The sequence below is a fragment of the Solea solea genome, chromosome 9 (genome assembly GCF_958295425.1).
Source record: "Solea solea chromosome 9, fSolSol10.1, whole genome shotgun sequence".
NCBI classification, from domain to species: domain Eukaryota; kingdom Metazoa; phylum Chordata; class Actinopteri; order Pleuronectiformes; family Soleidae; genus Solea; species Solea solea.
Window position 1 is genome coordinate 20,457,439 of NC_081142.1, and position 72,089 is coordinate 20,529,527.

Here is a 72,089-nt window from a genome sequence, read left to right on the forward strand (position 1 = left end):
TGTGTTAATTAGCACCACACTGAGGTCTGCTGTGCCTGCTGTACATCTCAGAGGCATGACTGCTGATTAATTTCAGCATTACAGCATTCAGCATTTATATATTCACTTAATTGATTAATTTTCCTCGAGAAAAAAAAAGAAACACGCCAAATTATCAATCAAGTACAGTATATTGTGCACTCAGACTAAAGTGTTTTGTTCAAACCAACTATTTAGGCATCATGGGGTTTACAAACCAGAAGAGTTTTCACATAAGTGATGGATTTAGATTATATATAAAATGGAATCCATGACAAAGGGCCCCTATCTCTCCCTTTCTGCTTCTCAGTATATTAATTATTCCTGCAGAGAACTAAGAGCCAATAAAAGACAAGAAGTGAACATGTCTCCGCGACCGTTCAAATCCTTACACGCTCTTTGGCGCGCGGGCTCTGTGATCAGCGCATAATCTGAAATGAAATCAGGTGCGCTGCCCGTGAGTGTGTGTGTGCGCGCGCGAGTCGCAGCGTTTTTGCTGCGCCGCTGATCCCTGATGCTTTAATGTGTGCTGTCACAGTCATTATGAAAATGCCAGCATCCATTCATTGCATGTGGTCTCCCCGCCGCTGCGTGGTGGGGATTCTGAGGAGAGCTGCAGTTTCCAGTGCCACATAATGACTCTTAATGCATGCGTAGACACACGCTCCATCGGACCAAACCAAAGACGATCAAGGCATGGGCCAACTGTAATGTGACGCCATACACTGATAAGGACTTCAAATGTCCACGTCCTCTCATGGGACACTTTTAAGTCCAGCAGCACAGCAATTATTGGGGGGGTTAATTCATTCCACTGACCCTACCTTTGCTATGTGAAAATAACTTTATATGAGAGTATAAAGTTAACGGCATAAGATTGTCAGTCCTCATTTAAAGTGTGAAGGAGAGAGCGACGAAAACGCTTATGATTCTCCCCACGTCGTCCACCAGAGTCTTTGGCAGCGATTACAGAGGGCTACTTGTGTCTTAAACATGTGATTAAGCGAGAGAGGGACGCACACAGAGGGGGAGCTGAGGCGCCTGCTGCCGGACCAACAGCTTCTGTCCACAGACTCTGGCTGCTGCGCTCCTCCACACAGCGATGCGGTGTAGGCGGGTCGAGTGTAGGGAGGAAAAACACGACTCCGGGCTGGAATTCATGACGGGATATTTGGCCATCGTCGCGGGGTGTGCGTCCACGTCCCCGGTAGCCGCATTCCGACGCGGGTCCCCGCCGCTCTCTGGCTAAAAACAAATGCGCAAACGCGTCTTTTTAATCGTCTAATCGACAGCCCCTTTGCGCTCCTTGAGCCTCTCCTCCTCCTCCTCCTCCTCCTCTTCTCGTCCCTCTCCCACTCTTCTCTCCTCCTTTCCCGCTGGATGATTTCATTTCGTAAAGTCATTATCTGCAGAAAGGTCAAAGCTGATTGTAGGATCGCTGAATTCACTGGGATAACTGGGATTTTATCCCCCAGCGCGCCCCGACTGCGTCTCTCAAAGTTTTTTTTTTCCCCACTGGTGTAGAACCGTGCGACGGATTTGTCCGGAGCGTCGTCACTTCCCCCTCTCCTCGGATCCCTCGGTGTTTTTTTTGTTTTTTTTTCTCGGAGTGTTGTTCTTTCTATGTTTTCCCTCCGCGGAGTTACTGTCGACAGCCTCACTAACTGTGACATGAGTTTCTCCGCATTGTCGGCACTTGAGAGGCACAGTCATCAAGAGAATGGGATATACTGAGTTAAACTTTAACTGCAATTCCAAAACGCGGTGAGTTCTTGCAAACATGTTCATTCTGTTTGTTTGTTTGTTTTTCTCTCCCTCACCCCAGTATGAATCAGATTTTGTCAACATAAACAACCTACCTGTGGATGCTTTGGTCATGTGTTAAGGACACATCAGCTTTACTAGCACTGTGGAAACAAACACTGTGCTCAGACATGTTGTGAAAGATTTGCTGTGGCTTCATAATTCAAGCACACACACACACACACAGTATTGGGTGCTTGTCAGAAAATGCATGAGCACTATCGGACTCATCCCTTGCCTGCCTGCTTGCCTGCCTCCTCCGCATTCCACACTGTCACCCTGCATCCGCTTTTCCTACAGACACCTAGAATCTATATTGCTGAGGGTGTATAGGAATTCTCGCATGGAGAGGATCGATTGTGTAGCACTGACGTGTGTGTGTGTGTGTGTGTGTGTGTGCACGGTCCATCCATGCACCAGCAAGGCAGAAAACCGCTCCAGCTCTCTTCTCAGCCTGGGAAAAAAGTAACCCAAAAAAAAAAAATGGAAAAGAGCCCCTCTGATTTCATAATGAGACATTTCGCCCTCAAGCATCACTCTCAAAGAAGGCACATAAGTCACGGGCAGTGTACTGGGATTGTCAGTGGAGGCTCTGATAATGAGCCAAATGCCCTCGAAGAAAACAAATACCATTTAAAATGCAATCACACCGGTCCAAGAGCAGTCTGGCGTGGGTGCTGTTTGCAGTACTTTAGATATGACTTCCGTATTGAAATAATGTTTTAGAGTTGATTACAAAACAGTCAGTGACAGCGAGGCAGTTTCGCAGTGAGGCTTTATGGCAGAGAACACAGTGAATCACTGCTGTAATTCTCTTTGCCACTTGCCAGTGTTAGGCAGAAGTGCCAAAGCCTCAGACTGTTTATAGGGCCACAACAGGGCCACTGTTCAGCAGTGTCCTCATCCATCCTGGGAGACTGGTGAACCCAACCGTGTCCAGGCCTGAAAGGCACACTGTCTCCTCCCATGAAAAGAGAGATTTCTCTCCCTGTATCGGTCACCTGCCTCACAGAAACATTGTAGTTAGCTGGTCATTTCGTTTCCAGGCTCCATTTGTGCACTGTTGGAATATCTGGCCAGGCTGGGTATTTATACATGTCCCAAACGTTGGTATCTCAGACAGTGTGCCTGTTGGTCAGGGTGTGAAGAACAAGACAAGGCTTGGACACAGTTGATTTTTTTTTTTTTCTTTACATAATGGTTGAGACTGAGCAGGGAGCCATCTATTGGCTCCTAGACTAACAACAACAGCAGGGATCGCATGACAAGTTCTTGTTCCCGCAGTTTAATGTCGGGCTGCGGAGCCAACTGGATGAGACATTGTCTGTAGGTGTGAAGGCTCAAAAAAACTGGAATGGGGAGAGGAAGAAGAAGGAAACCAAAGGATCACAGCAGCCCTCCTCCCACAGACACTATAAATATGCCACAAGGGATTGAAAAGGCTGTGAAGTAAATACAGTTCCAATGCAAGACGGTTCTTCCTCACATAGTTCTGGGATCATGGGGGGAGGGGGTGGAGGCTCGCAAGTATAACTTAATGTGTGATTGAAGAAAAAGAAAGAAAGGAAGACGAGGCTCTCACTACTCACGGCCCATTATTTTATGATAATGAGCAAACTGGCTGGAGTTTGTCTTCAGTCTGCAATGATAGGCTGCAGGGAGAGCAGAGTGGAGATGAGAAGATGAGAATAAAAAATTAACAGGGAAGCAAACTGTGCAAAGGGGAAGACAAAAGTCTTTTGTGGCCGACTATGGTGAAGAAAAAAAAAAAAAAAAAACCCTCTCAGATGAAGACCAACTGAAGCATTCAGCTGAAATCTCTCTGAGGCGGCTGGTAATTGAATGTAGAATGTGAACACATTCTGTAGAATCACACACAATAACAAGCAGACACCAGACCTGCTCTTACTGTTCATCTTGCAGTCATTCACAAGAAGAAGAAGTCGCCATCTCCTAATATTCACATTATTTGCAGACTTCCCACCGACACAGGCAGGCGTCAGACACTGGCCACACTGACTAACCATGCGACGCTAATGGAAACGACCAATCTGTAACAATAATGAAACTATTTATATTGCAAATTATACTAAAAGTCGCCTTCAGAGGGATTTACGAGGTTGTATCACTGATAGTGGGGGAACTTGTGGAGTTCTCATCATAAAGTTTACTACATTTAAAGGTGCAGTGTGCACAATTTGGTGATTTTTGTTGTCTCTATGTTATTATGCTGCCGCTGTTGTCTAGGCCGCATCCACCATTATGACAATGGGCTCTGTCAAGCACTACAATCGGACCTGAGGGAGGGAGCGTTTGTGTGTATACAGCAGCAGCGCAGTGGTGGGTGGGGACAGAACTTCAGACAGGCTTAATCAGTATTGTGTGAAATAATCTTTGCTGCAACAGACGTTTGTTTGGATTTAAAAGTGATGCACTACACTTTTAGAGATGGGAGGGTATATGGAAATAAATGACTAAAAATATCCTTGGTGTCCCAGAGAAGTGGTACATGTTATATAAATGCATGTTCACAATATGTCACTTAAAGGCATCATAAGTTCTAGACCAGCAAATCTTGTACGTATTCCTTTTTCTTTGGTTTGAATTGTAAAGCAACTTTGAGAGCTTTAAAAGCGCTGTGTAGATAAAATGTATTATTATTACACTAGATCCCTGTGTTGCCACATAGCATTAGGTATACATTAGGATAATGTGAACACACTACTTCCCCTATGGCCTTCCACATATGTAGTTAAATAAAAAAAGAGATGACAAGAAATAAGTGCTGCTTCCAAAAAGATAACAATTCATATGAAGTCACAAGACTCAGATTGAAGCCATTTTTCAGTTTCCAGTAGTATGTTACAGAATATACAGTAATAATAATAATATACTACCACATTGTATTTATTTGCACTTTTCAAAACACCCACGGTCACCTTTAAAGTCAGATTTAAACAACAACTTTGTAATGTACAGTGCAATAAAGCAGGAAAACGGGTAATCAAGAATAAACTATGCAACAGAGGATTCAAATGAATACAAGTTTACATTAAAACGTAAAAAATGGCTGTTTCCATTTCTTCAATTTCCAGTCTATCAATAGATAACTGGAGCTAGCGTTAGCGTTAGCTCGGAGGGTAATATGGCTGGTTCACTGTCAAGTGCAATGCCCCATTGAAAAACTCATTCAAAGATCCGGCAGTGCAGTAAATCATTGTTTACTTGATACTGGACATAGATCAAGTGAAGTAGCAGTGAATGAGTGAAGCAGCTGGAAACAACAGATAGAGGAAGCGGAAACACAGAGAGGGAGAGTAGTCCCTTATAATTTAAGAGCAACCTCTGTCCCTGTTTGTACAAGGCCATCAGCAGAGCAGGTATCTCTGTGTTTCACCGTGATTTATAACCACTTCACTCTCTGCATGTTCTTGGTCACGGGGTGATATGCAGCCATATAAAAAAATAAATAAACGGTGGGAAGTTTACAATCGAGGAAGCAATCATTAAAAGGACTTTTCCCCCCCTGTTCGCTTTCAATTTTGGGATTTTATGCAGCTTAAAATTGATGAAAATGAAAAGAAATGGTCGTATTTGGCTCGAGTGTAAACACACACACACACACACACACGTATACAGACAGTGACAGAAAACACAGAATAACTCATTGAACCAAGCTGAATATTTCATGTTCTTTTACAGTCACAGGCACACACACACTCACTCTACAGAGACTTTATGTTAAATTAAAATGATTATATTAGCAGCCAGCTCACATAAATTAATGTGCTGTGTACACATGAATCAAAGCAATATCTTTGGAGGATTTTGTTCTCCCATGTATCTTGTGATTTTATTTTATTTTGGCTTTGTCTAAGGTGACGGGGGCTTATTGAAATCCATCTTCCATAATGAAATGTCACCGTAATAAAAGAGGCCTGTTTGCCGTGTTTGTTATCAGTTTATTGCTTCTGTCAGCCAAATTTCCATCTTGCTTTTGTGAGACGGAGGATTTGTTGGCCTGATCCGTTTCCACGCTCACACCGAAGATGTCCGCGGCCAGAATCGACACGTGCAGTGTTATTTTTGTAACAGGAGTTGAAAGATTAAACTGGACTTAAGAGGCAAACACTGACTCTGAGGTGACGCGGTGGTCCTGCTGCTTGACTAGAACAACATTGTAAACTCTCACTATTCATTTGTGGCTGTAACAAATGCTAATTAGTTCAATATGACACACGACCCATACGTAACTATGTCTTATGCAAGAATTACACATTATTTTAAAACTGGTGTATCTGGTTTTATGCCTTTGCCTGTAACTTTCTGCCTAGCCTTGTCTTTTTTACTTAACTTCTAGTTAGTGCTTACTTATTATTCATGAAGCCAATGAAGTACATGAAACGTTGCTTTAAAAAATTAGGATACAACAATATTGATTATCTACGTACAATAATACCGCGGTAATAGTTATGACAATATTGAGACGGCAGCTCGTGAAACGCACCGTGAGGCTCTGTGTAACTTTTTGTGTCTTTGTAGAGAGCTGGTAATTGTGATTGACTAAACTATGTGTGTGCTGGGATTTTATACTTTAGCTCCAGCGTGTTTACTAACCCTCTGAATCTTTCATTGTCTCCAGAAAATGGCTTTAAGACTCTGGCTATATATTTACCAATACGTCTTGTGAGCTCTTGAACTTCTCACAGTTATAGGGAAGTGGGGTTGTAAATACTGCCTTTTTGAGTCGTTTGGCCACGCTGGATCTGTTTTCTCTCCTCTCATCTTCTGAAATCTGTTTTTCAGTGTGAGGATTTGCCAAGTGGCTTCTTATATTACTGGTATTCCTTGACCTGTGGGTCGCTTCATTCTGGCAGTGTTTTTTTTTTTTTTTTTCCTCCAAGTCACCTTTTCTTACCTTTTCTCATTTCTTGAAATGGATGTGAAAGCAGCTGGAGCTTTCACAGTTTCATAGTCTTTGTCTGTCTTTCTGTGGTGCCTGCCATTTTTGCCAATGGAGGCAGTGAGTGGAGTGCAAAGGATGATGGGTTACACACTGTGGCAAGTGTCAACTCTTCACTGCTGCTAGAAACTACGGCATTTGCCCATTTGGTACAGTCACCTGTCCACAATGGTCTCAAGAGTTCTGTTAAATGACGATTAAAAGATGATTTCTTTTGCATTTCCATTAGGAATAGTACCAAAATAACCGTCCCCGACCCTTCCATTTTTTGGTACCCTTCCCTTGGAGTACCCAAAAATAATGGTATGGTATAGTACGGATGAAGTTAGACCCACAACAGTCAGATGATTGGGCGACAGAAGAGAATAATTCCCCTGCGACCGGTGTTTCTTCTATTCTCATACAATATTTGACGTCTTCTGGACACAAACAGCCACAAAGCAGGAGAAAACCAAGCTGCTGCGTTGTTATCTATTGCGTTGTTGTGTTTTGGCCATCGGGGCAACAGGGCACACCCGGCCTAACAAGAAAAAAAGCAATGTTCTCAGTCGAAAAGTGAGCCTGACTGAGCCAAAAAGCCAAAAAAGGAAACAAACTAAACCAAAAAAAAAAATAAGGTGGGGGGGGGGGGGAGTCGTTATATTGCAATACAGTCATTTGCACAACTGTAGAAGCAGCAGCTCATGTAAATAACAAACGCAAATAACATTGTATTGTTGTGTGACTCTTCACCAAAGCTAATTTACATACAAAGAGGACAATGAGAGATTAAGAATACTGCCGTTGGAAGGCGAAGTGTGTCGAGGTACACTGATTAAAAAAAAGCATTATTTTACATAAAAATACAGTTAATATGCATGACATTATGGGCCTTTTATGTCCAGTCCCTTAATCTGAATGTGGACGTCTTGTATTTTGAGGAACGTTTTGAATCCCCAACACGACATTTACACAATAGCTTGACTTTTCCACTCAGTAAACTTGTGTTGCCTTATGTCTTTTTTTTTTATTTATTACACGATAAGTTTGGTGGATTCAGCATGCAAACTGGCTCGTCGTGATTTTTGTGTGGAAGCGCTTACTCTGTGACTCTTTTTTTGGCTTTGATGTCTTTCTCACCATGGGAGCTCATCCTTTGTATTTGTTTGTACGACAGCCGGATGAGTGCAACTGGCAGCCATATTATAATTTCACAAAGGCTGTTTTTTTTTGTTTTTTTCTTACCTCTGGCACTGTTATGAGAGGTATTGTTGACAGTTGTAGGAGGGAAGATAACTGGGTTAATTAGGGCCAAAAACCTCATTAGTCAGCACAGAGGGGGAATATGTAGACTTTATCGGTTCCTGTTTTTCCCTACTTTGAGGATGGTTTTGGGGTTGGCTTGCAGACAAGTTACAAAGTGGATCCTGTGGAAAAAAAAAACTCATGGAATGTTTTAGTCAAATCGACGCCTACAAAGCTTAGACCTCCCTCCGTCTCTCTCTCTTTTGTTTTTTTTATTCCTGCCATCATTTTCCTTCAGATGTGCTCCGTGTCAGATATCACAAAACAGGACACATTCCAATTTGCATACAAGCGGCGCCAACAAAGAGGATCTGAGTGTTTCAGTCACAGATATGGCCCGCATGGCAAACGACTCGCAAAACAAACCTCTACAGTACGACGACACACGCGCACACAAAGCTCGAGAAAGTGACCGCTTTGGTGTTCTATCGCGAGAGAACAGATGTTGATGAGCTGAATGCTCTGTTTTGTCCTTGTCTCCTGCTGAAATTCAGGAGAAAGACGAGGAGCCCGGGAGTTCCCACATCTCATCAAACTCACTGTACCCTCTCACAGACTTCTGAATGAAATGTAATTTAGGCTGTTACACAAACTTACATTAAGTGCTGCAGTGAATTTGCAGTGAGTTTTGACAATGTTAAAAAAAAAAAAAGGGTCTGTATAAAACAAATGTAGCAAACCGGTAGGAAAGGCGAACCAATGAGGCCGTGTCCGACTTTGTGATATGAATTTAATGTGGCAACGCTGCCAATGCAGTTAATTTCAGCTCAAGAACAATGTGAATCAATCACATCATTTCAAAACAAGTGCAGAATAATGTCTGGAATTTACGTAATCATAGCCTCTGGGGATACGGACTCAATAAATTATCTAAAGTGGTGCGGAGAGCAGAATTGTTAGGACAAATACCACATGGGCGCTGTTGACCTCATCAGGCTGCTCCTCAGTTTTACTCCCAGCCAGCCCGATGGTTTACTGCAGGGTCACTGACATAGTGACATTCTCCAATTTGAATGCTCCCTTCTTGAGCCTTTAGAGAAGAAGTGTGAAAGCTAAGAGAGCTGTCATTCCACGGAGCGGCTCCACATACAGAGGGTGAGCCAGACTCACACTGTGCATGTCATACCTTAATGTAACTACCAGTAGAGCTTGTAATGAAAAGTGCCTTTGACTCACTGTCTCATCACTTCATTGACGTTTCTAACACAATGGCTCGGGGGCAGAACAGTTTGAGCTTTGAGTAAGTTATGAGCGTGTTTTCCTCTTTGCCGTGAAGTGAAAGTCCTTCAACGTGGATCGTGTCTTTTTGTTCCCGTCCCACTGGAAGATACACTTTAATCCCTCCCCCCCCCCCCCATTGTGGGTTGTACCATGTGTCAAACTCCTCTTGTTCCAAAATGAGATGACGTGATTAAGGGCTGTCAATTTTAGATAAAATGTCGCCAAGAAATCAGAGGTCTCAAAATTCTTCTCAGAAAATACTAAAAACGTATTAAGCAGAGAAACATTTCACACGTCAGGGGCGAAGGTATGGCAATTATGTTTAGTGACTCAAATTGCTGTTATTGAATTACTGCCCAGTCCTAGTCATTCAAATGCTCAACCGTGTCAAATATTTGAATATTATAAGCGATGGCATCTGTAAATTGTTGCTGAAACACTCTCAAGATTTCAAGAGTGAGTTGTATGGGAAAAAGAAAAAGGGAACATCCATTGTCTGTATAGCCCTAAGAGTACTGTAATCAACATAACCGGCAATTTCACTGAGATCACACAGAACGATTGGCTGTTTGTCACCCACCAGCTCGCACACGTCTATGCCACTCTCTCGCAATATGCAAGATGGAGAGTGACGCACCGCTATAGTAGAAACGGGAAATTTAATTTTAATGACAGGACGAATGTATTAACAGAATTTTCTCAAAAATCTAGCCTGCTGTTGGTAGGTTTTTAAGAGACTTAGAGACCATATGCTTTGAATATTGGTCAAATCAAGTCAAGACATTGTTTCCAACAAAGCAGAAATTGGTGGAATATATTTTAGAATTTAAAACACAGTTTCCTTGTTCCACGTTAGAAAAATCAAAATGTTCTCATTTTAGCAATATTTAAGATCATTCATTGGTAGATCTGAGGCCGTTTAGTGGAATATTTAGGGACCTCAAAACTCTAAAAGTTTGTGAAGCTCTAGACACGAACCCACTAAATAATTGATCGCTTCTCTAAGACGTCGTGTCAGCGCAGTTTGATTGTAAAAGCAGGAAGTAGCGAGAAGCCCTTAATGTAAGGTGCATTAAGGGCTACTACTCGCTAATGTGGCCGAGTAGAGAGTAAGGATGTGAAGTCTGTGGTGGTCGGACGGGTGTGTATCAATCTGCCTTATCTGATGAGAATACCTAAGTAGTGTGATAGCAGAGGCTGGGATGCAAAACAAACCCAGCTGTCTTACCCAAACTGATAATTACACAGAATATGAAGTTAATGATCAACAACAAAACACAGCCTCCCACGCTCGTCTTGTTTACCCGGTTCTAACTGTGTCGACTTTCGCTCAAAGTTTCTCTCCGGTTGAAAAAATGCATCGGAAGAACCTCATTTCATTTGGTAAATGAAAAATAAAACTGCTGTAAACGAAAGTGAAGCGCATGATGAAGAACAGCGGGTGCACACGGTGCACTCTTTGCTCCGCCATCTGCTGCATTTTGGTCAAGCGATGATAAGATATTAGTATTAAACTGCATACGGTGGGAGTCATCACAGGCGACTTGTTAAGTATTTGCTGCAGCCTGGATTATTTGATATGGACCGGTGCTTGCTGAATGTTGCTCGTCAGTGGGACGGGCAGTGGGAGGAGAAGGAAAACGATGTTGATTTCCATAAACTGTTGGCTGTGTGCTTTAACCATTTTTAACACCCACCGCCACAACTCAAAGAAAAAACAAACAACTCTTCCAAACTGACATTTCCTCTGTGTGGAAACAAGCAAGACATTATCGTAGGTGTGAATTAAAAAAGAAATCCAATATATGTGATTTCTCTCTCCTTCAGCACAACTGTTTTCTTAAGGCATGGAAGGAAAAGTGACTGTGCATGCTGACTTTTCAATTCCACCACAGAGGGTTTTCTGAAGGGGGGGACGTATGGATACCATTTTTAATTTCACTTGAAATTATGATTACCTGGGTGGTTTGGAGGAGAATATGCCGAGCAATACTTTCAGAATCTGCAATGAGTTTCCACCGTCACTTGATAGCTAAATTCAACACAAGTAATTGGTGAAAAGGGCTGCGGTGGCTCAACGATGCCACAACTCTACTTAAGCCTGATATTATTCTCGGCATTTGCCTATTCAGGGAACGGTTATCTTTATTACATTTGCACTCCTCTCACAATCCCTTTGAGGGAGCCTTGCAGGAACAAACCGAGCTTTCATTTTATACAGAAGTCCCAAACAGCCTCGGGGTCACTGCTGGCCCATGTTGTTCAAAATCATGTTTGAATGGATCCACTGGAGCCCCGGTGTTTGCCGACTGCTCAAATTGAAAAATCCTTCCTGTTGTATCGCACAACACATGATTTGTTCTCGAGATTACGGTGGTGGGGAGTCGGGGTTGGGGTTTGTGCCTTTAGGAGGTGGATTTTTTAAACATTGTTTTATGGAAAAGCAATGTTTGCATAAAGACGGGGATGTAACAGAATGCCCTTGTAAAATGAGAATGACATGTATCTGATAATATCCAGGCGGCTGACAACAAAAGGCTTACGGCGTGGCTTTGTTTGGGGGGGCGATAATGTGATTATAAGGCTGGCGGAGACAGAAAGCAGTGGATGTTTACAGAGAGGACTGTCACAGAAAGTGTGTCAAAAACACACACACACACATACAGAGACAGGCGAGGTATTTGAGTATGCAGAGGAGGAGAGAGAGAGTGGGTTGAGAGACAAAAAGCCAGCAGAGCGTGAGCGGTATAGGGAAGAAAGCAGGTGAGCAACAGGATACAGAGAGAGAGAGAGAGAGAGAGAGAAAGGCAAGTGTTCTTCTGCATCAGCTCTTGGATAGCTGCCTGTTGGATGATAGGATTAAGAAGTCTTTGCATATGACCTCTACGCTGTATTGTGATATTAGCGTGCCTCGCACACCCCTCCGAGCAAGGTCACTGTATAGACAACACGCACGATGTAAAGCAAGGCCAGGTTTCACCTCCAATATTCAGTCCAAGTGTGGGGTTCACTGTCTCTGGATCACTCTGGATTCTAAACGGGCTCTTGGTTCCAGCACAGACACGCTGTCGTTCACAAACTCTCAACGGCGCTATAGGCTTCTGTCATAACTCAAGATTGTGTGAGTCGCACACACACGAGTGGCGCCTGCGTGTGGCCCTTCACGCTGCAGAGGGAAGCGAGAGTGAGGAGGAGGAGAGGTGCGATGTTCAAACTCCAGCTCAAAGAGGGGAGCACGGCAGAAGATAAGAGCAACGCCGGGGAAGACAGAGGTCTCTCCGTCTCAGTGCGAATAAACTATTCAACGCTGCTGCAATGAGAGCAGATATTGCCTCAGGAACCGTTCGCAGTTTAACTGCATCAACAGCAAAAATAAGATTAAGGAGCGCTGACAAGGGGCTGAGTGGTTTGCTTAGTTTCATCGTTGGGTAATTTAATTCCTGTCCCTACATTTACTATCTGTTGCATCGCTGTGTGGGATTGTATCACGGTGGCGCCCGCATCCTGCTTCATACGAAACAATTCATTATTAGATCAGGTTTGAATCTATAATGTGGGACTTTCAAAAACCCTCCGAATCATTGTTGTGATCATTGTTGCTGATTATTGTTTGGGGGGGGTTAAGTCTGATCGAACTGAGTTGCACTGATGTGTCTCACAGTATTTGGAAAAGAAAAGTGTTACTTTGAGAAAACAAAATCAACTAGAGCCAAAATGGCCGTGGTGCTCTGCACATGCTCCACAGTTCCCGGCCTCAGACTTTGACCCAGAAATAACAGAAGAAGCCGGGATACAGAAGACGAAGACACCAGTAAGAGCAATGTGTCAAAAACATAGATTGATGAAGACTAGCTACTATCTCAGCTGGTTCCTGTGATGTAATAAGTTACCACTGCACCACTACTACCGGGACTAGGAGAGAAGTCAAACTAAGTTGAGCTACATCATGGCAATGTACGGACTCTCTGGGTCTGTTGTCTTCTTCTTAAGTCCCCGTTTTGTTTCTTTAAAGATGATTCCATCTGATAATAAAATATGTACTCCAAGCAAGTAAAACGGTGAAGCAATGTGCCGCTGTCAGTGAAACTCGATCACGTTTCATTGCAGAGCAACAGCCCAGCAAAGATCACCTCGTTCTGATAAAGCTCTGTCTCCCAGCTGTCTCTGCAGTCTCCCTGCTTCCCACATTTACCTTAGTTACAATCTCATTAAGCTCAGGCCCTTTTTGTGACTCAGTCTGAACAAAAAAGGAAATAAATTGTGTAGGTTGTCGTGTCCACTGGACACTGCTGACAATATGCCGCTTCTTCTCTGCATATGTGTGTGGAAATATTGTGTTTCTTTTAGGTTTAGACTATAATCCTTAAGGTTTGTTCCCAGTAATTATGATTTGGGAGTTTGTTTCCCCTTGACTGCTCTGAAACGTGACTGGAGACTTAAAAGCATTAAGACAGAGTCATTGGTGAGGCTCAATTAAAAAATGCTTCGTCCATGTGAAAACCTTAAATTGCCTAAAAGAAAAACTGTAGTTGGGAAAGTAAAACTTATGTAATGTGACTTGACCTTCAGATCAAAAAATCTGCTCTGACAAAACAGGACTTGAGAAGAAGAATTGATCCAGACAGACCAATATGACAGCATACCTGCCATATATCTCATTAAAAGTACAACAATGTTTTTTTAATTAATAAAGAATAATTTAAATAACTGAATTAAGTCCACCCACATGCTGAAGTAATCCTTATGTCTGTCCCTTAATGTGGATAAAGGAACAGCAGTCAACGTCAAATTGTGTCTGTTTTACCTCACAAAGAGAACATTGCCATGAGCAGCGTGGGCATGGAGATACATGAATTAAATTTTTTTTTTTTGTTTAAACAGATGTCAAACACAAACCTAGGGAAATGTGTAATGAAAGCATCACTGATCAGTATGGGGATTTGGGACCTCCGTAAACATGGTATTTCCTGGCATGATGTGAGTTTTAATGTGGAGTTATGTTTTTTTATTAATAATTTTTTATTTTTTATTGTTTTTTTTAATCATTTTTATTGATCCATATGAAACCAAAACACTTTTATTTTTAAATAATGTGAAAAACCATCATAAATATAACAATTTCAATGTTTGTTTGGATTTTTTTTCACTTGACCAGGGCCCCTACTGACCAAACTAGACCTTCAGTGTCCCTGAGGTAATTTGAGTTTGAGACCCCTTATGTAGAGAATAATGCAAGACAGCCCTTTAGTTGTAAAAACATAAACATAGCATTCAACATGCTGTACACTCCATCGTTGTTATTTAAAATGGGTTTAAGGGAATACAGTAAATGTTGAAAGTGTGTTGCTGAGGAAGGGAAGTCTAATTTTAAACACATTGCAGATGAATTGAAGCTCTCTGGGAAGGAATAACAAAGCAAGCTATGAAGCTACACTATAGTCATGTAAAGTGGGCGATTTGAATGGTTTCGGCAGAGAAGCATGCAACATTTTAAATTTGTTTTGTTTTTTTCATTATGTACGGCTACAAAACGGGTTATCGTTCAAAAATCGATTGCGTCAAATTCACCAGTTCAGAAAACAAGTGAATCATTGAAACATGCCTGTGGTTCTGTTCATAGTAAAAAAGGTTGTATGTCCTTTTATTCAGTGAGCGCTGAGTCGCACACGCGTCAAACAAGTTTCCATGGTTACCCCCTCCAGTCTGTGAAGGTTCTTAGTCATCCAGGTCATAGTCGTCGTGCGTCTTCAGTTAAGATGAAGAGGTTTCCTTCACCCACCGGCCAAGAGTCTCTTCATTCAGCCGCCAACAGCAAACTGCTGAAGATGACATGGTGACCACTCATCTCAGTCTCTTTCAACAACAAAACAAAAAGAGAGCACACCACCAAACTGGAATGGGAAAAGTTGGCATTTATAGGCTTAAATTGGAAAGGTAGTCATGCTCTTCACTGACCTTGTCACTGAGACTCAATAATCTGCAATAATCTGGTTTTCTGGTGTAACAAAAATAAACAATAAACATCAATAGATTTTAAACAAAGATATAGTATCAAACTGCTTATTTTCAATGTGTAAGAACTTGTCTGAAGAATATACAGGATATAAATGGTATATATAACACATGAGATGTGTTGCTCTCATGTATACACACCCACACATACACACATAGATCCATATGGCTGAGTTAACTTGACAGCTTGTCATTGAGATACTGTAATAGGACTCAAACCTCCTACAACACACACACACACACACATTTCTGTAGTGCATTCTTAGTGAGGGCACTCATAGACATAATGCATTCCCCAGCCCCTTACCTTTACTTCAACCATCACAACTAAAATGTCTTACCCTAACCCTTAAACTAAACTTTAACCTAAACCTTAAAACCTTGTTTCACCTAACCTTCAGAAAATGTCCTTGCTTCCAGGGTTGTAAGGGTTTTTCAGGTCCTCTCTAAGGCTGCAACAATCATTCAATTAATTGATTCTTAATCGATGAGTAAGAATGTGAACATCTTCTAATCTCAGAATGTGAATGTGAATTTATTTGTATCTCGGAATGTGAATATTTTCTAATCCCTAAATGCCAACATTTTCTAATCTCGGAATGTAAACATTTTCTAATCTTGGAATGTGAATATTTTCTAATCTCTGAATGCCAACATTTTCTAATCTCGGTATGTGAATATTTTCTAATCTCTGAATGCCAACATTGTATAATCTCTGAATGTGAATATTTTCTAATCCCTAAATGCCAACATTTTCTAATCTCTGAATGTAAACATTTTCTAATCTCGGAATGTGAATATTTTCTAATCTCTGAATGCCAACATTTTCTAATCTCGGTATGTGAATATATTCTAATCTCTGAATGCCAATATTGTATAATCTCTGAATGTGAATATTTTATAATCCCTAAATGCCAAAATTTTCTAATCTCGGAATGTGAATATTTTCTAATCTCTGAATGCCAACATTTTCTAATCTCGGTATGCGAATATTTTCTAATCTCTGAATGCCAACATTTTCTAATCTCGGTATGTGAATATATTCTAATCTCTGAATGCCAATATTGTATAATCTCTGAATGTGAATATTTTATAATCCCTAAATGCCAAAATTTTCTAATCTCGGAATGTGAATATTTTCTAATCTCTGAATGCCAACATTTTCTAATCTCGGTATGCGAATATTTTCTAATCTCTGAATGCCAACATTTTATAATCTCTGAATGCCAACATTTTTTGGTCTCAGAATGCAAACATTTTCTAATCTCTGAATCCGAACATTTTCTCATGTTGGATTGTGAATATTTTCTAATCTCAGAATGTGAATATTTTCTAATCTCTGAATGTGAATATTTTCTAATCGCTGAATGCCAATGTTTTATAATCTCTGAATGTGATTTCCAGGTGTGGTAAACACCTTTTTCAACATTTTCCTACATTTTATAGACAAAAGAATATTCGATTAATCAAGAAAATACTCGACAGATTACTCGTTTCTAAAAATAATGGTTAGTTGCAGCCCTAGTCCTCACAAAATTGTATGTTCAAGAACACACACACTTGGCAGACTGTGGTGAAGATGACTGACAGGGTTATGAAGACAAACCCGGACAACAGTGTGAACAGCAGGTACTCTGATAACGCACAGGAGCAAGGACGGTTTATATTATCAACAAAAGAGTCTCAGTATTTTTTATTTATTTTTGTACATGTCCTTGATTTGTGTGCGAATACAAAACGCAATAGATCTGCTGCAGTCGCATCGCATCATAGTTGAACTATGATACGAGTACAAATCTGAAAGCGGCAGCTGAGCCAATTATTCACCGAGTTAAAGGGATGAATATACAATTGGAATCGTAACTTGCACCAGTTTGAGAAGCACTTGTCCTGTGTGACTTTTATACCAGAGAATCTCTGTAAATCACAAAGTGAGGCTGCAACATTGCCAGCTAAGCCCACAGAGATGAAACTCCTTGGAGGAATATGTAAGAAATAAAAGAGGTGAATTATTTTTTTATTCCCGAGAAAGACATTTTCATGTTGTTGTTTTTTTCCTGATACATGTTTTTGTTGTTGTTCTGGTCTAGTATCTGAAGATATGGAATCATTTGCAATGATGTAAAACAGAAATACAGCAAATCCTCACATCAAAGAAGCTGTTGGTTGTGTTTTTTTTTAGTTTTTTTTTTTTTTTAAATAAATGATCAATTCATTAATATTAACACATTTCACAGCATTTAGAAGCACCAAAATCCCTCCAAATAAGTGAAGGTTCAAGATATGATCCTGCTCTCATTCCCAGGTTTAGTGTGCAACATTTTGGCAGAGATTGAATATAGTACTTACATTAGATTAGATCCCCCCCCACCCCCCAAACAGGACACGCTAAACAATACAAACAATTTAAGCACACAATTAAATAAATGAAATGCAGTAGAAATATGATCTACACAAATAAATCAAAGTAAGAACTAAAAAAAATGTTCATTAATCTGGATGTCCTTCAAAAAGTGAACCAAAGCAGAATGCCATCCTCTCTGGTTTGTGTAGGCCACTGTATTTCCCTGATGCAACTGGGAAAGACAGCGCTGAGTGGAGGAGTCCTCCATTTTGTTACAATCTGCAGTCTCACCATTAGATGTCACTAAACATTACACACTGCTCCTTTAAAGTTTTATTTCTGTTAGTCAGTATTTGTGATTGACTGTATACCGCTGTATCCTTAGCTGTGCTATGTGTTCTTTAGGTGTCCAGGGGGCATTCAGGTGATGCAGGTCCCCTGCTCTTCCCAGTGGAGGAGCCAGCTAATGACGAGTGGCTCCGGCTGCTGAACGTCCCTCAACACCACCACCACCACCACCACCACAACCAGCAGCAGCAGCACCACCACCACCACCACCCGCATCCCCCCCCTCGCTCCCTCCATCTCTGATGGCTCTATGGGGAGTCATCAGCCTCAGCCTCCACTGCTGGGTGTGTTTACAGTCGGTGTTAACAGCAGCAGCAACAGCAGCAACAACAACATCCAGCCTCCCCAATGACAAGCCTGGGGGCCCCCTGGATTGGCTCCTCTCTGATAAGGGGCCCTTCCATCACTCCCAGGAGTACATTGACTTTGTGGACAAGAACCGGCTCGGCTTCTCCACCAGATACAAGATATATAGGTAAGTCATTAGTGCAAGATGAAGTTCCACACAGTTTCCTGCTGTTTTGTGATTGCTTCTATTGACATTTACATTTACATTAATCATTTAGAAGAAGCTTTTATCCAAGAGAGGAATAAGCTACATAGAAGAAGTCTTGGAAAGAATTCCACTTGATAGGAACAGTGGACTGAGTGCCGAGGTGGATGCAAGTGCAGAAGGAGATGGGGAGGGGGTATGGGTAGGGTCAAGTGCTAGGACAGAAGATGCTCTTAGAAGAGCTGGGTTTTCAAGAGCTTCATGAAGATAGACAGGGGCGCCCCTGTTCTGGTAGCGCTTGGTAGGTCATTCCACCAGCGTGAAACGACACATGAAAAGAGTCTGGATTGTCTTGTGCGGGGTGTTGGCACGGCCAGACGACAATCCTTTGATGAACGGAGTACTTGAGGGGTAACATAAGCCTTTAGGAGAGCATTTAAGTAAGTGGGAGCAGAGCCATGAAGGACTTTGTAGGCTAGCATCAGTGATTTGAATTAGATGTGGGGCAGCTAAAGGTAGCCAGTGGAGCTCAATAAACAGAGGGGCAACATGTGCCCTTTTAGGCCGATTGAAGACCAGGCACGGCGTCGCGTTCTGGACCAACTGTAGTGGTTTCACAGCACAGGTCGGGAGGCCTGTTAGCAGGCCGTTGCAGTAGTCAAGGCAGGAGATGAACAGAGCCTGAACTAGGAGCTGGGTAGCCTGTCGAGTGACATGATTGAGAGGGTGCTCCGGGCTACATATACGTCACAAGAATAATTATCCACGATAGATTAGTAAGCATTCATTTCTTTGTGGGATCCATATGCTGCTTTAGAGGTGGCTCATATCAAGCCATTTTAGAGGATGAAGTTGAAGATTAAGCATCACTCCTTAATGAAGGAAGACGGAAAGACTGCATGCTTTCATGAATACTGCATATGCTGAATACATACTGCATATTTTTGCAACGGTAAGTGGGAGAAAAAAAGATATGGCCTCGATTTAAAAAAAAGCCGCCTTCTTGATTAATGCCAACGATGAATTTCAGTAACTCCAAGGCCACACCAAATTTGTACAAATCCTCACCTGACCCTGATTAAAGTGCTCGAGTGAGAATTATATTGCTCGTGATGAAATGTACTGCAGTTAAATCAGGGGGAGTTGAATTAAATGATAGAGATGAGGAAAGAAGGGTGGTGAACTCTACTCTCCCTTGGCTGAATGTACATCTATTGTGATGTGTGTCGGGTTTAACAGGACAAGGTCAATCTGAGGACATCTCCGTCTAATTACATGTGAGGAGGTTACAGTAGTTGTATCAGACTTGGCTGCACTGTTTTTTTTTTATTACCAGTGCATTTGTGTGTTTATTGTAACATCAAAATGATGTAAGGGAGAAAACTCCATATCCGATATTAGTGCACACAGTAGAGAATGTGCTTTATGACAACCATATTCATGCCTGCTTGGTAGGCAGTCTGCGTTTCTCTGTCCTATGTTGTCATGCAGAAAGGCTTCTCACAGTGCTCAGTGCTCACAGCGTGGTCTGGCACACGCCTTAAATGCACACGTGTTGCTGTCCGCTGACCCTGCGACGCATTCGAACGCTCACATGAACAGGTGGACAACAAAAGCATGTCGATTAGGATCGGGAATTAAAATCGATGACTTGTTGTGACAGCGACGCAAGCCTGAGCTATCAGCATACGGCTGAATTAGTGGAGATGGTGTCATGAATCATATCCGTCCTCGTTGAGGAGGATGCTGTCCAGGCGTCTGGAAATAGACGGACAGGGTTCCTGACATCTATGGATCGGTGCGAGGATGCTTTATGGCTTTAGTGATTGGTTGCTGTGTTAGAGGTCTTTAATATTTCCTTCTCTGGCAAAAGGCAGTGGTCCATTGGAGCTGAGCTGCACGAGAGGCAAGATTAATAGTCTTATCATGTGGCCAAGTGATTAGTGAGCTCTTAGTACTTATTACTCTGCATTATCACAGAATCCCCTGAGAGGCTTCTGTCAGCTGCAGGGTTGTGTTTGAGGCCCGCTAGATTACCACAATGCGGCATTGATTAATAGTGATGATATTAAAAGGAAAAACCTAGCCTAAAAAAGTAAATAGCCTGTAAATCTTCCTAAATTGAATTCACTCGGATTCAGTCCCATTTGATTTAAAAAAAGGGAATCTGACAAAGACAAGGGGGATGCAGCTGCAGTGTGGCCTCCTGTTTTTATTTTATTTTGCTCCTGTTTTGGCGAATAATAGCTCTCTGTCACCGCTGACACTGGCAGGGTGAAATGTGGTGATCATTTTTTGGGAACCCACACCTGGAGCTAGCTCATAAAAAATTCAGCGGGGTTGTTTTATTGCAATATTGCAATATTCTCTCCAGGGGACCGAGCATCCTGCTGTGTGTTACACTGTAACAGATGTCCTTGAATTTCCTCATCAAGCCCTAACGCTTGTGCTAACAAGAAAAGGAAATGATGCTGCATGGCAGTAATTCCCATGATTTGTATAAACAAGTGTATTTACTTGCCACCCTTCACCAGTGGTTGACAATACATCGGCGCGGCTCAAACGGAGGCTCGTGTTTGCACAGAACAAAATAGAAACTAGTTCTAGTTCATTCATGAAAGGCTTTTTTGTTTAACAAAAGATTCCACCAAGTTTAATGTTACAATATAATAAACAACTATACAGACAAAATATGGCATTTTCAATGTGCTGGTCCAGTGGTTCTCAAACTTCTTATAACAAGTTCCACCTGAGAAAATAGACCAAGCAAAGTCAGCTGCAGACTTTTCACAGGAGGCAGATGTATTCCCATTAAGATTACTTGCTCTCTCATCATCCTCCCCTTCCTCACATATACTTGACACACTGGTATAGTGAACTTAGATTAAGATGGGGCGGGAGATAAGATGACTCATACAGTAGTATACACCAGAGGAAGCTCACCGTTCCGGATAACGAGACGATTCTAAACGACAGTGAATGGAAGGCAAACTTTGGAAAAGTTGGAAGTAGGGGCTGGACATTATTATGGTTTCAACTCAGTCTCCTGAGGGAAAGTTGGAACCAATCCCGTTACTTGTGATTTGAAACCTACGGACAGACGGACTTTGTAAACATTCCCAGCAAATAATGTATGTGTTGTGTCTACAAGTGCGTTTGCAAACAGAGGCAAAACAACACAAAAGCATTCCGGCAGGAAGTCACACTGTTCAAATCCATGGACATATATAAACTACAGCTATATGCCAGGCAACTCATCTGCCCTGTCCTGAAGACGGTGGATAGCCGTTGTGCCCTGGGATGCCAGAGCATTCGGAGTGAAGCAAACGGGAGAGCATTTTACTGGATCACCAAAGAGTTGCTCAAAGAGAGAAGATGTAGTGATGAGGAACCCAGATGCAACAGATTCCACTTGTGTAATCCATTGCTAATTAACTGAATCTTGTTTATTTCACATGCTGATATTGTGACGTGCAAGCGCAGTTGGATGAGGAAAAGTTTATCAGAGAGGTGATCAAGTCTGGTTACTGAAGGTGTTTCGATAAGGCATTTATTACTTCATCTCTGTGGATTTAAAGTGTCCAGTGAGCAGCCAAATCTTTTCCTGCCACCATGGAGGTGTAAACAAACTTAGTAAATCAATGTCCTTGCGCTCTATAGGCAAAACATTCATTGTGATATATTGTTATTGAATTATTGTTCAGCCCTAGTTCAATGTAAACTAAAATTACTCTCACATAGGTCACTTTTTGAACTCTGAATTGTCATTTTTGAGTCATGGATACATTGAAACTCATAAGGCAACATTCCTGGATAAAAACCACCATATCAACTCTGCTGAAGCTACTGTCAACATGGTGCCTGCTTTATACTTAACATGGATGGCAATCATTTAAAATCCTGCAAAGGGGAGAAAAGAAAAAAGAAAGGTGTTTTGTTTCGAGTGGTGTTAACTACAGTACAGATAATAGAAGTGCGTTGGTAAGCTTCACTGTGCATCAACAAATAGTGAGTTAAAACAATGGGACTCTTAGAATTAACTGCAATTAGATTATTCTATATATTTGAGTCTAACTGGATCAAAAAAAAGCTGCTCGCTGTTTTATCGGAGAGCCTCTTCAAACACAATGAACAACAGCAGATTTTCCAAACCACGGGGGAGACTGCAGGTGCTCTGAAGAGTGTTGAGCTGAGTGTTCATCCCAACATCCCAGTATTAGATTCTCACTGATGTTCTCTGACTTTCTTTACCTCTCCTGAAAGTCACTTCCAAGGTTTCAGCAACTCCATGAGGCCCCTTGTGGCAAATAGGCTGACAAAAGGAAACTATTATTTTTGTTGTTGTTGTTGTTGTTGTTGTTGTTGCAATATTCCTTTTTAAAGAAGTGTTAAAACTAGACACTGTACCTTCAGCCAGCCCCATTAATTGCTAATCTAGTTCTTTAGTTGTCACTCGCATTCAATTTGTTCACACTGCAGGCATCTCTCTCTAGTCGAGCTGCCGCACAAAAGTTTGATTCAATAAAGCTCATAAAAGTGTGAAAAGAGCTGATGAATCCACCGCGGAAAGTCTCATTATTGTTTCCCCGTCCTACGTTTTTAGCCACAGTCAGTAACTCACTCAATGGTGTAGAATCAATTATCCAAACAACTTTTGGACGGATATAGACAAAAAACAATCAAAGATCATTTTTACACACAAATTCATCAGTTGGGGGGTAAAAGTTTGGTTTTATATGCGCTGTAACACCAGTAGGTAGTGCCAAAGCGCCCTAGTGCATCACGCCAGTGTATTTATACTTAAATTAAACTACTCAGCTGGACCAACGATTGCCCGATATTGTGAATGAAAAAGGAGAACTTCCACATTTAAATGACACCTATTAAAAAGTTGAGAAACTGCACTTTGCATTGAATTCCAACGGTTTCTGAAAGCTGAGAAGTTGCAAACATATTGTTTTCATGGTAATTTCACTTGCACTGTTTCAGAAAGCCTTAGTCTTAGTCACCAAGAGAGGAAAGAGCTGGAAAAACATTTCCATTTTTTGGCCAGTTTATTGAATATTGAGACAAATGTTATTTTAAATATGTCTTACGCTGCTCAAATTTCAAATTGAACATGCAGAATGTGGTGTTAAATTCTTCATCTTCATTTTAAATTGTTAAAACAGTATTTTAACCTGCAGTAAATTGTAAATAACAGCCAGATATTGAAAGTTATTCTGGACAAATGGGCAAAAGCACTTAGTTCTGGCCCTTAATATGATTAAAATAAGCAAAAAAAGTCCAGACGGAAATTTTGAGGCTTAGGTGTTAAAGGGTTAAAGACAAACAATGTGACCTCATTTAAAATACAGACCGCAACATGAGCAAATTTGTACATAATATGTAACATTTCAAATTGAAATTTCAACTATTTTTACTGCCACCTTTTGACATTAAGAATGAACATAAATACTCATTTAAAGGATTTGTTACGTTACACATCTTAAGTAAGATGCTGGAAAAAAGTTCAGCAAAGTTATTTGGTGACCCAAATCTTGAGACGCATGTGTGGGTGCTGACCCAGTGTCTGGGTATGACTGATGTATGACAACAGCAATAACTCATGTTTAACAAGCTGGAAACAGCAGATGTTTGATGCACGGCTGGTTAAGCTCTCTTCCTGCAGTGTTCTCCTCTCAAACGGTGCTGTTTTGAGTGACTTTTACTGAATCTTCCTTTCTCTTTCGCTCTTGCCTTTCCCCTCCGTCTCTCTCTCATGCCTCCGTGTCTGACACGACTCCAAACACAAGTCATGTGTGATTTCAACACAAAGCGCTTGTGTTGAAGTGGAGCAAACTCGGCATGTACTTTTATAATGAGGGTCTAGGGATTGCTGGAATGTGGGCAGGGAACGCATCATTTTAAATGTACATTATAATTGCAGATTATATGTTTCACTCACTGACTGGGTCATATTTACCCTACTTATTTATTAATCTTAATCTGAAAGTCTGTGATTATTCTTTTTCATGTAGGGCAGTTGGGGTCAGCACCTATAGTGCCCCCTATTGATGATCTGCCACTAAAATCCATGTTCCCCCTAGAGCAGTGATTCCCAAAGTAAGAGCTGTGTATGTATGTTAAAAATAACATCTCTTGGAAATGATTTGCTTACCAATTCAAAATGATATCAGGTGCAACATTATCCACAAATTTGTTCCCGCTGTCACGACTTGGGTCACAATAGGTTACCATCTTAAAAAAAAAAGGTAAAACATTGGGGAAACATTGCCCTCCAGAGTAAATCTTACTGACGCTGAAAACTCTCGTCTCTGCAGTTTGTCCGTCTGTGCATTTCCGAGATAGTGAGTAGCTCATATCAATAACTCAGTCCGGGGCCGCCGAGCAGATCCAGCAGCTGTAGCGTGGACAAATACATCTTGAGCTTGTGTTTGTTGTAAATGATAATTTTTGACAGTCCACTTTGGGGCTGAGAGCCACATCACTTGTGTGGAACACGGGGGCCAGAGGTGATTGAAAGTGACAATATTATTTTCTGCTCCGGTCCTCCACATGTGCAGTCCAGATCTCAGGCAAAATCCTAATAAATGCCCAATGACAGGAGAAGATGAATGACCAGAATTGCCTCTCTGAGTTACAGCGTTTCAGCCACCTCAGCAATGATGTAGTAATGAATTCACACCACGTTGCCCCTCCACTCAATTTCCTGCCTTTCTTACTGATTGAATTTGAAAGAACTTTTAACAAGTCCTCTGAACAAAATGAAAGAGAAATTGTGTGTGTGTCTGTGTGCGTCTCTCTCTGTGTGTTGGATATGGAGGAGCATAACCATTGCTTCCAATGCAAACCCAATGTGAGCCTTCCGCCTCGGCCACCTGTCTGCTGTGAACGTTGCCAAAGGGAATGCTGCCATCTTCACCAGGGTGAAAGACATGAGTGTTTGCCTTACATTTGGCCGTATTCTCAACATATTGCATTGGATTATTGATTTTTTTTTTTTTTGGAATGTGGAATATCATGATACTGTGGATAATAATGCTCATTAGATATTAAATCGTAATTTCAAAAGACTTCTATTTCGTCATTTTCTCAATCTACATATTTACACACATAGCATCTGCTAAATGGCATCAATGGTTAGTCATTGTCTGCATAGGAGAGGGCTCCTGCAATAAGACTGAGGTTTATTGTTGTATTGCTGTCTGAGGTGGAGCTCGTGTTAAACTGCTGCTACTTTATATTCAGTTATGGTCGAGCGAGTCACAACTTAGGGGTTGGGCGGCCTCCAAAGGATCACAAGACATCCGGAAGAGTTGTGAGATGATTAATGGTGTAGAAATAAAAGACTAAAAATAATTTGGTTACACACACATTTCACATTGTATTTTCTCACCAACCTTTCCTTATTTGTGTGAAAAGCTGGATATTTAATAAGGGGCCTTTAGACATTTACAGTATTCAAATGTTAATATCTCAGAAGGGGGAAATATACTCCTTCTTGACAATTGATCGCAACTATATTCAGTGGAGTTTTTTTTGGGGGAAACACTAGGTCATAAAACCAGATTGTGTTTTGTAAGGTAGAGTAAAAAAAACCCACAGAAGATGCCCACTAATGTGCAGTGAAGTCAAAGTGAAAGGCACTTTCCTCTGCCTTGGTTTAAAATCTGAAAGCGTGTATTTCAGAAAATGGGACCCCTCTCTGACTTCTGAGAAACTCCAGCACTTTGGCGATGATAGCAGCCAAAGATTTAAACTGATGAAAGTGATGTACCTTGGTGAAAAGGTGCTACGATTGATAATAATAATGACATAGCAAGTTGTGGGGAGGATTGCAGCCCCTAAAATCAACTCCGAGGTGAAACCCATTTCATTTCCTTCTCTTCCCTGCAGGATGAACCATTTGGCCTTTTGGGGGTTTAAGATAAGACAGTGCCAGCTTATCACAGTCAACGATAACTGGAGAAACGAATGACAGCGGGGATTTGTGAATAGTTCTTTCTATACCTGTTTTCTGCTCTCTCTCTCTCGCTGTCCCTCCCTCCACCCCTCCCTCCCTCCCTGCCTGCGTGTTCCTCCTTTTCCACAGAATGTGCTGCGGCCTGGAACTAGTGCTTCCATGCTGCAAAGTGGAACTCAAGAGACACGGTGTACCATTTGAAGAGGTCATTTATTTGTATGGCATGAAATGAGGTGAAGATTAATCGCTACACTAGATGTATCTGAGCAAGGGATTAGTCAAAGGCTTTGTCTGAATAGTACAGTGTCAGCAAAAAGGTCAATGGATACCGCGTATCCATTCAACATCATTATGTTTACTTCCTACTCTCCGCCTACAGTTTTTGGGGTAATATGTGCATTAGTGTCTCGTTTGATGATTATATAATCAAAAAAGAAAAACAACAACAACTAACAAAATAACTGATGTGCATTGGAAATCGTTGCGGCCCGAGTGTGTTGACTTCGATGTGCAGCAGTTAGGGTGTACACTTAGCAGCAGTCAAACACCTGGCTGTTGGAGCATTCCTCATTACTCCTGGTTTAATGTGATATATACCCTTTCAAAAGGCCAAACTACCCCCATCTATCATGAGCGGCCAAGGGTGTTCCACGCGTTCTGATTAGCAGTCAAGAGGGCGAAAAGAGCAATATTTGAAAGACTGGACGACGCACTTACTGGGAATTTCGATATCTGATATATCGGTGGTGTTTGGGCCGATAATTGATATTGATACATATATGCATATCAGTCTTTTAAGCCCTTTTTCCACTAGCGCAACACGCCTCACCTCGCCTCGGCACAACATGGTTATTACGCGTTCCCATTAGCGATAGTACCTGGTACCTGGCGATACAATGCGTGACGTCGCCAGACTGCCGTCCACCGATCAGTCAGAGTGCCGTCACAGGAAGAGACGTCGGGCACAAGAATCAAGCCGAACAATGCCGAACTGTAGATCAGTTAGAAAGACTTAACAATACCAAAAAACGTGGGTTCATCTCAAACAATAACCAGGGAAATGTGTAAAATCTCAATATTTGACAGAGGAGTCTGGTGAATTTAGTGACAGCACTGCTGTCTGTGATCCGGTCACAGAGGAAGTACTGAACAAATCTTTTCAATGAACTGATTCTAATGATTGCCCGTTACTAGTCTGTGTGTGTCGCGTGTAAAACGAAGTCACGGCAGTTTCATGCAGCCGTGCAGTGATGACTCCGCCCACCTTTGAGGAGGTAGTATATTGTAATGGGAAACCAACCAAACCGCATAGAGGCGAGGTGAGTCAAGGCAAGCTTAGACCATGTAGTGAAACACGGCATTATTCTGGAATGAAAACTTTATATTTTATGTGGGAGTAAATGCAGATGTATATTTGCTTCACTGCTTCAAAATCAATAAACTTCAAAGGAGTCAAGGAGGTAGGAGCCTATTCATCCTACTGTTTTAGTTATTAATTACATCAGGGGATGTGTGTGTTTGCCGAGTTCACATCTTGATGCCATAATGTTGTGCATATCTCTAACACACATATTCTTTGTTCATATTTGCTGCACTATGAAATCTGGCAAAATGAATACATCCATCAAAACACTTTCAAAATTGTTCCTTTTTGGTTATGATGTTCATATAGGGATTTTTTTTTATTATTATTGCTTTCAAAAATAAAACACATCAAGATACTGCACCTTTCACTGTCTTGCTGTCCATAGAGACTTTGATGAATATTTCTTCCGACCACGTCTTCCTATATCAGCGTAAATATTTGAGTAAATATGAGTAAAATGTCGCTTTTATAAACAAACACTATCGTAATTTTCTAAGTACACATTTAATTAGTTGTAGTTTTTCTCCAGGTGGCTTGTCTTGCATCATCTCCGATTTCCACTGCATCTAATGAGTTTGTATTAAAAACCAGACAACCATGAACAAACGCTTTTTCTTTTCTCTTCTTTTTATCTCACCGTCGCTAGCAAACTAAATAGGTGGTGTCGTTTCACTAACTACATTCGTGATGTGGGAACCCAAACCATCAGTTTGTGGTGAAAAAACAGTGTCACTTCACAGGCAGGTAGACGACATAAAACACATTTGGGGAGTCTAATAAACTGAGAACCTTCCAGCACCTGTGGATTTACTGTACATGTCACCTGTGCCTCCAAATATGACATATAGAGATTTAGATGCTATGTAGGAAAAGTACTACATGCACATGTGACTGATATTTTGCAGTTTCATCGCTTAGAAATACTGCACTCAGCGGCTTTGTGTTTGCTTCTTCAAAGAGAAAGTAAAGACGGATAAAAATTGGGAAAATCTATACTACATGAGGGTAGAATTTAAGGAGGTTTTCGACTGACTGTGTAGCACGTATTACTTTCTCATAGTTGAGCTTGGTTACACATCATAATTAATTACCTTTCAGCCAATATAGTTAAGCAACAGAGCCATATATGATCCATCCATTCATCCATCCATCCATCCATCCATCCAACAAAGCCCTTGCAGATTCCCCTGCTGTTCCTCGGTTCCATTACATGTGAAATCTCTGTGGAATGTCCTGGGTCTTCCCTCGGGTTCCATCTCAGGTGGCACACTGAATGGTCTCAGATGGGTCCTTTAGACACAAAGGTATCGCAGCTCTACTCCGATTTCCCTCCACTCTATCCCACTTCTAAGTCTGAGCCGGGCTACCCAACGGGATAAACTAATTTTGTCCACTTGTGTCTCATTATTTTGTTCGCTACCCCAGAGCTCATGACTACAGGTGAGGGTTGGAATATAAACTAGAGTGGCAAATTGAAAATGTTGCCCTGCAGCTTAGCTCCCTCTTCACTACAATGGGCCGGTGATGCACCCATACTGATGCTGAATCTGCACCGTTCCCTCTGTCCATCTTAGGCTCCACGTCACCCTCCTTTCCCAGACCTCAAAAGGCTTAAAAGACTCACCTGAGGCACAGACTTACACCCAACCACACTGACCACAGTTGTCCTACATCCATTCATTCATTCATTCATTCATCTACCTATCCTCCACATGTGGGTCGTGGTGCTACTGGTGCCAATCCCAGCTGACATAGGGCCAAAGGTGCGGCACACCCTGGACAAGTCACCACTCCAAAGAGATGAACAATCATTCACTCACACACTCGCACCCATGGGCCATTTAGAGGCAGTAACAGTCTTACAATTAAACTGTAAACTGCCCCGATGTCCGTGCCAAAACTAAGAGAACCACATCATCTGCAAAAAAAGCAAAGCAGCAGTTCTAAAGTCCACACAGAGAACACTCTCGTCTTCTATAGACTGTGCCTTGAAATCCTGCTGGAAATCACAAACAACCTTTTGTATCCAAATTTTGTGCGAAAGCAACAAAATAGACAGTTTTTATTTTCATTTTCTTCATAAAAACAAACCAAGCGAACTTTGAACTTTGACGTATTTCCAAATTTCACGAATGTAATCACCAATTTAAAATATTTTTAGTACTCATTGCTCGGGTGTGTTTATGTAGTTGGTGAAAATGGAAGAAAATTTTTTTTTTTTCATCAGATTGCCGATAGGTTGTGCTGAAAAAAGGACACAAGACACTCCATAATGCACATTCTTATAGCCTCTATATATACATTTTGACAGTAATGGAAAAAAGCATCCTGAATGCTCTGTGTTCTCTGGGTTTAAATATGTCGTGCAGAGGAAAAGGGTTGTTGAAAGGCTGATTTATGTATTTATTGAGAGTATATTTGGCACTGGGAGGATATTTAGACTGCGAATAATTTGGAGACGAGGATACTTTTTTCATGTTTATGTCATAGACGAACAATCACAATGGAGTAGAGTAGGAATTGTGTTTCTGTGTTCAAAATAAATCCATTCTTTTATTCATTCTTGTCACTTCGAATCAATTCAGCTGTTGCAATTAGTCTGTCATTATCACTGACAGATTAGGAGTTTCCCTTGAAACGCGAGCAACAATCTAAAAACTAAAAACGTTCTGTTCATCAGTGAAGTAAAAAGTCAAATCCAGAGTGGAAAGCTCAACCGAAACACAGCTACAAAAATCTAACACGTAAAATAACCAACACTCTCTGACACGCAGTGCATCTGTGTGGGATTCCATCACTTTTGAGTCAAAAGCGATTTAGAAAAAAAGACATTTCAGGGCCTTTAAACCCGACGCAGAGGAACCAAATTGAAATTGCTGAATTGTGTGGTCTCTGAGAGCATGGATTTTTTTTTTAAAAGCAGCCAGTTTTGTCCTTGCATATTTTTCTTCCCTTCGCCGCCTCGGTCATTGTTTCTTTTATTGACTCAAAACATGTTCAGAGTAGAGTTTAACTTGTATCAATGCAAGTAGCGAAATGCAGTATATTCAGTGTGTGTGTGTGTTCATAGTTGTTCATTGCTTTTTTCCCCAAAATAAATTTACAATATTTCAAATAAACATGAAATAATTTTGACTTGTATCGCACCATCGTTTCAAAACAGAATAGAAAAAGTGGCGGTTCGCTGCATACACCAACAAACGCAGATAAATCTGTGAAAGGTTCCTTCGGGCTGATTTTTATCAGCCTTCTGATGAATCGCATGCAGGCTCGACTTCACTATTTATTTATGAAATATCTCTTTTAGATATGATGTTAATCGAATTAAATCCACCTGCTATCAGTGTGCATCTCCCGTGCCCACATTTCAGTAGAAATCCAGGTGAAATCAGATTGTTTAGTGCAACACAGACAGACAGAGAGACCGATAGACAGATACTATTTACAAAATGAAGAAAATACTGCTCCCATATTGGATGCGACCAAATGCTGACAAGGACGAGGACTGACCAGCGAGTTTATAGCTGTGAATAAATCCCCGGGGTTGTGGCTGCTACTGGTAATTAAATTTGAGAAATATGAGCACCTTGCTTCTTTCCCATAAAATAAAATGCATTATTTTGTGATTGTCATATTTCAGTTCACCGCCATCTCTTCAAGGACTTGTTTTACTTCGCGGGCAGAGTTAGAGGGAAGGATCTCTCGTGAAAACTCAATATCCAAGTCTAAAATGTCTAATATTTTGCCAACAGTCAGACAAACAAAGAAACAAAAAAACAAACAAGGCTCATTTAAATGCAGAGCAACACTCTCTCTGTTAAGGTGAACAAGTGCACAAAGTTATCTGTAGGATACTTAACATGGAAATATTCCACTTAACAGCTTGACCTTGGTTGAACAACTTCACATACTTTATAAAAAAGCGTTGCCAAATGCAACATCTGCTCAAAGAGATTTGCTTCAGGCAAAGGTTTTTACAAATGTACTGTAATAATGCATGCAGGAACGGCAGCTTGGTCTTTATTGATGCACACGCATGAACATGCATCTCTTTAAGCTCTGCTCCAGCGCCGCTCACCGCACTGCCTATGACTTATCTGTTTGTTCCTTTAACAATGTGCCGCATGTGCTCGATTTTTTATTTTTTTTTTTTTACATGAAAAGAGAAAGAATGAGTAGCTTAGTAGCTGTAAGCGGGAGATATGGAAGAGGAAGAAGAGTCGTATTCTTTTTGACAGCATTGAGTCAAAGTCTTCACTTCATTCCTGCTACCTTCCCGCTGTGCATACAGTATCACCGTTAATCACAAATGGACACGCGTGCCAAACGTATTATAGTCGGACTCATAGGCTGCAGGTATAAGCCTCCCATTGGCCGCGTGATCCTTCTCTGATCCTTCTATAGTTTCTCCCTTTATTAAAGGGACTTATAAAAGCTCAGAGGTGGAATCTACAAGTTGAATATGGCAGGTTCTGATATAGAATCAAATTGTGTGACTTTATCTTTTGCATGTCGTCGTATTGGTTTAAAAAAAATACACAAACGCTCCTTTCCTTCCTCTACAGCAGAATGATAATGGGGGCAAGTAGAACCTTCCGAGGTGCTGACACAGCGCAGTGGAGGTCTGGCTATGTGAGACATTATAATCAATGAAGCACCAGGGATTCATATAAATCCAGCATATAAGCAGCACTCATGGTGGAGGTCAGACACATTAGTTGTCAGAGGTCACCGGAACCGCTTGAAAAGGCAACAAAGGGTGGCAGTCCCTTCTCTTTCATGCTGCTGCTTTCACGGTTTTTGTGACATTCTTCATTGTGCGCTGCCTGGATTCACAGCTTGAGCAATTCTTTGTTTTATTTCTTTTCTTACACCAACCTGTGTTTTATTCATTTTGACACGCGTGTCTGTCGTGATGGGGCTGTTAAGGAAAACATCTCTCAGCTGTGAAGTAGCAGCACCATCCCGGGTGACAATCTTGGTTTCAAATGATTTATTCTTTTTTTTTTTTATTTCTGTCGCCTTTTTGTTTCTCCTCACTCTCATCAGTTCACTTTCACTTCATCGCAGGCTGTGTCAGCATGGTTGAGGGATTCCTTACCGTGCAAAAAAAACAACAAAAAAGAACTTCATCTGCATGCGTGTTTCTCTGTTTCAAACGATGAACAAATACATTGTCACGATATATGAGAATGGATGAATTGAATCGTATCATGACAAAATGTCCGTCAGTTTACTTCAATATTAAGTGTAATAATATGTAAAACTGATTAATGTGGCTCATTGATTCACTAATTGTACATTTTCTTTTTAACCAGTTGAATAATGAATAATGTATTGCCTTTTTTTATAATTGACTTTACTTTGCTTGTGTGTTTTTCGTGTGCAGGGAGTTCGGGAGATGGAAGGTGAATAATCTGGCAGTTGAACGGAGAGATTTCCTGGAGTCTCCATTACCTCTGACATCTGAGTTTATCAGGAACATACGACTCCTGGGCCACAGACCCACCACGCAGATGATCACTGACAACCTGATCAGGAAGTATGGCACACACTTCCTGCTGTCAGCCACCCTGGGAGGTAAACAAGAAAAAGAAAATGGTATTTTATTATTTCAAAGCATAGTACAACGTAGATTATTGTCACAACCATAGCTCATAATGTGTTTTCAATAACAATGTGTATTTTACCAGGTGAAATTATGACTGTTGCTGGCAGATTTAATCACTGGAAGACACACAGATAATTGTGAGCAGTGTGCATCAACAAAAAGGGTTAACTGGCAGAAATTGAATAGATTCCATGGTTCTCAAACTGTGGTATGTGTACCACCAGTGGTACGCAAGCTTCCTCTGGTGGTACTTGGAACAAATAACCACAAAGAACAATAGAGTCACCTTATGTCTCACTCTGTCTTAATCTAATCTCACTAGACCATTGTGTGAAGTATATGTGAGGAAGAGGAGGAGGATGAGAGAGCAAATGATCTTATTAGGAATAAATCTGTCTCCTGTGAAAAGTCCGTAGCTGACTTTGCTCGACCTATTTACACCAATGTGTCGCTGATAATGGTGTTAATTCAAGAGCTCAATATTTTCAAGGGTGGTATAAAATTATGAGAACTACTGGAATAGACTATAGCCCCAAGTACTAGTGCTGTATGAGTGTATGATCAATTTAAAATAAAAATAGCTTTGTTTTTGTGGTAACCTTATAAGCCTTTTATGTGCACTTTAGGCAGGGGCAATGCAGAAATGTACATGGCTTACTACACAAAAGAAAAAAAAAAAAAGGCTCCACCCACATAAACAACATGTATAATCCAGCAAGAAAGAGAAAGAAAATGGCAGAGAGAGTGGGAGAGTCTTTTTTTATTATCTTTTCTGGCACGCAGAGGCCACTGTATAGTTCCCTGAAAAGGAAGAATGAGCGGAGGAGTTTTTTTGGCTTGTTACCATCTGCGGTCTCACCATTAGATGTCACTAATTCCTACACACTGGACCCCTTAACAAAGCAGCGATGAAGCCATAGCGCACTCTTACCAGCTGATGACACATGCCGAGTACAATGAAATTAAGAGGCAGTGTTTCTCCCTTACACGGTACATTAATAGTGTGGGATGAAAGCAAAAGTGTTCTCAGGAGCTGCTTCAGCTCCCGGAGAACATACTGTAGGCTTTACGAGAGTAAACAGTTTGCGTTGATCAAAGCTGCGACACTTTGCTCTCCCATCAGGAGCACAGACGAGCGCGGCACAGTGACTCGGTCAAAGTAAGTAACATGAATTACAAGTCACGGCAGCGTAATGTGCCACCGACTGCACAGATATTGCTCTTCGGAGACGTATGTGTGTGTACAGTGCCACATTTATTTATGTATTTATTTATTTTATTGAGTGCAGTGCAGTGATGAAAGGACAAACATGAACAGAATGAAAATAAAAAAAATATAATACACAGAGCAATACTTGTCGATTACTTTTACACACCGGACTCCCGGGAGAATGAGGGGTTTGCCTTGGACCGTCGCCATATGGGCCTCCATGGCTCTGAATGGATTGCTCCTCCGTGTTCGGAAACACACGTGGACTTAATGAAATGAATAAATAGATTGTGATATTAATAGGGTGGGTCCCCCAGCAGCGGAGAAACAAACGCGGTGGGCAGGAAGAAAATAGCACCCGAAGCATTAACACTGCATTATGAGGAGATAAAATGAGGCGCTCTGTCTGTCTCTGAGATTCGGGGGGCGATGAGACTGTGCCGCACCAAAGCCCTTGGACATATGAAGTGCTGATTGCTATGATCAGTGGCTACTGATGCGGATGATGTGGCTGGTCCTAACCGAGGTCAAAAATCTGCTTCAGAGGTTTTGGTTTTGCTGGGTTATTTCTATCTGGAATTGTTGTGTCCCAAAACAGAGCAGGTGGTTGGGTTGTAAATTATAACAAAGGGCCAAATAATGGATTAAGTGGAAAAAAGGGGTGTAATGAGTAAAGTGAACGCACATATTCAGTCAAAAACGATGTGCCCTTTGCATTACCGTATTACCAAGTGCACTTCACATTACCGTAATTTAAGCCAACAAATCAGTGTCTTTGTCGCCAGAAAGGGAAAAAGGTGGAAAAACGCCTGTGCATAGTTTCCATATTTTTGCCCTGTTTTTGGACATTGAGGCAAAACCGCAAACAGTCTAATTTTAAATATGTTTTATAATGTTCAAATTTCAAATTAAATTGCTAATGCACTATTTTGACATGCAGTAAATTGTAAATAACTGCCAGATATTGAAGGTTATTCTGGAAAAATGGGCAAAAGCACTTTGTCACACAATTACTGCAACTGACAAACCAACCACGACCAACAAAAACAATCTTTTTTTTAAAAATGTTTCTGTGCAGGAGAAGAGGCGTTGACGATATTTGTGGACAAGCGGAAACTGAGTAAGAAAGCAGAGGTGAGCGACTACGCTGGTAACTCGTCCACTGTGACTCTGGAGGCTCTGCACCAGCTGGCTGCCTCCTACTTCATTGACAGAGAGAGTACCCTGCGCAAGCTGCACCACATCCAGATCGCCTCCACTGCCATCAAGGTACAATCTTTTTTTTTGTCTATATACTGTTGAGTTCCCGGGGCACATTCACACACACCGACGCACTAGTTATTACGTCTACTTTGATTTTTTTTTTGGTCACGAGTCATCAATCAAGTCAAACTCATTACATCAGGACAATGAGGTGAAAAATGGGTAAGGCTGGAGGCTGGAGGGTTGGCAGAAGTGTGCGACTGTCTTTTTTTTTTTTTTTCACATCTTACTTTTGCGGTGATGTCACTTTTGTATACAACACAGTGTCTGTATCAAGACAGCACTCTCGCCTTTGCAGCAAGAAGACCCGGATTCAAGATCCGGTTGGAACAAGGGCCTTTCTGCATTGTTTGCATGTGATCCCTGTGTGTGCGTGGGTTTTCTGATTGTTTTTTGGTTCGGTCTTCCTCAGAACAGTCACCTGATGTTAGGTGGCGACATGCCTTATCAAGGCGTGATTAACAAGGTAAAGGAAACCAAAAAAACTAGGTTGAACGAGGTTTTCAGAAATGAATTTCTGCTGCTCAAAATAAACCCAGTCACTCAAAATGCAACTGCAATGTACCTGAATCGGGTCCTTTTGCTGCTTTTCGCTTGCTCCTTCTGACTACCAGTGTCTCTCTGGCTCGTTGTGAAGCCTCATAATTAATGACGGACAGTTTGATATGCCAGTCAAACATTCCATGGAGTCTTTTTTACAGACACTGATTTTCAGAAGGTATTGATAGCGATCAGGACGAGGATTTCAACAAACCTTAAAGGCGACATAGACCGGAAGCTCCAATTAACGCTGCGTTTGTGTGTGTATCTGCGTCATTACCTCGTTTATGAAACCCTAAAGTTTCAGAACAACAGTTCAGCCACTGCTGAGAAAATAGGGTTTTATTGTTTTCCTGGGCTCTGCGAAGCGGATCGGCACTTTCGTAATTTGATGTCGTCATCAGAATCCCTCACCACTCCTCTCACCACAGTAGCGCCTCCTGGTGCGGGCACTAGTCCGTGCACATCTGGTTGCGTACATTCAACCGTAGAAGAAGAAGAACTACTCTCGTTGTATCTGCTGAGATGCAGAGCATCCACCGTGCCAGAGGGGGAGCTGTGTATCTGAGAGCTGGCCTACCAATTACGTCACTTCCAGGTACCTGGCCAATCACAGGACAGTGGGAAAGCTCTCGTTGGCTGGCCAATCACAACACAGTCCACGTTCTGGGGGTGTGGTTTTGGTCTGAAACGAGAGCGTCAGTGAGGAGATATTTTGATCGGCTCGTTTGCAGCGACTAGGAGGTTTTTCACCATGAAAACAAGTTAATATATGTAAGTAGACCTCCATCACTAACATATATGTGCGATACAAGCATTCGATGTCACCTTTAAACAAGCAAAGTTGATAGTTAGAGCTGCTCATGAAGTATCCGTCCACAAACCTCCCTCAGGGACACACTTTTTCATAAAATTTCATAAAAACACAAAGCCATGTGGACCTCTCAGTTTTTGCTTCTGGGGACGTTCACGTGGCACGGCGCCAAGAAGAAAACGAGCTTCTTTAGCCAGAAATAAAAATGACATTAAGTGAATTTATTTCCCCTGTCCTCTCCTCTGTCGTCTATATCATATTTGTAATGACAAAACTTTCAGAGTCTCTCACGGCGCATTGACGTTGATGATGTATGCGCATTCACGACTCACTAGACTGGTATATAAATCCTAACAGTTGCCAAAAGATAAATAAATAAATAAATAAATAAATAAAAAATGAAATCCGGGCCACAAACAAAGGGGAACACAGAGAGAGAGAGAGAGAGAGAGAGAGAGTGTAATAAAGGGAAGGTGAGATAACGAGACACAGGTGAAAACAATTGGGAACGAGTGCTGGTTATCAGACAGGCATGAAATAACACATGATGCACACAGAGGGAAACCACAGAGTGAAACAAAAAGTTTCCTCGACAAAAGACACAAGGAGAGGAACTCAGCGAGACAGACATTATCATAACAACAGAACATATTAATCAGAATTAATTAAATGCCTTTTCAATTTCTCAGATGAAAGTAAAAGGTCCTCCATATCAGATAGGACATACATATCATTAACACACCATAGCAATAGAAATATCATATTTTGTGAGTGTGTTAAAAATACACAAAGGGCTGTCACTTTTTCCCAAACATCAAGTTTGAACAAAAATGACCTGAAATTCTTTTGAAGATATTCTCCACGTCCCATTGACAAATATGATGATGATATTCGTTATTACACTTCACAGCTAAGGTGTTGTGAAAGTAGACTCAGGAGGACATTTTAGTTTCCTCCATTTCAGAACGTTAGGTTAAAAAGTTACCCCCTATAAGAGCTGATAATAAAAACTCATACTGTGGTATTGTGTGTACATGGTATATACATCAAACGGCATGATAGGCTTCTAGGCTGTATATTCTGAACTCAAACTTTTTTTTAAGGCTCAAGATTGAAATTGTACCCCTAAGATCAAACATACATCTGATAAATATTTCAGATAAGAAGTGAAAGCCCTACAAAGACACAGTGACAGCAGTCAGATGGTATAAACACTTATTTCCCCCTACGCTGCTGGTGCATACGCACATAGCATTGCCTGACAGATGAAAGCTGCAGCATACAAATAACATTACATCATTTATGTTCATGAAGACCAAATAGAGGCATAAAACAATAACATAAACGACAAAAAAATCCTCATATGTGGTTTATATTTGCATCTTGGTGTCACTTGCGATGCAGAAAACTGTCTTTGTAAAAAACGCACACGCAGCTTTGGGTGCTATTACATTTTGTTTACAATTTCCTTGTCATAAAACAATGACAACAGCAATGAAAATAAAACGGAAGATTATGCTTCTTCTTTTTTTTCCCTTGTGATGAGATATGATCATCAGCCGCCGTCGTATAAGCACACCGAGTCTGGGGTAAGCGTGTGACGAGCACATATGGCGAGGGGGAAGATAAATGAATCTTGTGAAACACTGCTAATGTCAGGTCTCTGCCTCCGGTTGTCACCTTCAGGTAGCATGGGGTTAATGGGGTGATGGAGAGGAGGATGACTCCCCCCACCCCCCCCCCCACCCCTGCCTTTTTTTCATTCCTGCAAACACAGAGGCTGTCATTGTGTATAGTACAGCTTTCTCCACTGCAATAGGACATCAATCAGAATCAGACTCCCTGTACTAATATCAAAGCTCCGTCCTCAGACTACAGCACATTGTGTTCAGGGAGGGCTTTTCTTTTGCACCTAAGGGAGACATATCTGTAGTGCAGAGGCAGATGCTTTTGTCTGTTTCATTTCTTCAGAATTAGTTTTTTTTTTTTTTTTTTGTAGCTACAGAGAGGCAGTGCTTTCATGCTCCAAAGGCAGTCTTCTGGCGTAACTGCCAGGTGGAGGGAGGAGAGACTCACCTCCATCACTGGGAGGAAGTGAGTCAAAGGAGCGAGAGCGAGAGAGAGAGAGAGCCCCCTACACATGTGCATCATTTCCACCGGGTGCTGACCCACGCGGTAGCAGAACAAATGCATCTAAGCACTCCTCTGCATGAATTTGAAATCAAACAAGTTGAGAGATGAATGGGAGAGGGCTGGCAAGGCAAAGAGCCACAAAAGGGGAAATTGAAGCTCACTTTGCAGAGAGAGAGCCTGTTATAAGTGCTGTGCTGTGCTGTGCTGTGCTGGGGATTGGCTGTGGAAATCTGGGCTCTCTTAAAGAAGTCACGGTGCAGAGGACAGTGTGTGACACAGCCGGCTTGTTTGAACAATGAGTAATGACAGCAGCTGTCGGAAAGCAGCAGGGACCCTTTTTTTCTTTTTTTTTAAGAGAATTTTCTGACCCGAATCAATGACAATATCGCCACATGACTTGAACCGTAATTTCCACTCTGAAAACACTGATGAACAAGGCGGAACGTTTTGAACGAGGCAACAGCAGGATTCTCAGGTCTCATATTTTCTTTTCATTAACAACTTGATTGTGTTCTTTTCTCATTATGGAAGAGACAAATAATTTTTCTTCTTTCTTTTTTTTTTTTGTTCCCACTCTTAATACTTACTAAGGTCACTCGCTATGTTCACGTTTGCAAAATTTCTTCCTTCCGGAAATATTCATTCCGATTGGAATTTACAATTCCATTGTTTATGTGGACACATGACACCAAAGTCAGAAGTCATGATCGGATTGACTCTTTTTATCATCCTTTCTCAAACTGTGGGGCCCCTCAGGGGTGAAAAAAGAACGGGGCCCGTTCTATTTTTAGCAGGTGGAACTCGCAGTAACCCGGACTCATTTTAGTGATGTACCACAACACAATCTACACTGGTGACAAGCCTTGGATAATAGAGAAGTTTCTGACAGGAGCAAAACGATGTGCAATGTTTCACAAGCCAACGTCAGCCGAAGACGAGGAGAAAAAACGACGGCGCATACCTCAGTCTTGGAGTCAGTCTCATTGGGACAGCATGAAACCTAATACATTTAAGAGACACATGGAGACCATTCTTCCTCTAAAGGGGGGCCCAACAGAAAAAAGTTGAAGAACCACTGCTTTATATGAACACCGAACCAAGTGACAATCGGCATATACCAGACCTCTCATTTGAAATTCAATTTGTTTCCGAATGGGCTGTAACGGATCGGACTTTCTGGAGTGGCATGTTTACATGACTTATTTTATTCCTATCAGCCAGCCTTTTTTCTGATTACTTGGAAGGTAGGGACAACCCATAGCTAAGCAGAAAAGGGAACTACGCTTGTGACCGTTTGAGGCCCCATCAGGTCAAGGGCAAGGTTACCCCTGAGCAAGGTACCCAATTCCAATTGGACACTCAAAATTGACTCCAGCCACAGGGGAGGCTCACACCCAGTGTACTCCTTATGCCAGTCCCAAGCCCGGATAAATGGGAGGGTTGCGTCACGAAGGGCATCCAGCGTAAAAAAAATATCAGCCAAATCAAATATCATGAGGTGGAGGGCAAAGGACAATATCTATAAAGAAAATATAAAAAAATCTTAGCTCGAGCTCCAGGCTTTGCCTCATTCTCTCATATAGCCATATGTGCCAACATATAGGTGGCCAATAATGTCCTATTAAGTCTTTCTAATAAAGCAGAATGTATCTACGGTGAGCAGCAGCTGCTACGCAGAGCGGAAATTGAGCGCTCCGTTCATCAGTCAATATTTTTGCCACATCTTATATCATATGGCGTTATCAAATGATTCCTTATGTGGTTTCAGTATTCACAGGGTCTGAAACCCATGGCTGTATCTCATTTCCGCACATTTATAGCGGCATTAAAATCCCTCATGAGTAGACCAAGAGATATATAAAGTGATATAAATAACAATTGCACTCAAATTGTCTTCACTTTCCTTTTCACATGCGTAGAGGATGTGTATGTCTTCCGCTTACAGCAACCGCGTTTCTTCAGGATTGATTAAAGAGGCTTACACTGAGTTAACCTGCAGCACCAGAGTCACGAGTTCCCGAACCCTTCCAGACCTTCTGTGACTGTTACTGATGGACTCACCATCATTGCCCTGCTTCATCCATCTGTCACTTTACACCGACTGTCCCCTGACATGCCTGGACCAGGACAAATCCCTTAACAAAAAAAAATATGGTGTCCTGTGACATCATGAGAATCAGTAGGTTCTCGCTGCCTTGTCACGGCAGGAAAAAAAAGCCAAGCGCTGAAATAAAATCTCCTCTTGCAAATGAAGTGAAAAAGCATGTTTTGCTAGAGCTGCTTTGAGGCAAAGGTCAATATAAATGTCCTCAATCAGTGAGTGACCAAAAAAAAAAAAGAAACAAAGAAAAAAAAGAAACTCTAATGGAAAACCATTAATGTCCCATTCATAATGTAGAAATACAGAATTTAAAGAACAGAGGGAGCCACTTATGTTGCCGTTTGGCTCTGTCCAAAACCAAGAGGAGCCTTGAATCAAGCTTTGGCTTTTGCTTGAAATATATTTCAGTTACAGTAAAGAAACACAAATGTATAAACACACTTCTTTTCCTGATGTCTCCCAGGTGACCGAGACCCGCACAGGTCCGCTCGGATGCAGTAACTATGACAACCTTGACTCTGTAAGCTCCGTGCTGGTTCAGAGCCCTGAAAATAAAGTACAGCTTCAAGGTTTGTTTGATTTTTTTTTGTTGTTGTTTGCAATTGTTTATTGTTAAAGAGGAATTCAGGATTCTGGACGTGGGGTTGTGGCCATGCTTAGTGGGATATAGGCATGTTGACATGATGTTAGTAAGGCATCTAATTATTGTGTAAGTCGGACTTAAACCGTACTTTTAAAATACGTCTAAATATTTTAGTAGACTGAAATTGTACTTAATTTAATTGATCAAAGTCCAGTTGAGAGTCAAATTACTATTGTGTGTGTATACATTCAACTGGACCCAAACTGGCCTTGGCACAGCCTGTTCCACAGGTCCTGCCCTGGGCTTTGACCCAGAAATAATACGCAAAATAAAAAGATAACAACAAGGAAAAAAACATGGACACTCCAGACCAGTGTGTGTTTTCTGGACTGACAAGGAGACTTAATGCATGTTCTGTCAGCTCAAAGAATGAAATACCTTGTATTCGATGGTTGAAAAACACTGAATGGCTTGTGACATATTACAAACTAGCCATCAGCAAAGGTTGTTTTGGTCTGTGATTTTAAAAGGTCAACCGGTGAACGGTCTAATACTAAAAAGCTGATCTCCACCTACAGTGGAGTCAATGAATTCCCCACTAATGCTTGTATATTTGGATATGGACACCGGTCCAAATAAATCATAGTTGAGTTTAACTGTAGCTTGACTTTTAAGCTGATGGATATTTTACTGGTTGAGCTGTTTGTCAAGTGGCTTCTTCCGGAGCTGTATGTAAAACCCTGCCTTTGTATCAGTACTTTGTACAACCCCCACTTCAAAAATCCCGAAACTATTCCTTTACGATATAAGCTCAGCCAGTGCTGTAGTGCCACTGTACGTACACTGTAACTCCCGAGGCTTTCGGTTTGATCATGGCTTTAAACCCCGGCTTTCTTTGACAGGCTTACAAGTGATCCTTCCAGACTACTTGAGAGAAAGTTTTGTGCAGGCTGCTCTCAGCTACATAGCCTGCAATGGCGAAGGCGAATTTGTCTGCAAGGACAATGACTGCTGGTGCAACTGTGACCCCAAGTTCCCAGAATGCAACTGCCCATACATGGACATCCAGGCCATGGAGAAGAGCCTGGAGAGAATCACGGAGACGTGGGGGATTCTCTACAAGGAATTTGAGGAATCAGGTGAGAACACCTTGGGATGTCTTCCTCTCACATGGCATGCAAATGAAAGTTTGAAAATATAAATCATCTATATAATGAGGGCGTGAGGATTAGTTTTATGCCCATTGTGAAATCTGAAGACGGGGAGGGTACTATATGTTTGTGTCTCCCTGTTGACTCATAGGTGAACTATAATAGAGGGTTGTCCAACGTGGCACCCTGTCTGCATATAAAAAAACAGAGCATGTGAGGGAGCACAGTGTCACCTTATCTCTGCAGTTTCATTCATACCATGCGTCTGAATCACGTTTGAGGAAGAGGAGGACGAGGGACCACCTGTGTGACCACGGGGCCAAGTAGAAGAGATAACCGCTCGTATAAAGAATTGGATAATGCAGCATTTTACTGTGTCAGATGTACACCTGCCATGCTCCAATCAAAGACGCAGTGAATAATAGTATCTACGATGACTAAAGGTCGCGCACCGGGTACGAAGGACAGCAACCGGTTGTTTTCTTTTATGGAGAAATCGGTGACTGATTTCATTGGAGTAGGGTAGAACAACCGGAGCGGGGAGCGATAATCAGCGGAGTGGTCTGCAGTGGCTGTGGAATCATGCAGCGGCGCCGTGAGCAATGGGACGCAATTCTCATATGCTCTGCCACGGAAAATTAACAAAACAACAGAACCAGATTAAAAAATGCAACAGCTTTCGGCTCAGGTAGTTTACATTATGTCAGGAGCAGATTTATCAGCTATAAAACCTGTTTATTGGCAGTTCAGCTTTCATATCACCAGGGAAACAGATTTTGAATCGAGGCGCTTAGCATAATGTTTAGTTATTATTGCTGTGCTCAGTCACCCTGCCTTGGTTGTTATTACTCAGGTGAAATCAAAATGGATGTGTTTTTTTTCCACTCCTTAGTTTTGGCTGAAACATCCCGAAGTGCAATTACTTTCAGTGTTTTCATTGCTGTGTGTGTAATGAGGGCAGGAGTGTGCCAAGAATGCAGATATCTGCAGGATTTATTCTCTGTGTCCTTTAGCATGGGACGCCACAATTCTACTTTGCTGCTTTATCAGCAGGAGAAAAGGACAGTGAACAACTGAAAATAAAGAAATAAAGAGCCAAGATTCCTTGAGAGATGAGGCAAAGGTACAGTATATGAAATAATCACAAATGATATTCGTTCACTCACTCATGTATTTCTTTACATAAGTGAAGCTAATGACCTTAACAGTGACGATAAAGCAGAAGAGGCAGAAAAAGTAATAAAAATAGTCAGCAAATAAATACTGTTCACCTCAAAGGAAATAAAATGTTCATTACAGTTGACAGTAATAGATACAGTGGGAGCAGAAGTAACACCGGCTCACTGATGCAATGTGTGGCATTTTAAAACTATCACGACCAATGTTTATCCTACTGTCTAATAGTCCCACAGTTTTGTTTTGTTTTTATTTAGCACATTTGGCTTTGCTCTGTGAGCCAAAAATACATGAAGCTGGTGCCAGGATTCAGTCTGAAAAATGGACACTCGCTGAAAATATAGAAACCAGTGGGGACCCCTGGGAAAAACATAATTAAAAGGCTAACTGAACTCTATACATGCTGTAGTCTGCATTATCTTAAGAATATTGTTCTTCTTTATATAGCGATGAGACGGCATTTTCCAGCAACTAAAGTTTGTAAACATAGTAAACTACTCACTCTTGTGCACATTGCAACGTACTGATGGAGGTAGCTGTGAAGCAACAATTCCTGTGTGCCGTGATATAAAATCTCTGCTTTTTTCTATGGAGCTTGGTGCGGGGAGCGAGCTGGAAACATCTAAGAGAATATGGCAGACATTCTTCAGGTATTATCATATTACAGGCATATATTATTTGAGGTGAACCTTTTGTTCAGTGGCTTAAATGTGTTTTTACATGATAAGCCATGTTTGAGCTGGTCCCTGGCAAAAGTGGCACACAAGGGTCATGCACAGCAAAGTCAGCACTGAGCACACTTTAAAAAAACCTGAACTGTACCTTTGATTGAAATTCCGAACACTTTTGGGTTGTCATTTGGTTTTACTGAATAAGTATACATTTTTTCAATCCACTATCAGCCAAATCCAGGTCATACAGAGTCCATATTTGTACATCAAAATAAAAAAAAAATGCCGTCATTAATTATCTGTTCAATTTCACTGACTCCTTTAAATGAGACGAAGGAACGGGGCCTTCTTTTTGGTGCGGTCACACTATCTGTCCTCCAAATAGTGTGACCGCACCCCCCTGGGTTCTCCAGCACTCACAATCCAATATGAACTTATCAATGGTGTAATGGAGCATTGAAATGATCCGTGTCAAGGTATTAGGTTCCAGGTGGTCATAATTGACTGGGTAATATATCACAAACACTGGACCCACAAAAAAAAAGCCCCTGTAGGATGTAAACATTGGACAGGAAAATCAAAGTTGGGCTACTTGGATGTATACTTGCTTTTAAAGTGGTACATTATTTAGAAACTGTCCATAAAGTGTTTGTGTAAGCTACAATTCAAAAAGTACACTTGGCTGCAATTAAACTCAGTCCCAGTTTCTCAGAAGTGGCCTGATTACAAGTGTGCTTGTTATTGCAAGGGTATTGAAAACAGCATCAGTAAAAGGTATTTGAAGGTCTCATTTTGTATAAAGAGTCATTTACATGTATTTTTGTCTTCATAAATGACGTATTAAAGCCTCACTCAGTGCACAGACTGTATATAGAAACGGTGCCTTAAAGTGTTTTGTCAATATGTGTAGACCAGACAGAAGCAACAGAAAAAACGCGCTAGTAAAGGAAGAGGTCAACTCAGGTGCCAATGAAAAGATTCAGTAGTGAATTCTACTGCTCAAAAAAATTTGGTTGTTGAGAATGAGAATAAAAATTGAATGACTTGAACGCCCCCGGGGACAAATAAAATATTTTGAATTAATTGAAACGCTTTTTGTCCCTGCCCGCCCCCTGTGCACACAAACGCACACAAGAATACCAAAATTCTCTTCTTGAAGACCAAACAGAGGGAGACTAACAACAGAAAAATCACCAAAAGTCACAGACTGTTTGATGGATTTTACTTGATGGATTCGTCTGTAGCTGCTGCCCAGACAGCGCACATGTCCTGCATAATTCCGGCACTGGTATTCCAAACAATGCCAAACAACACTCCACATGGTCCAGCAGCGATGGGAATTCCTTCTTCTTCTTCTTCACCAAATCCTGCTCTTGTTGTCCCAACTGCTCCACCACCCACCTCCCTGATGTCACATGGCATTGTACCATTTTGCCCATGCACTGGCGCTGGTTGCTTCACCCCCGCTCCTAACACCAGCAGATGATCCAGGAGGTTGCACAGGAACCTGGCCAAAGGCTCCAGTCCATTGCTCCTCATCAAATCCAGCTTAAATTGACCATCTGTTTGGCTCATTTCACTGCTGGCCATCGCTTTTTGCATTGAGATTTACAAAGGCTATAACCTATAACCTGTGGTTGGCTTGACTATGAAGACACTCAGAAGACAAATTGAGACATTAACTACATTGAGACAGTGTTTGGACAGTTAAACTTCAGTGTATGGATCTTTAACCCAATACAGCCCATCAGTCTGCCATAAACTACTTCATAAAATACAAAAAAAATAATATACCTCGCCCTCATTCCATCTGTCTTTTGTTTTGACAGATGAATTCAAGGCATTCTATGCAAGGCTGCCCCAGAACTATTTCCTCAACATGTCAGCCATCCAACATCTATGGTCCCTGGATAGTTTGTTCCAGTGGCGATACGAGCAGCTGGAGACCAGCATGAAGGTCCTCTCCAAGCGGGCACAGAGAGTCATCTTTAAGCTCTTCAGCCTCAGCAAAAGATGCCACCGACAGCCCCACGTCCACCTACCCAGAGAACGGTGAGCAATAACTATACGCGTATGCAATATTTATTATTATCCAGCTTTGTCTTTGTCAATATAAACCTCTGTAACTAAAATCAGCCATGACTCTTATGTCAAAACTTAAACAAATGTACCTTCTCTCATTTGTTTCTTCTTTTTATTATTGTTTGCCAAAGTCAAGTGCACTTTGAGTCCCAGCCTGCATTTCCGACTTATTCCAATTCAGACTAATCCAAGATTCTAGGAGGAAGTAAACAAGCTGCCCTTGTTGCTGTGACATTTCTCTTGTGTACCCTTGCTATAACCATTTAGTGTATAGAGAATATGCAGAAGGCTTTCAGTTTTTAATCTCCTTTGTACAGTTTTCGCTAACAAACATGCATCTCCTCCTAAATGCTGGAATACAGTCATCAAAATGCCAGTAAAACAGCCAGACTTCTGTTTTAAGAGACACATTTATTCCCTTGTAGATCACATATTCTGCTCCTACAAGAGTAGCATTTTGATTAAGAATCCACAAGTCTCAGCCACACTAAATCGTTACACTGAAAACTTAATTGCACTTTATTGTACTTCATCTCCATGAGATCCTCTAAAATCAGAAAACTAATTATTGATATTGGTTCGGTGGCCACATGGGAGGGAATTGTCCTTTTTTGTCTCGACTCAGTTTTGTCGAACAATGTATTCAGAAGAAAATGTGTGGCTATGTCACATCATGAAACTAATACTTTAAAGCACATTCACCCCTATAATGTCAAGATTCATCAAAATCCTAAAAGAATACTCTCAGACTATATCAAGGACCAAATAGAAAAATCCTTACATAACCCAAAAATCTGTGGCCACAGTAGGGAAGCTCCAGCTGTTTAAGTTGTTCAGGTTCCTCTGAAAGAAACCAAAGAAAACAGCGGTCACCACCAACCACTGCTCCAATGCTTCCTTAAGAGAGAGGCCAATGGTCATTTGTCAGCAAAAATGTACATACGCTACCTAGATTACGCCTACTTTTAGAAAGGAGCACATTTGTACTACTACGTACTACATATAAGTAGAGCTGCAACTGACGTTTTTTTTTCATAATCGATTAATCTGTCGATTGTTTGGTGCATAAAATGTCATAAAACATTGATCAGTGTTTGTCAAACCTGGAAATGACGACGTTCTCGAATGTCTTGTTCTGTCCACAAACCAAAATGATTCCGTTTCAATGATTTCTTTGTTATATGGAGCAAAGAAATGAAGAAAATATTTCACATTTAAGAAGCTAAAACAATCACAAATGTTGTTTTAATAAGGAAAAAAGCTTCAAACCCATTAATCGGTTGTCAAAATAGTTGACGATTCATTTAGTAATAGATTAATAATCGACGAATTGTTTCAGCTCTACGTATAAGGGAACATATTATCACTTTTACCTTTACCTGCCCTTGACTATGCCAATTGACAGTGAGTCATTTGAACCATGTGTGATGTTTTTGTACAAACCAATGGTTGTGTGAGTACATCTGCCCCCAGGAACCCCCCCAAAATAGAAAAAGAGACTCATGGTTTACCTTCATTTGTCAAAGGCAGCGACTGCTGAAAGTGATGAATCCAACTATCACTGTCAGTCACGCTGCTTTAAGTTTGACGGAGCCACCTCAGTAATGGCGGCGGCGGTGCGGAGCACAACACATAAATCAACTGGCGGATTAATCTATACAGTGAACTTCAATGTTCAATGTCCAGTCTCTCTTTCTGTTCCCTTTTGCTTCTCTTCCCTCTTTCTCTTCTCCGTCGTAAGTCGACCCCCCCTCCTCAAGTGGTCTCATTCTCTATCGACTACAATGCCAAAACACGCATTAATCACTGATCCTCGCCGCTGATATTCACGCCCACATGCATGAAAAAGAGCGAGAGCAACGTAGCGCTCACCCATACAGTGTCTATTTATGTTATTATAGAGCGTTTCATGAAGCTTCTCCCCTTTTTTTGAGAAATCCTCATACTCCATGGAAAATGGCTGAGAATGGGATTTTGTCAGTTTGACAGGGGGAGGTGGGAGAAGTGGAAATTCAAAGAAATACACCCTCTCTTTACCTTTAACATTCCATTTGTGACACTTGAGGTAGATAAGAGATATGCAATTGATTTTGCCAGCTACTTTTCCACTGTGCTGACAATTTATGAGCAAATAAGACAGTCAGGGGAGCAGGCAGCTTGGCTTTTATTAAGCTTGTAATGACACAACTGCACAGTATACTTTGTGCTGGAACTTTTGCCGTTTGGCATAATGATCCACATTGTCATTCAGGAGATGTTCCCAGTATTTCTGCTTTAATCAGCTTTGAAAATGTCTTTCTCTGTTTTTTTATTTTCTTCCACAATAGGTTCCAGGATATTTTTATTTATTTATTTAAAAAAAAAATGTAAATCAATATTTTGAATGACTCACAGAAGGAGAGTAATCTTTTTTTATATGGCCGCTAAGAGACTGCAGTGAGGATTGTACTCTAAAAATAGGTTTTTAATGAATTTGTCAATGTATTCAGATCTATTCAGTCCCCACAGCCTCACACTCGTTCAGTCATATTGTCACCTACTAATGAAAAGATGGCCAGAAGCTCTGCTCATAGCATATCATGATACCGGCTTTTTCTTCCCTCCTGTCTTCCTTCATATTGATTATTGTTACATTCCTCCTTGACCGCTTTGAAAAATGTCTCACAGTAGCATATATGCACAGTACCACTGGACAGAAGATGAATTGTGTAGCCACTGTGTAAAATGAGGGAGCAACAATCGGTGACATTTTTTCAACCTTCTAAGGAGAACCTATTTTGACTTTCATTTATTGTAAAAATGCAGGTGCCCCTCTCCAGAACCTGCATTTGGTTTGTCGTATCTAGGCTACTCGAAACATATGGTGGTGCAAACATGGCTCCGTGGAACACAATGTGTTCTCTTTAAAGGCTCACAAAAGTACAACTATATAACACAAAAACAAAACACATAATTCATAGACTAACTGAGAGTAAAGAGACGGGTACCCTACCAATAATCCTTATTAAATCAAATAGATGCCAAATTCTCTGAGTGAGAGAAATGTTGACATTTTAATCACGATATAACGACATATTGCATGATGATTATTTCATTAATCCGTTAATTTATGCACGCACAAAAATGAAAATGAAGTTGGGGAAGCAGAAAAAAAAGTATAAAAAGAAAAGCAGTCCACTACCTACAAATCTAAGGCGTGCCAAAAAACTATTTAAACACGTCTGATTTACTCCTTTAACATTTGCCTGCTGTCCTAGTAACTGAAGAAATATTATCCTGAACAGACTGCTGATCTCAGTACCATCTTAAAGGTTTGGTATGACTATTAATTGTGATCCACGGCCGATCACCATATGTGTCACTCCTGCAGCTGTGTGGAAGTAAATCCATTCCGCTCTGTTTTAAAAATCATGCAGAAAGCCTGAGAGGAGTGCCGGCTTTTATGACGGCAGATGGATTGAGAATGGTGTGTTTAAAACTGTAGTAACGTCTGAGTCTGGTTCATTACTTTAGTTAAAGCTTTATAAATTAAATCAGACACTGGTCCTGGGTCGGGGGGATTCCACAAATGTTGAGCCGCTGAACGTTTCTGGGTTTTACCAGTATTCACGGCATATTTAATTCACTGTGTCTTGCCCCTTTAACACAGAAGATAGAATGTGCGGTGAGTTACAGCTATGGTTTAGTAGAATACTTGCAGGAGGCTGCACATGATCACACCTGGGAACTAACGGCACGAGTGCAGTCTTGTCTCAGCGACTGCTTTGCTCTGCCAGAGCTGTCGGAGGTGAAACGCTGTACCCACAGGTAGCGAGTGACGGAAAGGAAGAGCCATTTCACTTCATTTCCTATGACTCCTTATTCCCCCATCAGAGGATTTTGATATTCAAATTGTTTGAACTGAGACTCGATTGCCACCACCATGCACACAATAAGTTTGGGATACAGAGGACGGATGCTGCAAATGTAATCCACCAGACATTTTCAGATTAGCATAAAGTTTACCCCAATACATTCTCAAAGTTTACCCCAATACATTCTCATCAAAGAAAAAGCGTTTCCTTTTCTTTTTTTTTTCTAAGAAGGAAAGCCAGTTTGTACTGTGAATGTATTCTTCAGCAAGCAAAGAGGATAAGAGGCATAAAGGGATCACAGTTAAGAAAGTGCTACAGACGGGAATCAAACTCCAGCCGACATGGGGGAATTTTTATACAGTCTGTATGGAGCCAACAGCTGCGGTGCACACTCTCTCTCTCTCTCATGTCTATTGCTCTCTTGTCAAATGTCAATGCTTGTGCCTGTGTCTTTTCATGTATATTCTGCTCTCATCAGATATTTTAAGACAACAAAACCATGAAGTCTCTTCAAGAAGCACTTAATCTCACCACTTTTTCCTCCACATGAGGGTCGCAGGGCCAATGGGTACGACATGGTCGCCAGTCCATCACAGGGCCGCATAGAGACAAACAACCATTCACTCTCACATTCACACCTATGGTCGTGAAGGATTAAATAACCCTTCAGAAAGATGTCCTAATGCATAGTCCTCCAACAACCTCCTTGAGATTATTATTCTGCTGGAAATATTGAACTGTAAATCCAAGATTGCAGAAGGACAATCATTCTGAGAGCGTCACACTTCAATGTCTATCAACAGCAGTTGTACCATAAACATGGTCCCATTTGGTTATTTGTTCCGCAAACATTCAAGACATTATTATAGAGCTTTTGAATAAGCTATGTTCAAATTTGAAAGGTTTTGCATTGACGTGGATCACATCTGTTACCTTCCTATTCTCGTCATTAGTGAATGGAATTTGCCATATAGTTGTCATGGAAATGGTTCCGTTGGTATCATACAGTGGCATATAGTGGGAAGTATTATGAACATCTGTGTTGTGATTATTGTATTGTCTAAAAAGGTCAAACAAGCACTTTCTTCTATGTCCCTGAGATTTTTTAATAATAAATAACTGAAATTAGTCACCACAAAACAAAAATACACTGTACACTGAAGTAAAAAATTTGAAAGATCAGTATGGTAATATACCTGGAATTCTGTTATGTCTTTATATGTTAATGAAATAAAGTCGTCTGCAGAGCCATACAGATACCCCGGACCAAATCAAGAGTCTTCTTAATAAACCAGTTAAACCTAAAAGCTCTGCATGCAATAATGTCTCTCTTTTTCTGCGTGTCCTTCTCTCTCTCCATCTCATATCGGTCGTCTATCCTTGGCCCAGGCCTCAGTCCTACTGGCTGAGTCATTTCCAGTCCCTCCTGTATTGCTCAGAGAACAACCAGCTTGGCGAATTCTCTGAGGAGCTTCATAGCTGCAGTTGCCAGTACGAACACAGCCCCTGTCAGCTGCCGACGCCCTGCACCGTTGGGGAAGGCTCGGCGTGTGTCGCATGTGCACCGGACAACCACACCCGCTGCGGGAGCTGCAACGTGGGCTTTGCCCTGACACAGGGCGGCTGCAGGCCTATGGTGGCGGACTCTACGGAGAACTACCTAGGATTCGAGACGGACCTCCAGGATTTGGAGCTGGGCTACCTCCTGCAGAGAGCTGACCGTAGGCTAGAGGTATTTTTCTTTAGCCTTTGTTTAATCACGTCAGACTGACAGAAAAACTGCATTGTCTTTAACAACAGTAGCCTGGAGAGAAGACATTACTCATGGGAGCCATTTAGCATTACAAAGGCTTGCCCTTCTGGCTACAGAGGAACTTTATAGTTTTTCCATGTTTTTCCTTGTATTTATTATGCCATATTTTAGATTCTCTCTGTCTGAGGTACTTTGATTAGACTACAGAGTGTAACTACAGCGTTGTTTGAGCTGCATTTGGTGTTGAACTTCCCAAAGGCAAACAGACATTGTTTGAAAATAACTGGTTCAGCAGGGTTAAACACAGAAAGACCAGAAATAACATTTTTTAACATAAAAAATAACATATAGTTGGACATAAAATGGAGTGTGCTGCATCAGTCTAATTGGTATGTGTGTGATTTTACTTTCTAAACTGGCCACACAGTGAAAGCAGTACGTCAACACCCAAACCCATTACGCCATAGTACGGTTGTGCACTCAAGACATGTCAACACAGACAATCTATATTTTCATAGGCTTCAATTCATAGTTATGTACTGTTTGTAAAATTTGTGTGAGCTACGGAAATGCAAACATCTATAGAAAGAGTTGGTAAAGATAATAAAATGTAAAAGTTGTCAAGTCTGAATGATCATTGTCGACACTGAAACTGCAGCCTGGCACTCCTTAGTGGAAGTAGTTACTTCCACTACTTATTGGTAGTTGCTCTTACCAGTGCGTGACGTCAGTAAAACAATGATAGGTCAAACCCATAACCAATCTTCATAACCATGGGAATTTACTGCACATACATGTTTGCTATCTCGTTGTGCCGTGCACCCATACTGTCCTCATGTCTGTTTTCTGTTAGGTGCACGCCATCTTCATCAGCAATGACATGAGACTCAACAGCTGGTTTGACCCATCGTGGAGAAAAAGGATGTTGCTGACGCTGAAGAGCAACAAGTACAAGTCCAATATGGTCCACATGCTGCTTGGAATATCCCTTCAGATCTGCCTTACACAGAACAGCACCCTGGAGCCTGCCCTTACTCTCTACATCAACCCCTTTGGAGGGAGTCATTCAGAGAGCTGGTACATCCCTGTCAACGAGAACAGTTTTCCAGACTGGAAGGCCACCAAGCTGGACCTACCTTTCGAGTGCTATAACTGGACTCTAACACTGGGCAACAAATGGAAGACGTTCTTTGAAACTATTCATATTTACCTTCGGAGCAGGATAAAAACTCAAGATGGAGTGAATGACAGTGTTTATTATGAGCCTTTAGAAATGACAGAACCATCCAGGAACCTGGGCTACATGAAGATCAACAGCATCCAGGTCTTTGGCTACAGCATGCACTTTGACCCAGAGGCAATCCGCGACCTGATTCTGCAGCTGGACTACCCATACACCCAAGGTTCCCAGGACACAGCAATGCTTCAGCTCCTAGAGATTCGAGACAGGGTCAACCGGCTGTCACCACCAGGTCAACAGAAGTTGGATTTGTTTGCCTGTCTTCTCCGGCACCGACTCAAACTGACTGCCAGTGACGTGGTTCGCATTCATGCCTCCTTACAGGCTTTCAGCTCACGCCTGCCGAATTCGATTGAGTACGAGACAACCAAGCTGTGCAGTTAACAGCTGGTTGAAGGGACGTATACACTTCAAAAAGCGCAAAGAGGACATAAGAATTTTGTGGCTTAAAGTTGTGCTCTGCCTCACTGGATTACCAAACTGCTTGGTTAATCAGGAGGATACCAGCTGTGGACAGCTGAAGAATGTACTCATCTGGTTGTTTTGGTTTTTGTTTTGTGGCGACTAACAGTCTATATTACCGAAAATGAGGTGGATCAGCTAGAAAATGCACAACTGTTTCTCAAGAACAAACTCACAAAAGAATTCAGCAGTAGAAATTCAGACATCGCTACATAAACTTGAACCATCCTGTTTCAGTATGATTCTGCTCATTTATACTGTCAGTACCAATGCCGATTGGAAATCAATTGACATTTTATGGTAAAAAAAATTGGTCTGTTTGTTTGTAATTTTTATATGTTTCTTTGCTTCAGTGACAGTGCACTTTCCATGAAGACCAGAATACAGTGGTGTCAGTCAAGATTTTGTAGATAAATTGATATTAAAACATCATGTTATCACAGATTCCAGGTGTTGGCATATTTTTCACGACACCACAAGTTTTTATACCTGAAAAATAACGACACCCAAATCATTTTGATTTGTCACTGATGTCGAACTGGACGAATGGTGCCAATTTCACCCCTCATCACCTGGACATCTGCCCTTGCACTATGTAAACTTGGTGAGCAGGTCGTAACACTATGTACCTTTATGACAGCAACTTAAACTGCCGAAATCAAGACCAGCAAATTCAAGAGCAATGCTGTACAGAGGTAAGCTAAAAAAATGAAAAAAAAACATTACCACACAGTATTTGTATATATATATATATGTATATGTATATGTATATATATATATATATATATATACATATATATATACATATACATATGTATATATACATATACATATGTATATATATATATATATATATATATATATACATATGTATATATATATATATATATATATATATATATATATATATATATATATATATATATATATATATATATGCTATTATGCCAGGTACATTCAAGACATGCTTGAGCATTACATACACATGTTGTATGAGTTGCATTGACAGTTCGCTAATATATAAGATGAACTTCCAGTCACATGATTCCAATCCAAATGCCAATGGTGACATAATTTAAAAGACATAAAAACCACAAAGCTGGCGGTATCCTGAGACCTACTGACACTCACTAGGGTTCTTCTGAGAGATGAGACCATGGCATAAAGGAAATTTTCACTTTCCATAAACCTATTTGTTATCCCTATCCTCAAAATTATATGCCTTCCAGCAAGAAGACTGAAACTGAGAATTCTGAATGGTTTAATATTCACAGGTTAAATCACTTACATATTAAGTGAGACAACTCTGGAGTTAATCCCTGCCTAATTTGACTCAGTGACTTGAGTAACCTGATTGCATTATGTTCTCCATAAGGCCAGTACGCTAAGGAATAGTCCATGAACCACATACACCTGGATGCAGTGTTGGTTTGAGACAAATGCCTAAATATAAGGGTCTGGAGATACAAATATTTACATATTTTTAATAAGAGGAATTGTGTTATATAAGTATCATGATTTCAGTCTGTTTTGCAAGGGGCATCATATCTTTTTTTCTCAAGCATCTGCTTGCATTTTGACTATTGCAGCAGGCTACATCACACTAGACACACAGTACATAACTTTGACCATTTGTCAACACTTTCTCTGCTCTTGCTTACACAAACAGATATGGTTGTGTATATGGCACAGAGCTCTTGTATGCACAGCAGTGCTGTGGCTGGACAGATCCAGTGTAGATACTGATAAAAGACAGCAGCAGCTGCTGCTATTGTGGTGCTGACACACTGCGTGGCCAGTTTAGACAAGGCGATGGCACAAATACCAATTAGGCTCAGGAAGTACACCGCACTTTCTGTCTGACTCAAGTGCACAGCACCTCAAACTATTTATTTAACCGTGCTTTCAAGACTGTGTCGGTGTGTGTACATGTGGAGGTAAGATGAAGAAACCCAGAGCTAAACTTTTGACATACTACACTGGCTCTCTGGCTTAAAATGCTATCACATTGTAGTGAAATTAAAGAGAGGTGACCACAAATGACCTGATGTCTGTTAGCTACCTCAGGTAACCTGAGGCTACTCTACTCATGTGACATGCACCACACTCTACAATCTTCAAGGCAACCTCCAAATTCTGCAGCCTTTTTAAACTGCAAAGACTTCTGCAAATGAGTTCCCTTAGATTGTCAGTGCCCCATCTACTGCCATGTGTCTGTGTTGCTGCATCTTGGTTCGGTACTTCTACCACTCCAGCAGCCACAGTTACAATATTGTCACCTTTTAAGCACAATCTGCAGAGTCACAGCCCTCATCATCGTCACAGCTGGCCCAGTTCGCTAATCAAATCAACCAAGAAATATGCTTACCCACGCAAAACCCCTGCTATCATGGGCTCGTTCCTACTTACTCAAAAATAATAACACCAAAGACAAGAGGTTAAGATCTGCTTGATCGCCCTTTTCCCTATTGGTTACATTTGATCATGTAAGGGTGGGTAAACTTACTTAGAGTTGGTCAGAACTCACGCCTTTTCAGGCGCTGTTTGTCAGACATGGGGTGGAAAGGAACAACCATATCCTGCCGAGCGACCATTGGACTGAAGGATGTATATGTGAGTTATCAGAAAGTCAACATCGTGTTGTCACACAGTTGAAGTAGAGCCATGACTCTATTCCCTGACACCATTGCTTTGTTCTCAAGGCACCTGCATCAAGCGTCAAACGGAGACGAAATGTCTGGTTTAAAGAAACTGTGTAGCTATTAAGTTAACAGCAGCAAAAGCAGTCAGCTTACCACCAACTCAGGTGGTCAGGAGGTCAGTCAGAACTGAATAAGCCTCTTGGGTGAGTCCAGTCGCCTACAGCTACCTATGGAAAATGACGATGACCTGGATGACTGAGAACCTTCACAGATATGTAACACTCAATTGTTTCTGCAAAAGTTTACAAGCCTTTTTTCTGCCTCGTTAGCATTGTTACTTGTTGCCCCGGAAGCTTTCAGATTCAACTAAAGCCACTATGGTCCACAGGGGCTGACATGCACCTAAATAATGAGCTTCGGCTTTATAGCACCGTCAATGTACGCATATGGTGTGAGTTGGAATTAAACCCCAAGATTGACATTCTATTCCTGTCAAGAATTCAAATGCCAGTTTTCTGGTTTAACTCAAATTCTGTAAATGCTGTAAACATTTGTGTTTACAAACCATGACAGGTTTTTCCAGGCTCACACACTAGTGTTTGCAGTTGTTTTCAGTCAACAAAAGCACACTGAACAAGCTATGGCCTCAGTAGACTTTGAAGACTAAAAGTAAACAAGTCAAATTTACTTCTTGACCTCCTACTAATTATGTGAACTTTTAAAAAATGGCACAAGTCAGCAATTTTCTTTTTGTTTTTTGTTTTTTGTTAATGATGGTTAGACTGTTTGGAAAATGATGGAAGAACACCATTAACTAAAAAATGCCGGCCTCAGCTGTAATGCTTCTGTTTCAGTCAAAGACTGTTCCTCGAGTCAATTATCGTAGTGTCAGCATCAGTAATGAACACTGGTGTTAAGTGAAAACACAAACATAGTTCAGTGACTGATCAAACATGATCATGTTCCTCTGCTGTAGGTGAAAGATTCTGTCTGCATATTAATGTCAGGTAAAAGACGCCACCTCTAATCTACAAACATATGTACTTCAGTGACACGACGGACCAAAGGGAAGTCAAGCACCTGTGAAGGTTAACATTCACCACCTTCAATTTGTCAGCTCATCCCATCAACTCTAACTCCTGTCAAACGCTACACCGAATGAGTGCTGCGTACGGATGAGTAGTGTTTGATGAGATGAGTGAGTGGTGGAATGTATTACCTAACGTCAGAATGTCTTATTCCTGAATACAGCCCTGTCAATTACATGGCAGGAACGAGTGCTTCACTGCAGCATGAAAACGAGTAGCTCTGGTAGAATGAGAAACTGCACCGCTGGTCCTGTTTGTGAGTTTACAGTGACTTTATTTCAAGGTGGCAGTCATTAAATTAAAAAAAAAAAAAAAAAAAAGGTTCCTCACAGCGAGTTGGCAAACCATTAAACACTAATACATTTTAGTCATCTTCAGGTAAAAAAAATACAGTTTGAGTAGTGAGCGATGTGGACGGCACACACTCCAATTATAATGAATCCTAAGGTACTTTAATTATGATGTTTAAAAGCACCTTGCTCATTAAGTAATTCCCAGACCAATTCTAAAAATCTGTCCTGCAGATGCAGCGAGTCATTATTCATTCCATTTTTTTTTATTATTATTTATTTATTTATTATATTATGACACCAGTAAATGCAGCCTCCCTAAATAGCGGCGGACAAGAGGATGAGCTTTGATCATTGAGGCTTTGATGCTCAATAGACTGTCAGTCAAATCTCAAGAACACCTGATTTACCCAGTTTTACAGGTGGAGATTTATATATAACTTTGGGTCATTATCCTTTGTTAGCCTTTATTAGCACAATGATGCTGTCGATCTTGACATAAAATGAACCACTTCCTATGTGACACAAGAAACTTGGGGTTAGGGTTGACAAAGTGAGGAAAACCCATTTATGAGAAATAAAAACATTGCATTATCAGATTCTCACAATTTATCCTCGGTAAAATATTGAAGACTGAATCCATGTTATGCACTGGGTTTCATTTTTCATATCCACAGAAGGCTAAGGTGACTTTCAAATTGGTATCTGCGGTATAAAACACTGACAAAGCAATATTTGTACTGATTGGAGCACCCCTGACAATTTGACCCACCAGCTTAACTACATCATGATTTCCAATTGTGTCGCTAATCACAAGACTGAGGAAATAATGAGAAGAGAAGTAAACAGAACAAAACGATGGATACAGCAGGATACTGACAGATAGCAGTGAAAAGAATGTAATTCCTGCTCTTTATCTTTTTAGCATGATTGTGTATGCTTCAGATAGATGGATATTGTGATGAATTGTGGAAAAATAGGCAAATAAATAAGGATGGTTGAACTGAAATGATTAATTGTAACTACATGTCCAACCACTGAAACTCTCGGGCTCTAGAACAGCAAAGATATGCTTTTCTAGTTTTAGATTTAGAACTCATTACAGTCTTGTTTTTCTATATGTGTGGGTGCATTGGACACATCAACTGTGGCTGAGTAAAGTTGCTTCTGCTCTCATATCTGTGACTTATTGACCTTTAATTCCGGGATCATATTTACAAAAGTATGGCTTCTCACACTTATTATGACAACTCCAGGAGATCATGAAAAATCAACAAACATATTTGTACACAATGACGAAGCTCAGCGTCCTGACCGATACCAACTCCCCCAACAAAAAAAAAAAAGGACTTGTCCTAATCGATACCTCTTGCATTGTGTTTTTCACCAGGAGCCTAAATCTCAGTGTCAGTATGGATGTGCATTGCATTGTTGTTGCAAATGTACAAGCTTCAGCTTTCATACAGAGAAACCTTTTCCTCCCCAGGGGAGCCGACAGTGAAACGAAACAGAACAGAACAAGAGGAGGAGGCAAAAGGTAACTGTCGCTCGCCAATAAATCAATATGCTGCTTTATTACTTCAGAGAACAAAAGGCTTTGCAGCAAGATCGATTGCACCACTGAGAACTCGTTGATAGAAATACACATATACACACACGTATAGATATATGTGTGTATATATATATATTTATATATATATATATACACATATACATACAAGTAAATCAAATTCTCTTGGCATTTGGCTGCTTCGTCCCTGCTACCAGATCAGCATCAATTTATTAGCAATGTGATGGCTTTTGCCTGATTTTTTTGGACAAGCACAAATCAATCCCATATGTTAGTTAATTAGCTACCGCGATGCATTATAAAATGGCATTATTTAGTGTGCCAGGTGAATCAGATTCATTTTGGTAGTAACATGGTTGTACAAAGATTAAAGATGATGGAGGACCTTGGCTTGTGACCAATGGGGTGACCACTTTGAGTCCCCTGTCAGGTCAAGGACTGGGGCAACTGTGAGCAAGGTACCCAATCCCCTCCCCATTGCTCATTGTTAACACTTTAAATTGGACACATCCAGTGTTCTCCTTTTGCCGGTTCCAAGCCCAGATAAATAGAAGGAAGGATATTTGGTGTAAAAATCACTGCCAAATCAAATATGTGGATCATTACGAGTATAAGGGCCAAAATAGTACATTGTTCGAGAATAAATTCATAATATTATAAGAATAAAGTAATATTAAAAAGAAGTCATAATATTGTAAGAAAAAGTTATAATTTTACGAGAATAAAATCATAACTTTGCAAGAATAAAGTTGTAATATTACGAGATTGTTATCATTATCTAATGTATTATTATTAATATTATTATTATTATTGTTGTTGTTCTTGTTATTAAATAGCAAAAGAACCAGCGATCGCCTGCAGTCGACCACTATCAGCCATTTCCTCCTCCACAAAAGAGATGATTTCCTCCTTATCTGTGGGATTCTTTCTTCCAAACAGACTCAGTTTCTTGCAAAGTCCTGATGCTAAAGATTATTATTATAATGTGGTGCTGATGTGACAAAAATAATAATAGAGTTTTTTCTTTATTTATGAAGCCCTAATCAAAATGTAAATTCACCAAATGATCCACGTTCCTCATTTTACTGAGTTATTAAATTTATTCTCATGATATTACGACTTTATTCTGGAAAGATTCCGACTTCATTCCCATAATATTACGACTTCATTCTCTTAATATTATGACAGGGAATGACATTTTGGAGGGATAAAGTTTTGCTTTGTTTTCCCAAGACAGACAGACTTTTTTTTTATCATATTCAATTTCACGTGCTTGTCATTATATATTTGAGTTATCACACAACTTTATGAAATACACCTAATTTGCACACTTCAATATGCGATGGACATGGTTATTGTACGACACTGAAAGTTGGATTTTTTTTCCCCCCAAGTTTCTCTGTTTTGTTTCTAAAGTAAGATGTGTCACGGAAAAGGGCAGAGTGAGGTGTCCTTCTAAATCAAGCCTCATAGATTGGAGGAAACAGCATGAAATCATTAGCACGGAGGATGAGACACCGACTTGGACACTCCTTCTACTTTCATTATGTAAATAGTGTTTCAAATGTCACACCAGACAAAGTCATGGCGGCTACTGCTCAGGAGCCTTGACAGCCGCAATGCACCGCCGCACGTTAGTGGCAGTGATGCTCAGCCGTCAACACAAGTACACTGCAAGTTTGTTTCAGAGCATGATTATTTTAATTGTCCAATTACTCAAGAGCCACTGGGTTAATGCTGCATGGATACCTAACACAATGCTCTATTTATAGTGTATAATGTTTTGGGTTTTTTTGCGACGTGAAATGCAAGGCGAGCCGGGAAAACACCTCAAACCTGATGAAGCACATGGTCAAACGCTGGATCTATTTAGAAGCTGAATAATGTACTAAAAAATGAGTTCGTTACGTGTATACATTATAAATGAGTTGATAACTTAGTATAATAATTTGTTCTAAATGAAATTAAATAAAACAGTCTTAACTCAATAATACATGGATTTTGAACAGATATTTCTGCCTTAACATAACATAGACGTGTGCTAAGTTAGTACAACTTAAAAACAATCTGTGTTGTCTGTTAAAAGCTGAGTACAAGGCTTTGAAAGACAGGACTGGGGAGAGCACAGTTGGAATAACGCGGTTCACCAACTTTACGGCTTGGTGAGTACAATTTGGACTCATTTTATTCACGACAGCTAATAACTGAGAGTAGCCTACAATAAATCATTTTACACAACACTAGATGCTTTTCCAGTGGTAATGTGTAAGCTAGCGGTAATGGTGTAGTAATTCAGTTAAACATTAGTATTTGTTAAGTTTCATTTTACTGGCGGTAGTTTAACTTTCAAATGTATTTCAAATTTGTGTTGAAGGTTTGAGCAGCAATAGCTTCATAGCTAGGCTGTACATTACATTGGTCTGCTAAGTGAATTGTAGAATTGTAGAACTCTAATTCATACAAGGGAATATAATGTCAGATAATTGTTCATGGCTTAGTCGACGAAAACATAAAAAAAAATATAAATGAATATAAATTAAAACTAAATTACAGGTGAGATTATATAGATATTATTTATCATTTAGATTATATATAGATAGATATACATTAGGCCTCATAAAGCTCACCATTCTGTCTTTTGTATGTAATTACCAAACATTACATTATTTTTCTTATTCACAGGACAATTCTGTTGGGGCAAGGAGGGAGGTTGCCATCCGTGGCCTAATGGTGTAAATGGGAAAAGGAGGAGTTGCTATTTAAAGAGGTAAACCAGACACCACTTTACTTTGAGTTCACAGAGACATACATAAAGTAAATGTCATGTTTTGTTTTTAGTAGATAACTGTGATGCTATGTCTCTGTAATGTGTTCTACAATTGAACAACAATGTTGCTTACAAATAAACTGCAAAAAAAATGTGACATTTAAGCTATCCTCAAATTAGAGAGGAAATGTCACACTGTTATTTGCAATGTGTTGTTTACATACTCAGTCTTTTTGAGACAGTTAAACAAGACTATTTAACGTTGTAAGTTTCTTTATTTATTTTACGAAGGTTACATTTTTTTCAATATACACTCAGTCCTGTTACTGTAAGTGGGATGCTGACTGGTGTTTGAATGAACCATTTCATCACAAAACTGGAATTTCAATGTGTGATTTATTCTGACTTGGATAAATAAGTTCTTGAACTTTAAAACATTGATGTAACAATTTGCATGGACATTTCTGAGTAGAACAAAAAGGAAAATAAATAAGTTAGAACAACTAAAATTAGTCATTTTAACACATTATGACTTATGAATTAAAATGCAAAATGTTACATCAATTTTTTAAGTTGAGCCAAGACATCATTTGTTAGAGCGTAGTGCCATGCAGTACATTTTAATTATTTGAGAAAGTATACAAGGAAGATAGACATACAGGATTGTCAGGATACTAGAATTCGAGGCACAATACTGAAACCCAGGCAAAAATACCACAGTTAAATATTATTTTTTAAGAAACTGACAATTATGTTTTTGACTTGGCACCATATTTTTGCTGCTGATCAAATAAGGCTGTAAGATATATATATTACATGAAGTCATAAAATGGACACATGGTATGACATTAGAGATGAAGGAAACATGTTAACTTAAATAACTGGCTTCACTGATTACAGACATTTTCATTTTGGGTCTGTTATGTCGTTTGTTGTGTTATGTTTTGCCACCTACCCACTAACGCAGCTTGGAGCACTTCAACAGCCAGGTTGCCGGGAAGCCGTAGTTATGCATCAAGAATGCAGAATATTCGCAACCTATAAAGCCTCATTACCCCTCTCAAAAATGTTTCAGCCAGAGCATAAGAACAACGAAGGTCAGCAGATAAATTATAGATGACTGAATGCTTGGAGTAAAGTTGAAGACAGATGCCAGTGTGGATGTAGACGGAGACAGAAACAGAAAGCTTCAACCAAGGTTAGTTAATTCCCTCTCCTCTCGCTGTTTGTTTCTCATCTTGACATGTCATGTTTTCACATCATATGAGTTTTCTCTGCAGCTGTGACTCTGCTGCTGCTTCAAAACAGAGACACTTTGACTGATACCAGCTCTGCCTGTGTTTCCGTATTCCGGAAACTTCCCGTGGTTTGCAGCCCACACTCTCCGACGTTTTAAATTGGAAAACATTCCAGTCAGCCATTTAAATACTGTTGTGTTGTTGTGTATACTTTGCATATACCTTTAAATAACACTTTTAACATTACCGAAAATGGCACTGTTCGTGTCAATATGATTACAAATTAGTATCTTTTTTAGTATCTGTTTAGTATGCTTTTTTTTGACAACGGGGGTTATTTTTTTAAATTGTGGACCACATTCAATACTCTGGAACAAACTTCAGATGTCGTGTGTCTGTGTTTGTTTCCACGGTTGCTCGACCGTGCAAGTGATGTGCCAGTGATCAAGATTTAATATTAATGTGCTCTCCCTTCTGGTCAGCAAACACGCCTTTAGACATGAGATGAGAAGTGAGACGCGCAGCGGGACACACAAGAATGGGATCTGCTTTAATGGGATAATTGGATGTGATGCGAGTCCACCTGCTGTGTGACTGTTTGTGAGAGCCGAGTGGCTAGACGGTTACAAAAAACCCCAACCTAATCAGCCTGGCCCACTGAGAGCCATTTTATGTTGCAACATCAATTACAAAAGAATTGCTTCAGGGATTCTCTGGCCAGGCTTCCCGGTGCATTACTTATTAGACAATCCTTTGCTGTGACATGTACTCATCAGAGGACCGAGGCACCGCTGCTAGACAAGGTCATTTATGAATTATTTCGATTTATGTCACAATTTCACAAATACACCGCTCCGCGCTCAGCGTCTGAGTCTGTGTCTGTGTGTTAGGGGACCAGAGTGTGAAATCGGTGTAATTTCTTTTCTAGTTAACTGAGGCCCCGCAGTGATGCTATGCTTCAATAAACCCTAAATGTTCATCAAACATCACACTAACGCGTAGATATTGGTAATTATGCAATAATATGGCGCTATGAACGTATTTCATGAGATACGTATAAGTGCATATGAATACTGTGAGGGAAGTCAATCTTTGGAAATCAGAAAATGTTTGTAATTTCACAGTGGTTACTCTGCGATGGTGGTCATTTTCCATGGTAGTTTTGGGAAAAGTGTTCACACGCTTTACTTGAGCAAAATTAGAAATATCAAAGGCCAGATTAAACAACTAATGGGCCCGAGGCAAAAAAATTAGCTGTGGGCCCATATTCAAGCATCATCTAATCTAAGTAGTTTAGTTAGACAGTGTAAAAGAAGATTCTTGGTATTAAAGAAAAAACCCATCAAAAGTTAAAGTACTAGGCCATTTGAGTCCTTAACTGGTATTTAATGGAGGGTTTATGTGAAGCTAATTTTGACAATTCAATATGACTACTTAATGGGTTTTAATTAATTTTGTTTTCCAAGTACCACATGATCTCTAGGTTGTGTACTCCTGTTGGATGTAAGCCACATAGTAAAGGATGATATTGTGCTTTTTAATCCACTGTAGTTAAGAGTTTTTTTGAAGGAACAAAATGGATAAGCGATAGTACTGTTAAGCTGCTTGTTGAGTATTGCGATATCATGTCGTGCAATATATTTGGATTGCTTTCATCATTTTAAACTGTAAATCGGGGCCACAAAGTAAACTTTGTCAACACCTCTTTCATGCAATCAAATAAAAGATTCAGTCTAATCATCTAACTCCAGATTTAAACTTTGTTGGCGCATTTCTCTGTTCTCTCAGTTTGTTTCGGCCATCTTCCCTCCAGCCAAAAATCTGACTGAAATCAGTAGAGGACTGAAACCTCAACTGATGTTTGTATTCTAATGCACAAAAAGGTACATATTGTTTGTAACATCAGTTAAAAATGTTGAAAATCAATAGTTGGTGTCTCAAAAGCCACGTTTCAGTGCATCCATTTTTTCCCGACAACTTTATAACATTAAAAACTAATATCAAAACCACAACAGGGTGCCTTTAAAGTGCTTACCATGCCACACAAGCATGAAAAAAAAAAAAAGTTAAAATGCATTAATGTGTTTAAACCCTCGGTATTGAATGCTGCTGCATTAAGAAAACAGCTTTGGATTACAAATCATACGTAGGTGCCGTTTTCCTTCCTAAGGAGGTTAATTTCAAACGATATTACAAGATTTTCATCTTCCACACTGTCTGGCTCTCCTGCACATCATTTGACACCCAATTAAATGGAAAACGCTTAGAAATCAATAACATATTCCAAGATCCTATTAGATGAATAAATGATTGTGCCAGGTTTTTTCTCGCCTGTTATCAGAAATCTCATAAAAATTGGTTCATATACTTGTATGGAAGTCTATGAAGCAATTATATGAATATCCATTCAAATACTGGACCAGAAGGGTTCAGTATATGAAGATAAGATTACTCTGGGGGGGGGGGGGGAGATAACTGTGATGATTACGCATGAGGAAATGTATGCATCAAAGTGGAACTATACCAGATGTCCATCTATAGCTTTTGTGCGTGTATGTGAATGCAGCCAAGCTTCTTATTGTTCGAATGAGATAGAAATGTGGTAATTTAATCAGCTCAGAGCCATCATAGCATCCTCAACAATGATGATTCAACAACAGGCAAGTTCGCGAAAGAGCCGGGCAAAAAAAAGGAAGAAGGAAACACTCCAAATCAAATCTGAGCAGCCTCGAGTGTTGGTAAATGATCGTTAGAAGCCTCAGTGGCACTTGAGATGTTGCTGTTGACAGACGCAGGATGCTGCTCCTCGCAATCTCATGGTGATATGCGTCAGCAGTCAGAGGTGGGAGATGCTCGCCAATCAGCCGGGATAATTAAGGTTGAGCCAACAAACACAATCAACGTCCAATCAAGCTGCATTGTGGCAAATCACTCTGCTTGAAGACGCTTGTGTTCATTTTCCGTGTCCATATAAAGCGGTTTGCGGTGGGAAGATATAGGGTGCCTGCATCTGAATAAGGATTTTTTTTTCTTCCTTTTTTTCTGACGAAATAAACCTGACTGTTGCTTAGTTTTTGGTCATTAGCTGTTTGCTACTTTTTTTTATATTATACGTGCGATCCTAGGTCCACGCCGGAAATGTGACAAGACTAAGTATACTCATAACTGGCAACATTAAAAGATGATTAGGGCAACCTGTGGCCAAGTGGAAAGGGAACTTGGCTTGTAATCTGAAGAGCCGGTTCAAGTCCCAACCAAGTCGAAAGGGCTGGGGTACCCCTGAGCAAGGTACCCAACCCCCATTGCTCCCCGGGTGCTACTCAGTGTGGCAGCCCACTGCTCCTAATTCTAGGATGGGTCAAAATGCAGAAAATTTCCCTAAGGGGATTAATAAAGTATCTATTAAAAAAAATTCCATTGTTGTGTCGATGGAAACGACTGCCGCAATAAAGAAGGAGCCATATTGTGCTGCAAAACCTTTTTAACACCACCTGTTGCCACATCTATGTATATTTACAGCATGTGACAAGAGGCACCTGCTATCAGATTCTGGAAAGGACAAATAAATAAGTAAATCTTGTGGGAAAAAAGCATTTCCCAGGGTAGTTTGCTTTAAAATCTAAAAATAATGCGAGTAGTCTTATATTTTTGTCACGTTGTGTACTTACATTACCCAAAATGTTTATAACACTCTTTGAAACCATAGAAATCCGTATAAATTCATATTTATGGTCTCATATTAGTCGCCTTTGAATGACGTCATCCACTCTACTACCAGCCTCTGCTGTAACTTCTGGGGCAAACCAAACCAAAACTTCAGACTGAAGAAGGAACTATTAGTAGCTCCTAGTTACAGCAACAGTGTGTGTTCTGCAACCAAAGCTCCACCTGTGAATCACAAACGCACAAGGGAACCAAAACAGAGAAGAATACACATGATCCCACACTGTTTCCCCACGTCATCGATGTAGGCCTTTCGTTTTTCTTTAGATTGAGGGACTCCAGGTGGCAGCAATTACATCAACAACAAAGCAGTGACATGCTATATGTGTGTAATGTTTGCAAAAACATTACCTGAGGAAATACGGGCCATCCAGCAGCTGTGAGGATTAGCACGCCACGCGGACCAAACCTGGCGCCATCATGGAGGGCTGACCATGAATCTAATGTATACATTTGAAAAGCATACAGCGGGGATTGTTGTGAGTCCGTGGCTCACTTCAACCGTATGCGATCAGCACAAGTGGCTGATCTGGTGAAGCTGAATCCTCGCTGCCCACGACTCCACGTGTCTGCCAAAGAGTGTGTGAAATCGCCTGACAGCCTCCTATATATCATCTCATAGACTCCTGTCGCCTCCCAACACTACACTGATGAAAAACAGTCAGTGCAGCTGAGGTAAAAAAAAAAAAAGAAAAAGAAACACACAACACTCAAAAGTTACGCCACACATTTGTCTACAAGAATAGCAAAACATAGCAAATAGCAAAACTACAGACTTAATTAGTTTTTCCCTCTTGTAGAGGCATACAATTCCGTAAAAATAACAATGAGGCTGTGAAGCCTTGGCTTTAATTAAGTAATGCTAACATTGTAATCATTTCAATTTATAAACAAGAGTTAAAAGCTATAAAAGATGCTTTATAGAGAAAGAGAGAGACAGAGAGAGGGGTACATTATTGATTGAGGGGATGGATTAGAAATTAATGACCCATGTGTCTCAGATTGAATAATCAATTCTAATTAATATCAATTTCACAGTGCAGCTGCTCTGTAACAGTTCCCCCGGATCGGTTTTGGTACTGTTCATTTTTCAACCTCTCGGAGAGAGAACACACACCTTGAGGGAGTGCAGGGACTGCGTCGGGGACGAGTCAGAACCTCCCTGAGGCAGAAGGTCTGGTTTGAAACATGTGTATATATATATCATTACAGCTGCTCCCCCCGCAGGTTAATGTAACTCCCACTGACCCGAAGCACCTGTTGTTTTGTCTTTGGGTGAGGAAAATATCAGTAGAAAATATGAATGCCTCCACTGTCAGAGCACGTCAGGAAGACATTGGAAGAACTAAAAAGCCTTGTATAAGTCACAAAACCACCCACCATTCAAGTCTTATTGAAGATAATGTGCTCCGATATGTGTGCACCTGTGCATGTATGTACATGCTGTGGAGAGGAAATCCCCCACTGAGAAGTGCACGCGGCGTTTCCACTCCATACAAAACGGATGGGTTGATTGCCTCGCGAAATTCCGAACAGTGACATCTCAATAGGTGTGCCCTTATCAGGAAAATAATAAGGCCATTTTTATGACAGAAATTAGATGTGCAGACCGTCAGATGAGAGGGAGCGAAGAAAAGGGTCCGCACCAATTGAACCAAAGAAGATGCTTATTAGAGAGGTTCAATTTGCATATATTGCATGTCAGACATATTGGCAAAAATGTCAAAAACTAAATCAGAAACGCCGTTCTAGTGTATCTGCTGAAATTGCTCCTTGATCATAGTGAATCACTCTGACAGGACGGTGATGCTATGGGTATCCGGTGGAAATAAATCATCGCTGAGACATTCATCAGACACGGCGACGGAGTTCAGGTTCCTCTCGCGCGCTTGCCGGGTGGACGAAGAGAGGCAGGGAAAAACAGGTTCAATGCAATTTTCATCGATGATATTCACTTTCTCAAAAACCAAATCGGAAACGTCGAAATGTAGAAATAACACGGTGCGGGATGTGCGGACAGTTGGATGACTTTAGATCTGAAAGACCAATAAGGAAAAGCGCCTCACACAGAAGCAATTCTGCTTCTTCCCCCACTTAACTAGCCTTGGACAAATTGCTGAATGGGTCAAAGCCTGTCTTGCTGCAGTGCTCTCATTCCATCCCTCTGCAGCTCAGGGACTGGCTATCCCCCTCTTTGGTTTGGTCGAGGTTTTGGTTTCTAATCTCACTTCAGAGTTTCCTGAAAGTCATCTTCGTGGTTAACTTTTTAAGTGCATGGAGAAGAGACTTGTGATGGATCAGTTCTGCCTCAGATGGCTCCAAATCGTTGGGCAGATCCCCGTCTCCCTCTGTATCTGAGATGTAAGCAAGAGGGCCCCGGAATGTCAAGTGCCTCTGACACTTAAGACAAATAATGCTCTGAGCCCACATTCTAGAATATTAGAACTCCTCGGATGGATGTGTGGCAGGCTGGAGCCCGCACAGACACGGGAATGCTAATAAAGCTGTTGTCGTCGTCACCGTCAACAACATCATCGCATTCATGTCCAGCCACTTCAAAAAGCAAGCGAGGGGCAGTTTGAGAACCTTATCATTAATGCGGTCACTGATGCCTTACAAAACTTACAAGCATTAATTAAGAATCCATTACGAGCCAATTCCGTCAGAAATGTGGACATTATGCAGAGTGACATCTCATTATTTAAGCCTATGTTGTGCTTGGTATGCATGAGTTACAACAGTTTCCTTTGGGCTGGTGCAAAAAAAAAAAAAAAACAGGAAAGCCATCTGTTCTTTGCAGTCCAGGACGCAGAGTGAATATTGATAGGGGAACCGGTGTTCCCAGTATTGTGTCAGCTTGCGGCTCCCGTCAGCGCAACAGGACGCCGACGTCTGACATGTGTCAAAATTATCAATATGACACAAACAGGTACAGCATTTGTCTCTTTGCTGGGAATTCTGCAGCATCTGACATGACAAAAGTGTCCAGATTACAGCGTTTCGGATCGAAAGAGACATTGTCACAAGCGGGTTATGGAGAATTTTGATTAAACGATGCCTGCATGCTGTGGGAAATGCATTTTACATTCAAGTATCTGTCAGTAAGGGATCTAAGTCAATCAGTAAATGTCATTTTAAGCTTCACATATAATTAAATTACTGAATCTCGCACATCCGTTCCTTTAATAATGTCGTTTTCAAATCTTCTCAAAGGACTGGGGTTATTGAAGCGTAGGTCCAAGCCAGTCGCCACAGTGTGATCTGTTCGTTTTTTTTCTTTTAATGTAAAGTTTTCATTTCAAGGCCATATCGTTTTATCTATACACTGTATCTCATAAAGAGCAATAGTCCTTGGTGGGATTCTGTGGCTGAAGTATGAGCGACTGTAATTTAGAGTTTTTTACCACCTTTAAATCTGAATAGTTAAAGTAGGGCTGTCTATGGATTAAATGATTTATTATTTTATGCATTAGCAGATTCTTTGAGAGAAAATTCTAATCTTCAGCTAGGGCTGAACAATTTCAAAGGAATATTTTTTTGCGAATATTAGACGGGAATTGCGTTTGTGATATGATCCACGATATCAGAGGGAATGGTAATTTTACATAATTATTATTTTCATGTGAAAAAACTTATTTAAAATGAATACTGTGTGATATTTGTGCAGCTCTGTGAGAGACAAAGACGTTCCCTTCAGTCTGTAGAATAAGATGTGTATGGGGCAAGAAGATAATTAATCTAAAATGATATTTTGACACACATTTTGGCTTTAACAAATATTGCGCCTGCTGGGATTTGAAAATTGCAGTACATCATATTGCGATTTTAATAAAATTACGATTGTTTACCAATCCTAAAAACCAAGACTAACAAAAATGTCCGTCTTTCCGTTTTCAGTGTAGGAAAGTTATGAAACCATATTTACACTGAAATAGACAAAATCACAGAATTTGTATATATACCTAAACTCAGCTATACAAAATGGTTGGCAATTAATTAGTATTCAATTACTTGTTACAAGGTCAGATTGAATCCTAGATAGGCACATGGATCTGAGATCTTCCCACCACGTCCTGTTAACGATTCATTGTGCTTTCAAATCTAATTGTGTTCAGACTCCATACCAATCTCAAACAGAGTGTGTGTGTGTGGGGGGGGGGGGGGGGGGGGGGGTAATAGAGATAGACAGAGAAACAAGATTCATCTGAAATCCCTTTAAGTCTTTATCGAATAAATAAAACAGAAAGAGAGTGAGGGGAAGACAATGGATGTAGAGCTTGAGCTCAAATCTTGGATTGCAGGTGTTTAT

At 40.7% G+C, this 72,089-nt stretch overlaps 1 protein-coding gene across 1 annotated transcript; it reads left to right on the forward strand.

Moving 5' to 3' along the window:
• The first annotated feature begins 1,622 nt into the window (after nucleotides 1-1,622).
• brinp3a.2 (bone morphogenetic protein/retinoic acid inducible neural-specific 3a, tandem duplicate 2) lies at nucleotides 1,623-54,906 on the forward strand. The gene is made up of 9 exons (XM_058639351.1): nucleotides 1,623-1,782; nucleotides 18,051-18,468; nucleotides 33,208-33,398; nucleotides 35,718-35,908; nucleotides 41,954-42,059; nucleotides 42,976-43,212; nucleotides 46,901-47,123; nucleotides 52,397-52,739; nucleotides 53,614-54,906. Exons 2-9 carry the CDS (start codon nucleotides 18,236-18,238, stop codon nucleotides 54,382-54,384), a joined length of 2,295 nt encoding a protein of 764 aa, XP_058495334.1. The 5' UTR covers nucleotides 1,623-1,782; nucleotides 18,051-18,235; the 3' UTR covers nucleotides 54,385-54,906.
• The last annotated feature ends 17,183 nt before the right edge of the window (nucleotides 54,907-72,089 follow it).

Bases quoted from the DNA above. Each gene is read 5' to 3' on its own strand.
- brinp3a.2 (XM_058639351.1), top strand. From the start codon at position 18,236: ATGGCTCTATGGGGAGTCATCAGCCTCAGCCTCCACTGCTGGGTGTGT. The intron at 18,469-33,207 runs GTAAGTCATTAG...TTTCGTGTGCAG, and splicing joins ACCAGATACAAGATATATAG to GGAGTTCGGGAGATGGAAGG. The intron at 47,124-52,396 runs GTGAGCAATAAC...TCCTTGGCCCAG, and splicing joins GTCCACCTACCCAGAGAACG to GCCTCAGTCCTACTGGCTGA.